The 72,089-nt window shown below is 31.4% G+C and overlaps 1 protein-coding gene and 1 long non-coding RNA gene across 3 annotated transcripts; both read right to left on the bottom strand.

Moving 5' to 3' along the window:
- Positions 1 to 30,723: 30,723 nt before the first annotated feature.
- Positions 30,724 to 35,410, bottom strand: LOC134717519 (uncharacterized). The gene is made up of 3 exons (XR_010107363.1): positions 35,293 to 35,410; positions 31,521 to 31,628; positions 30,724 to 30,785 (listed from the first exon to the last, which is right to left on the bottom strand). It is a non-coding gene; the product is annotated as an uncharacterized LOC134717519 (long non-coding RNA).
- Positions 35,411 to 36,550: 1,140 nt separating this feature from the next.
- LOC134719232 (uncharacterized) lies at positions 36,551 to 46,456 on the bottom strand. Of its 2 annotated transcripts, XR_010107555.1 has the most exons (4): positions 45,716 to 46,456; positions 40,073 to 44,484; positions 38,704 to 38,866; positions 36,551 to 38,347 (listed from the first exon to the last, which is right to left on the bottom strand). XR_010107555.1 is itself a non-coding variant. In XM_063582238.1 (3 exons), the coding sequence occupies exons 1-3, from the start codon at positions 45,758 to 45,760 to the stop codon at positions 38,794 to 38,796; spliced, it is 4,530 nt and encodes a 1,509-aa protein (XP_063438308.1). In that variant the 5' UTR covers positions 45,761 to 46,456; the 3' UTR covers positions 36,551 to 38,793. The 2 variants fall into 2 exon arrangements, 1 of the variants encoding a protein (XP_063438308.1); XM_063582238.1 differs by having other exon boundaries at positions 36,551 to 38,866.
- Between the last annotated feature and the right edge of the window lie 25,633 nt (positions 46,457 to 72,089).

Here is a 72,089-nt window from a genome sequence, read left to right as displayed (position 1 = left end):
ATATTTGTATACGATGTTACCTTAAATCGGTCATTGGATGAAGACACTTTTCTTATGTGTATTGACAAATGTATTAGAAGTTAAATTGAAGCAACCACTTCTTTATTCCAAAATTACACCATTTTCTCAGTACTATTTTTTCACAAAATTTTTCTACTTTTTGATATATTTATTCAGATTTGACCTTTATTGGTAATTTTTAAACATTTTACTGTTTATTTGACAATTTTGGGGATATTTGTATACGATGTTCCCTTAAATCGGTCATTGGATGAAGACACTTTTCGTATGATTATTGACAAATGTATTAGAAGTTAAATTGAAACAACCACTTCTTATTCCAAAATTACACCATTTTCTCAGTATTATTTTTTCACAAAATTTTTCTATTTTTTGATATATTTATTCAGATTTGACCTTTATTGGTAATTTTTCAACATTTTACTGTAAATTTGACATTTTCTGGATATTTGAATACGATATTACTTTAAATCGGTCATTTGATCAAGACAATTTTCTAATATGCATTGACAAATGTTTTAGAAATAAAATTGAAACAACCAAAGGTTTATTTAAAAATTGCAACGTTTTCTCAGTAACATTATTTTAGTAAATTTTACTACTTTTTAGATATTTATTCAGGTTTGACTCTTATTGGTAATTTTTCAACATTTTACTGTTAATTTGACATTTTTTGGGATATTTGTATACGATGTTACCTTAAATCGGTCATTGGATGAAGACACTTTTCTTATGTGTATTGACAAATGTATTAGAAGTTAAATTGAAACAACCACTTCTTATTCCAAAATTACACCATTTTCTCAGTATTATTTTTTCACAAAATTTTTCTACTTTTTGATATATTTATTCAGATTTGACCTTTATTGGTAATTTTTCAACATTTTACTGTAAATTTGACATTTTCTGGATATTTGAATACGATATTACTTTAAATCGGTCATTTGATCAAGACAATTTTTTAATATGCATTGACAAATGTTTAAGAAATAAAATTGAAACAACCAAAGGTTTATTTAAAAATTGCAACGTTTTCTCAGTAACATTATTTTAGTAAATTTTACTACTTTTTAGATATTTATTCAGATTTGACCTTTATTGGTAATTTTTCAACATTTTACTGCTTATTTGATAATTTTGGAGATATTTGTATACGATGTTACCTTAAATCGGTCATTGGATGAAGACACTTTTCTTATGTGTATTGTCAAATGTATTAGAAGTTAAATTGAAACAACCACTTCTTTATTCCAAAATAACACCATTTTCTCAGTATGATATTTTCAGAAAATTTTTCTACTTTTTTATATTTGTTCAGATTTGACCTTTATTGGTAATTTTTCAACATTTTACTGTAAATTTGACATTTTCTGGATAATTGAGTACAATATTACTTTAAATCGGTCATTTGGTCAAGACAATTTTCTAATATGCATTGACAAATGTTTTAGAAATAAAATTGAAACAACCACAGGTTTATTTAAAAATTGCAACGTTTTCTCAGTAACATTATTTTAGTAAATTTTACTACTTTTTAGATATTTATTCAGATTTGACCTCTGTTGGTATTTTTTTAACATTTTACTGTTAATTTGACATTTTTTGGATAATTGTATACGATGTTACTTTAAATTGGTCATCTGATCAAGACAATTTTCTAATATGTATTGACAAATGAATTAAAAGTAAAATTGAAACAACCAAAGGTTTATTTAAAAATTGCAACGCTTTCTCAGTAACATTATTTTAGTAAATTTTACTACTTTTTAGATATTTATTCATATTTGACCTTTATTGGTATTTTTTTTAACATTTTACTGTTAATTTGACATTTTCTGATTAATTGAATACGATGTTGCTTTATATCGGTCATTTGATCAAGACAATTTTTTAATATGTATTGACAATTGTTTTAGAAATAGAATTGAAACAACCACAGGTTTATTTAAAAATTGCAACGTTTTCTCAGTAATATTATTTTAGTATTTTTACTACTTTTTGGATATTTATTCAGATTTGACCTTTATTGGTAATTTTTCAACATTTTACTGTTTATTTGACATTTTTGGGGATATTTGTATACGATGTTACCTTAAATTGGTCATTGGATGAAGACACTTTTCTTATGTGTATTGACAAATGTATTAGAAATTAAATTGAAACAACCACTTCTTTATTCCAAAATTACACCATTTTCTCAGTATTATATTTTCAGAAAATTTTTCTACTTTTTGATATTTATTCACATTTGACCTTTATTGGTAATTTTTCAACATTTTACTGTAAATTTGACATTTTCTGGATAATTGAATACAATATTACTTTAAATCGGTCATTTGGTCAAGACAATTTTCTAATATGCATTTACAAATGTTTTAGAAATAAAATTGAAACAACCACAAGTTTATTTAAAAATTGCAACGCTTTCTCAGTAACATTATTTTAGTAAATTTTACTCTTTTTTAGATATTTTTTCAGATTTGACCTTTATTGGTATTTTCTTTAACATTTTACTGTTTATTTGACATTTTTTGGATAATTGTATACGATGTTACTTTAAATTGGTCATCTGATCAAGACAATTTTCTAATATGTATTGACAAATGTATTAGAAGTAAAATTGAAACAACCACAGCTTTATTTAAAAATTACACCATTATTTAGAAACGTTTTTTCAGTAATTTTCCTACTTTTTTTTATTCATTCAGATTTGACCTTTATTAATAATTTTTCAATGTTTTACTGTTAATTTGACATTTTCTTGATAATTCAATACGATGTTACTTAAAATCGGTCATTTGATCAAGACAATTTTTTAATATGTATTGACAAATGTATTAGAAGTAAAATTGAAACAACCAAAGGTTTATTTAAAAATTGCAACGTTTTCTCAGTAACATTATTTTAGTAAATTTTACTACTTTTTAGATATTTATTCCGATTTGACCTTTATTGGTATTTTTTTTAACATTTTACTGTTTATTTGACATTTTTTGGATAATTGTATACGATGTTACTTTAATTTGGTCATCTGATCAAGACAATTTTCTAATATGTATAGACAAATGTATTAGAAGTAAAATTGAAACAACCACAGCTTTATTTAAAAATTACACCATTATTTAGAAACGTTTTTTCAGTAATTTTCCTACTTTTTTATATTCATTCAGATTTGACCTTTACAGTCCTTGTATGGTGTAAACTTCCCATTAACACCATACACCATTACACCATACACCTTGTACCATTACACCATACACGTAACACCTTTGCACCATACACCATACACATTACACCATACACCATTCAGAAAATGTCAAATTTACAGTAAAATGTTGAAAAATCACAAATAAAGGTCAAATCTGAATAAATATCAAAAAGTAGAAAAATTATCTGAAAATATAATACTGAGAAAAATGGTGTAATATTGGAATAAAGAAGTGGTTGTTTCAATTTAACTTCTAATACATTTGTCAATACACATAAGAAAAGTGTCTTCATCCAATGACCGATTTAAGGTAACATCGTATACAAATATCTCCAAAATTGTCAAATAAACAGTAAAATGTTGAAAAATTACCAATAAAGGTCAAATCTGAATAAATATCCAAAAGTAGTAAAAAAACTAAAATAATGTAACTGAGAAAACGTTGCAAAAAAACGTTGCAATTTTTGATTAAACCTGTGGTTGTTTCAATTTTATTTCTAAAACATTTGTCAATACATATTAGAAAATTGTCTTGATCAAATGACCGATTGAAAGTAAGATCGTATTCAATTGTCTAGAAAATGTCAAATTAACAGTAAAACATTGAAAAATTATTAATAAAGGTCAAATCTGAATGAATATCAAAAAGTAGGAAAATTACTGAAAAAAACGTTTCTAAATAATGGTGTAATTTTTAAATAAAGCTGTGGTTGTTTCAATTTTATTTCAAAAACATTTGTCAATACATATTAGAAAATTGTCTTGATCAGATGACCAATTTAAAGTAACATCGTATACAATTATCCAATAAATGTCAAATTAACAGTAAAATGTTAAAAAAAATACCAATAAAGTTCAAATCTGAATAAATATCTAAAAAGTAGTAAAATTTACTAAAATAATGTTACTGAGAAAACGTTGCAATTTTTAAATAAACCTGTGGTTGTTTCAATTTTATTTCAAAAACATTTTCAATGCATATTAGAAAATTGTCTTGACCAAATGACCGATTTAAAGTAATATTGTATTCAATTATCCAGAAAATGTCAAATTTACAGTAAAATGTTGAAAAATTACCAATAAAGGTCAAATCTGAATAAATATCAAAACGTAGAAAAATTTTCTGAAAATATAATACTGAGAAAATGGTGTAATTTTGGAATAAAGAAGTGGTTGTTTCAATTTAACTTCTAATACATTTGTCAATACACATAAGAAAAGTGTCTTCATCCAATGACCGATTTAAGGTAACATCGTATACAAATATCTCCAAAATTGTCAAATAAACAGTAAAATGTTGAAAAATTACCAATAAAGGACAAATCTGAATAAATATCCAAAAAGTAGTAAAAATACTAAAATAATAAAACTGAGAAAACGTTGCAATTTTTAAATAAACCTGTGGTTGTTTCAATTTTATTTCTAAAACCTTTGTCAATACATATTAAAAAATTGTCTTGATCAAATGACCGATTTAAAGTAACATTGTATTCAATTATCAAGAAAATGTCAAATTAACAGTAAAACATTGAAAAATTATTAATAAAGGTCAAATCTGAATGAATATCAAAAAGTAGGAAAATTACTGAAAAAATAATACTAAAAAATGGTGTAATTTTTAAATAAAGCTGTGGTTGTTTCAATTTTACTTCTAATACATTTGTCAATATATATTAGAAAATTGTCTTGATCTTAAATCAGTCATTTGATCAAGATACTTATCTAATATGTATTGACAAATGTATTAGAGGTAAATTTGAAACAACCATAGCTTTATTTAAAATTTACACCATTTTCATAGTAACATTTTTTCAGTAATTTTTTCTTCTTTTTTATATCCATTCAGATTTGACCTTTATTGGTAATTTTTCAACATTTTGCTCTTAATTTGACATTTTTTTTTTGGATAATTGTAAACGATGTTACTTTAAATCGGTTATTTGATCAAGACAATTTTCTAATATTTATTGACAAATGTTTGAGAAATAAAATTTAAGCAACCACAGGTTTTTTTAAAAATGACAACGCTTTCTTAGTAAAATTTTTCAGTAAATTTTACTACTTTTTAAATATTCATTCAGACTTGACCTTTATTGGTAATTTTTCAACATTTTACTGTAAATTTGACATTTTCTGTATATTTGAATACGATATTACTTTAAATCGGTCATTTGATTAAGACAATTTTCTAATATGCATTGACAAATGTTTTAGAAATAAAATTGAAACAACCAAAGGTTTATTTAAAAATTGCAACGTTTTCTCAGTAACATTATTTTAGTAAATTTTACTACTTTTTAGATATTTATTCAGATTTGACCTTTATTGGTATTTTTTTTAACATTTTACTGTAAATTTGACATTTTCTGAATAATTGAATACGATGTTACTTTAAATCGGTCATTTGATCAAGACAATTTTTTAATATGTATTGACAAATGTTTTAGAAATAAAATTGAAACAACCACAGGTTTATTTAAAAATTGTAACGTTTTCTCAGTAACATTATTTTAGTATTTTTACTACTTTTTGGATATTTATTCAGATTTGACCTTTATTGGTAATTTTTCAACATTTTACTGTTTATTTGACATTTTTGGGGATATTTGTATACGATGTTACCTTAAATTGGTCATTGGATGAAGACACTTTTCTTATGTGTATTGACAAATGTATTAGAAGTTAAATTGAAGCAACCACTTCTTTATTCCAAAATTACACCATTTTCTCAGTACTATTTTTTCACAAAATTTTTCTACTTTTTGATATATTTATTCAGATTTGACCTTTATTGGTAATTTTTAAACATTTTACTGTTTATTTGACAATTTTGGGGATATTTGTATACGATGTTCCCTTAAATCGGTCATTGGATGAAGACACTTTTCGTATGTGTATTGACAAATGTATTAGAAGTTAAATTGAAACAACCACTTCTTATTCCAAAATTACACCATTTTCTCAGTATTATTTTTTCACAAAATTTTTCTATTTTTTGATATATTTATTCAGATTTGACCTTTATTGGTAATTTTTCAACATTTTACTGTAAATTTGACATTTTCTGGATATTTGAATACGATATTACTTTAAATCGGTCATTTGATCAAGACAATTTTCTAATATGCATTGACAAATGTTTTAGAAATAAAATTGAAACAACCAAAGGTTTATTTAAAAATTGCAACGTTTTCTCAGTAACATTATTTTAGTAAATTTTACTACTTTTTAGATATTTATTCAGGTTTGACTCTTATTGGTAATTTTTCAACATTTTACTGTTAATTTGACATTTTTTGGGATATTTGTATACGATGTTACCTTAAATCGGTCATTGGATGAAGACACTTTTCTTATGTGTATTGACAAATGTATTAGAAGTTAAATTGAAACAACCACTTCTTATTCCAAAATTACACCATTTTCTCAGTATTATTTTTTCACAAAATTTTTCTACTTTTTGATATATTTATTCAGATTTGACCTTTATTGGTAATTTTTCAACATTTTACTGTAAATTTGACATTTTCTGGATATTTGAATACGATATTACTTTAAATCGGTCATTTGATCAAGACAATTTTTTAATATGCATTGACAAATGTTTTAGAAATAAAATTGAAACAACCAAAGGTTTATTTAAAAATTGCAACGTTTTCTCAGTAACATTATTTTAGTAAATTTTACTACTTTTTAGATATTTATTCAGATTTGACCTTTATTGGTAATTTTTCAACATTTTACTGTTTATTTGATAATTTTGGAGATATTTGTATACGATGTTACCTTAAATCGGTCATTGGATGAAGACACTTTTCTTATGTGTATTGTCAAATGTATTAGAAGTTAAATTGAAACAACCACTTCTTTATTCCAAAATAACACCATTTTCTCAGTATGATATTTTCAGAAAATTTTTCTACTTTTTTATATTTGTTCAGATTTGACCTTTATTGGTAATTTTTCAACATTTTACTGTAAATTTGACATTTTCTGGATAATTGAGTACAATATTACTTTAAATCGGTCATTTGGTCAAGACAATTTTCTAATATGCATTGACAAATGTTTTAGAAATAAAATTGAAACAACCACAGGTTTATTTAAAAATTGCAACGCTTTCTCAGTAACATTATTTTAGTAAATTTTACTACTTTTTAGATATTTATTCATATTTGACCTTTATTGGTATTTTTTTTAACATTTTACTGTTAATTTGACATTTTCTGATTAATTGAATACGATGTTACTTTAAATTGGTCATCTGATCAAGACAATTTTCTAATATGTATTGACAAATGTATTAAAAGTAAAATTGAAACAACCAAAGGTTTATTTAAAAATTGCAACGCTTTCTCAGTAACATTATTTTAGTAAATTTTACTACTTTTTAGATATTTATTCATATTTGACCTTTATTGGTATTTTTTTTAACATTTTACTGTTAATTTGACATTTTCTGATTAATTGAATACGATGTTGCTTTAAATCGGTCATTTGATCAAGACATTTTTTTAATATGTATTGACAATTGTTTTAGAAATAGAATTGAAACAACCACAGGTTTATTTAAAAATTGCAACGTTTTCTCAGTAATATTATTTTAGTATTTTTACTACTTTTTGGATATTTATTCAGATTTGACCTTTATTGGTAATTTTTCAACATTTTACTGTTTATTTGACATTTTTGGGGATATTTGTATACGATGTTACCTTAAATTGGTCATTGGATGAAGACACTTTTCTTATGTGTATTGACAAATGTATTAGAAATTAAATTGAAACAACCACTTCTTTATTCCAAAATTACACCATTTTCTCAGTATTATATTTTCAGAAAATTTTTCTACTTTTTGATATTTATTCACATTTGACCTTTATTGGTAATTTTTCAACATTTTACTGTAAATTTGACATTTTCTGGATAATTGAATACAATATTACTTTAAATCGGTCATTTGGTCAAGACAATTTTCTAATATGCATTGACAAATGTTTTAGAAATAAAATTGAAACAACCACAGGTTTATTTAAAAATTGCAACGCTTTCTCAGTAACATTATTTTAGTAAATTTTACTCTTTTTTAGATATTTCTTCAGATTTGACCTTTATTGGTATTTTCTTTAACATTTTACTGTTTATTTGACATTTTTTGGATAATTGTATACGATGTTACTTTAAATTGGTCATCTGATCAAGACAATTTTCTAATATGTATTGACAAATGTATTAGAAGTAAAATTGAAACAACCACAGCTTTATTTAAAAATTACACCATTATTTAGAAACGTTTTTTCAGTAATTTTCCTACTTTTTGATATTCATTCAGATTTGACCTTTATTAATAATTTTTCAATGTTTTACTGTTAATTTGACATTTTCTTGATAATTCAATACGATGTTACTTTAAATCGGTCATTTGATCAAGACAATTTTTTAATATGTATTGACAAATGTATTAGAAGTAAAATTGAAACAACCAAAGGTTTATTTAAAAATTGCAACGTTTTCTCAGTAACATTATTTTAGTAAATTTTACTACTTTTTAGATATTTATTCCGATTTGACCTTTATTGGTATTTTTTTTAACATTTTACTGTTTATTTGACATTTTTTGGATAATTGTATACGATGTTACTTTAATTTGGTCATCTGATCAAGACAATTTTCTAATATGTATAGACAAATGTATTAGAAGTAAAATTGAAACAACCACAGCTTTATTTAAAAATTACACCATTATTTAGAAACGTTTTTTCAGTAATTTTCCTACTTTTTTATATTCATTCAGATTTGACCTTTACAGTCCTTGTATGGTGTAAACTTCCCATTAACACCATACACCATTACACCATACACCTTGTACCATTACACCATACACGTAACACCTTTGCATCATACACCATACACATTACACCATACACCATTCAGAAAATGTCAAATTTACAGTAAAATGTTGAAAAATTACAAATAAAGGTCAAATCTGAATAAATATCAAAAAGTAGAAAAATTATCTGAAAATATAATACTGAGAAAAATGGTGTAATATTGGAATAAAGAAGTGGTTGTTTCAATTTAACTTCTAATACATTTGTCAATACACATAAGAAAAGTGTCTTCATCCAATGACCGATTTAAGGTAACATCGTATACAAATATCTCCAAAATTGTCAAATAAACAGTAAAATGTTGAAAAATTACCAATAAAGGTCAAATCTGAATAAATATCCAAAAGTAGTAAAAAAACTAAAATAATGTAACTGAGAAAACGTTGCAAAAAAACGTTGCAATTTTTGATTAAACCTGTGGTTGTTTCAATTTTATTTCTAAAACATTTGTCAATACATATTAGAAAATTGTCTTGATCAAATGACCGATTGAAAGTAAGATCGTATTCAATTGTCTAGAAAATGTCAAATTAACAGTAAAACATTGAAAAATTATTAATAAAGGTCAAATCTGAATGAATATCAAAAAGTAGGAAAATTACTGAAAAAACGTTTCTAAATAATGGTGTAATTTTTAAATAAAGCTGTGGTTGTTTCAATTTTATTTCAAAAACATTTGTCAATACATATTAGAAAATTGTCTTGATCAGATGACCAATTTAAAGTAACATCGTATACAATTATCCAATAAATGTCAAATTAACAGTAAAATGTTAAAAAAAATACCCATAAAGTTCAAATCTGAATAAATATCTAAAAAGTAGTAAAATTTACTAAAATACTGTTACTGAGAAAACGTTGCAATTTTTAAATAAACCTGTGGTTGTTTCAATTTTATTTCAAAAACATTTTCAATGCATATTAGAAAATTGTCTTGACCAAATGACCGATTTAAAGTAATATTGTATTCAATTATCCAGAAAATGTCAAATTTACAGTAAAATGTTGAAAAATTACCAATAAAGGTCAAATCTGAATAAATATCAAAACGTAGAAAAATTTTCTGAAAATATAACACTGAGAAAATGGTGTAATTTTGGAATAAAGAAGTGGTTGTTTCAATTTAACTTCTAATACATTTGTCAATACACATAAGAAAAGTGTCTTCATCCAAAGACCGATTTAAGGTAACATCGTATACAAATATCTCCAAAATTGTCAAATAAACAGTAAAATGTTGAAAAATTACCAATAAAGGACAAATCTGAATAAATATCCAAAAAGTAGTAAAAATACTAAAATAATAAAACTGAGAAAACGTTGCAATTTTTAAATAAACCTGTGGTTGTTTCAATTTTATTTCTAAAACCTTTGTCAATACATATTAAAAAATTGTCTTGATCAAATGACCGATTTAAAGTAACATTGTATTCAATTATCAAGAAAATGTCAAATTAACAGTAAAACATTGAAAAATTATTAATAAAGGTCAAATCTGAATGAATATCAAAAAGTAGGAAAATTACTGAAAAAATAATACTAAAAAATGGTGTAATTTTTAAATAAAGCTGTGGTTGTTTCAATTTTACTTCTAATACATTTGTCAATATATATTAGAAAATTGTCTTGATCTTAAATCAGTCATTTGATCAAGATACTTATCTAATATGTATTGACAAATGTATTAGAGGTAAATTTGAAACAACCATAGCTTTATTTAAAATTTACACCATTTTCATAGTAACATTTTTTCAGTAATTTTTTCTTCTTTTTTATATCCATTCAGATTTGACCTTTATTGGTAATTTTTCAACATTTTGCTCTTAATTTGACATTTTTTTTTTGGATAATTGTAAACGATGTTACTTTAAATCGGTCATTTGATCAAGACAATTTTCTAATATTTATTGACAAATGTTTGAGAAATAAAATTTAAGCAACCACAGGTTTTTTTAAAAATGACAACGCTTTCTTAGTAAAATTTTTCAGTAAATTTTACTACTTTTTAAATATTCATTCAGACTTGACCTTTATTGGTAATTTTTCAACATTTTACTGTAAATTTGACATTTTCTGTATATTTGAATACGATATTACTTTAAATCGGTCATTTGATTAAGACAATTTTCTAATATGCATTGACAAATGTTTTAGAAATAAAATTGAAACAACCAAAGGTTTATTTAAAAATTGCAACGTTTTCTCAGTAACATTATTTTAGTAAATTTTACTACTTTTTAGATATTTATTCAGATTTGACCTTTATTGGTAATTTTTCAACATTTTACTGTAAATTTGACATTTTCTGGATAATTGACTACTATATTACTTTAAATCGGTCATTTGATCAAGACAATTTTTCTAATATGCATTGACAAATGTTTTAGAAATAAAATTGAAACAACCAAAGGTTCATTTAAGAATTGCAACGTTTTCTCAGTTACATTATTTTAGTAAATTTTACTACTTTTTAGATATTTATTCAGATTTGACCTTTATTGGTATTTTTTTTAACATTTTACTGTAAATTTGACATTTTCTGAATAATTGAATACGATGTTACTTTAAATCGGTCATTTGATCAAGACAATTTTTTAATATGTATTGACAAATGTTTTAGAAATAAAATTGAAACAACCACAGGTTTATTTAAAAATTGTAACGTTTTCTCAGTAACATTATTTTAGTATTTTTACTACTTTTTGGATATTTATTCAGATTTGACCTTCATTGGTAATTTTTCAACATTTTACTGTTTATTTGACATTTTTGGGGATATTTGTATACGATGTTACCTTAAATCGGTCATTGGATGAAGACACTTTTCTTATGTTTATTGACAAATGTATTAGAAGTTAAATTGAAGCAACCACTTCTTTATTCAAAAATTACACCATTTTCTCAGTACTATTTTTTCACAAAATTTTTCTACTTTTTGATATATTTATTCAGATTTGACCTTTATTGGTAATTTTTAAACATTTTACTGTTTATTTGACAATTTTGGGGATATTTGTATACGATGTTCCCTTAAATCGGTCATTGGATGAAGACACTTTTCGTATGTGTATTGACAAATGTATTAGAAGTTAAATTGAAACAACCACTTCTTATTCCAAAATTACACCATTTTCTCAGTATTATTTTTTCACAAAATTTTTCTATTTTTTGATATATTTATTCAGATTTGACCTTTATTGGTAATTTTTCAACATTTTACTGTAAATTTGACATTTTCTGGATATTTGAATACGATATTACTTTAAATCGGTCATTTGATCAAGACAATTTTCTAATATGCATTGACAAATGTTTTAGAAATAAAATTGAAACAACCAAAGGTTTATTTAAAAATTGCAACGTTTTCTCAGTAACATTATTTTAGTAAATTTTACTACTTTTTAGATATTTATTCAGGTTTGACTCTTATTGGTAATTTTTCAACATTTTACTGTTAATTTGACATTTTTTGGGATATTTGTATACGATGTTACCTTAAATCGGTCATTGGATGAAGACACTTTTCTTATGTGTATTGACAAATGTATTAGAAGTTAAATTGAAACAACCACTTCTTATTCCAAAATTACACCATTTTCTCAGTATTATTTTTTCACAAAATTTTTCTACTTTTTGATATATTTATTCAGATTTGACCTTTATTGGTAATTTTTCAACATTTTACTGTAAATTTGACATTTTCTGGATATTTGAATACGATATTACTTTAAATCGGTCATTTGATCAAGACAATTTTTTAATATGCATTGACAAATGTTTTAGAAATAAAATTGAAACAACCAAAGGTTTATTTAAAAATTGCAACGTTTTCTCAGTAACATTATTTTAGTAAATTTTACTACTTTTTAGATATTTATTCAGATTTGACCTTTATTGGTAATTTTTCAACATTTTACTGTAAATTTGACATTTTCTGGATAATTGAATACGATATTACTTTAATTCGGTCATTTGATCAAGACAATTTTCTAATATGCATTGACAAATGTTTTAGAAATAAAATTGAAACAACCAAAGGTTTATTTAAAAATTGCAACGTTTTCTCAGTAACATTATTTTAGTAAATTTTACTACTTTTTAGATATTTATTCAGATTTGACCTTTATTGGTATTTTTTTTAACATTTTACTGTTAATTTGACATTTTCTGAATAATTGAATACGATGTTACTTTAAATCGGTCATTTGATCAAGACAATTTTTTAATATGTATTGACAAATGTTTTAGAAATAAAATTGAAACAACCACAGGTTTATTTAAAAATTGTAACGTTTTCTCAGTAACATTATTTTAGTATTTTTACTACTTTTTGGATATTTATTCAGATTTGACCTTTATTGGTAATTTTTCAACATTTTACTGTTTATTTGACATTTTTGGGGATATTTGTATACGATGTTACCTTAAATCGGTCATTGGATGAAGACACTTTTCTTATGTGTATTGACAAATGTATTAGAAGTTAAATTGAAGCAACCACTTCTTTATTCCAAAATTACACCATTTTCTCAGTACTATTTTTTCACAAAATTTTTCTACTTTTTGATATATTTATTCAGATTTGACCTTTATTGGTAATTTTTAAACATTTTACTGTTTATTTGACAATTTTGGGGATATTTGTATACGATGTTCCCTTAAATCGGTCATTGGATGAAGACACTTTTCGTATGTGTATTGACAAATGTATTAGAAGTTAAATTGAAACAACCACTTCTTATTCCAAAATTACACCATTTTCTCAGTATTATTTTTTCACAAAAATTTTCTACTTTTTGATATATTTATTCAGATTTGACCTTTATTGGTAATTTTTCAACATTATACTGTAAATTTGACATTTTCTGGATATTTGAATACGATATTACTTTAAATCGGTCATTTGATCAAGACAATTTTCTAATATGCATTGACAAATGTTTTAGAAAAAAAATTGAAACAACCAAAGGTTTATTTAAAAATTGCAACGTTTTCTCAGTAACATTATTTTAGTAAATTTTACTACTTTTTAGATATTTATTCAGGTTTGACTCTTATTCAATTTGGTAATTTTTCAACATTTTACTGTTAATTTGACATTTTTTGGGATATTTGTATACGATGTTACCTTAAATCGGTCATTGGATGAAGACACTTTTCTTATGTGTATTGACAAATGTATTAGAAGTTAAATTGAAACAACCACTTCTTATTCCAAAATTACACCATTTTCTCAGTATTATTTTTTCACAAAATTTTTCTACTTTTTGAGATATTTATTCAGATTTGACCTTTATTGGTAATTTTTCAACATTTTACTGTAAATTTGACATTTTCTGGATATTTGAATACGATATTACTTTAAATCGGTCATTTGATCAAGACAATTTTCTAATATGCATTGACAAATGTTTTAGAAATAAAATTGAAACAACCAAAGGTTTATTTAAAAATTGCAACGTTTTCTCAGTAACATTATTTTAGTAAATTTTACTACTTTTTAGATATTTATTCAGATTTGACCTTTATTGGTAATTTTTCAACATTTTACTGTAAATTTGACATTTTCTGGATAATTGAATACGATATTACTTTAAATCGGTCATTTGATCAAGACAATTTTCTAATATGCATTGACAAATGTTTTAGAAATAAAATTGAAACAACCAAAGGTTTATTTAAAAATTGCAACGTTTTCTCAGTAACATTATTTTAGTAAATTTTACTACTTTTTAGATATTTATTCAGATTTGACCTTTATTGGTATTTTTTTTAACATTTTACTGTTAATTTGACATTTTCTGAATAATTGAATACGATGTTACTTTAAATCGGTCATTTGATCAAGACAATTTTTTAATATGTATTGACAAATGTTTTAGAAATAAAATTGAAACAACCACAGGTTTATTTAAAAATTGTAACGTTTTCTCAGTAACATTATTTTAGTATTTTTACTACTTTTTGGATATTTATTCAGATTTGACCTTTATTGGTAATTTTTCAACATTTTACTGTTTATTTGACATTTTTGGGGATATTTGTATACGATGTTACCTTAAATCGGTCATTGGATGAAGACACTTTTCTTATGTGTATTGACAAATGTATTAGAAGTTAAATTGAAGCAACCACTTCTTTATTCCAAAATTACACCATTTTCTCAGTATTATTTTTTCACAAATTTTTTCTACTTTTTGATATATTTATTCAGATTTGACCTTTATTGGTAATTTTTAAACATTTTACTGTTTATTTGACAATTTTGGGGATATTTGTATACGATGTTCCCTTAAATCGGTCATTGGATGAAGACACTTTTCGTATGTGTATTGACAAATGTATTAGAAGTTAAATTGAAACAACCACTTCTTATTCCAAAATTACACCATTTTCTCAGTATTATTTTTTCACAAAAATTTTCTACTTTTTGATATATTTATTCAGATTTGACCTTTATTGGTAATTTTTCAACATTTTACTGTAAATTTGACATTTTCTGGATATTTGAATACGATATTACTTTAAATCGGTCATTTGATCAAGACAATTTTCTAATATGCATTGACAAATGTTTTAGAAATAAAATTGAAACAACCAAAGGTTTATTTAAAAATTGCAACGTTTTCTCAGTAACATTATTTTAGTAAATTTTACTACTTTTTAGATATTTATTCAGATTTGACCTTTATTGGTAATTTTTCAACATTTTACTGTAAATTTGACATTTTCTGGATAATTGAATACGATATTACTTTAAATCGGTCATTTGATCAAGACAATTTTCTAATATGCATTGACAAATGTTTTAGAAATAAAATTGAAACAACCAAAGGTTTATTTAAAAATTGCAACGTTTTCTCAGTAACATTATTTTAGTAAATTTTACTACTTTTTAGATATTTATTCAGATTTGACCTTTATTGGTATTTTTTTTAACATTTTACTGTTAATTTGACATTTTCTGAATAATTGAATACGATGTTACTTTAAATCGGTCATTTGATCAAGACAATTTTTTAATATGTATTGACAAATGTTTTAGAAATAAAATTGAAACAACCACAGGTTTATTTAAAAATTGTAACGTTTTCTCAGTAACATTATTTTAGTATTTTTACTACTTTTTGGATATTTATTCAGATTTGACCTTTATTGGTAATTTTTCAACATTTTACTGTTTATTTGACATTTTTGGGGATATTTGTATACGATGTTACCTTAAATCGGTCATTGGATGAAGACACTTTTCTTATGTGTATTGACAAATGTATTAGAAGTTAAATTGAAGCAACCACTTCTTTATTCCAAAATTACACCATTTTCTCAGTATTATTTTTTCACAAATTTTTTCTACTTTTTGATATATTTATTCAGATTTGACCTTTATTGGTAATTTTTAAACATTTTACTGTTTATTTGACAATTTTGGGGATATTTGTATACGATGTTCCCTCAAATCGGTCATTGGATGAAGACACTTTTCGTATGTGTATTGACAAATGTATTAGAAGTTAAATTGAAACAACCACTTCTTATTCCAAAATTACACCATTTTCTCAGTATTATTTTTTCACAAAATTTTTCTACTTTTTGATTTTTTATTCAGATTTGACCTTTATTGGTAATTTTTCAACATTTTACTGTAAATTTGACATTTTCTGGATATTTGAATACGATATTACTTTAAATCGGTCATTTGATCAAGACAATTTTTTAATATGTATTGACAAATGTTTTAGAAATAAAATTGAAACAACCACAGGTTTATTTAAAAATTGTAACGTTTTCTCAGTAACATTATTTTAGTATTTTTACTACTTTTTGGATATTTATTCAGATTTGACCTTTATTGGTAATTTTTCAACATTTTACTGTTTATTTGACATTTTTGGGGATATTTGTATACGATGTTACCTTAAATCGGTCATTGGATGAAGACACTTTTCTTATGTGTATTGACAAATGTATTAGAAGTTAAATTGAAGCAACCACTTCTTTATTCCAAAATTACACCATTTTCTCAGTATTATTTTTTCACAAATTTTTTCTACTTTTTGATATATTTATTCAGATTTGACCTTTATTGGTAATTTTTAAACATTTTACTGTTTATTTGACAATTTTGGGGATATTTGTATACGATGTTCCCTCAAATCGGTCATCGAGGCATCGGATTTAACGTCCCCTTCTGACCGGACGTGACTGCGAACTTGATACATCCCGCACAGCCAAACGGACGCCCCACTTCGGCAAGCGTTTTACTGCAGGTCGGGAGAAGACCAAGTGACCATATTTCTATTCCCCAGTCACCCTTGGGGCAACAACAATATATACTAATTCAGTTTATAACAATACGATGAATACAGCGTCTGCTCTTTTCCTTGTTTCTATATCTTGATCTCCCCATTACACCAGTTAAACTTTAAATCCTAAAAATTGAAGCCAGAAATGTGAATATGGATTCCTATGAAGGGCAGACCTCAAATGTTCAGATGTTAAAAATTAATAACAATAGATAACACTAAATATATAGTTAAGTTAAAACGAATCTTCCGTAAAATGTACGGCCGCAATCACAAGTTGACCGTTATTGACCAACCGCATATTTACCTGGTATTGTAATACCGGTAATATGAGCAACAAGATGGGTGTCTATTGTAGAGCAGGATCTGCTTACTTTTCCGGATCACCTGAGATTACCCACATTTGTTTACTCATTTTCTACTTTTGAAAACGCCTTTACTAAGTTAGGAATATGACAGTTGTTTGTCCATTAGTTTGATGTGTTTCACCATTTGATTTTGCCATTTGATAACGGACTTTACGATTGAATTTTCCTCGGAGTTTGGTATTTTTGTGATTAAACTTTTTATGCCCCACCTACGATAGTAGGGGGAGTTGTGTTTTCTGGTCTGTGCCTCCGTTCGTCCGTCCTTGCGTCCGTTCGCCCCACTTCAGGTTAAAGTATTTGGTCAAGGTATTTTTTTATGGAAGCTGAATCAACTTGAAACTTAGTACACTTGTTGATTATGATATGATCTTTCTAATTTTAAAGCCATATTAGACTTTTGGTACCAATGTCACGGTCCACTGAACATAGAAAATGAAAGTGGAAGTTTCAGGTGACACCGTCAAAGTTTTTGGTCATTGTAGTTTTTGATTAAGTTGAATACCAAACAACTTCAAACTTAGAACACTTGTTCAATTTATAGTATGATCTTTCTAATTTTAATGCCAAATTATATTTTTTTACCATCTCACGGTCCATTAAACATGGAAAATGATAGTGCGAGTGGGGCATCCGTGTACTTAGGACACATTCTTGTTATAATTCAAATACAGTATTCCATTCTGTTTTTTTCCGTTTACTGATGATATATACTGAGCCAAAAATGTTTAGCAACAAAAGTTTGAAATTCTATTTCATGACAAAATCATTACAACATATAATTTTGATAACAAAAAAATGGAATTATGACATGTCAGAAGCAACCTGAATGTTTATCACTCACATTCATTAGGATTTCTTTGTATGGAGCGCGGGAGGATAAAAATGCAGAAATGGGTATAGTGTTATTCAAAATAAATTATCAACCATGCACTAAATGCACTAATTGAGGATTTGCAGGCACACCATCAGCTACCCTTAGTCAATGCCGAGGCATGGTTTTGATCAATAATGTTTTCATACTGTATATAGGGGTCAGATGTCTATGACAACTACTGAGGCATGGTTTTCAAAAATAATGTTTTCATACTGTATATAGGGGTTAGATGTCTATGACAACTACCGAGGCATGGTTTTGATAAATAATGTTTTCATACTGTATATAGGGGTCAGATGTCTACGACAACTACTGAGGCACGGTTTTCATAAATAATGTTTTCATACTTTTTTTAGGGGGTCAGATGTCTATGACAACTACCGAGGCATGGTTTTGATAGATGATGTTTTTATGCTGTATTTAGGAGGTCAGATGTCTATGACAACTACTGAGACATGGTTTTGATAAATAATGTTTTCATACTGTATTTAGGGGGTCAGATGTCTATGACAACTACCGAGGCATGGTTTTGATAGATGGTGTTTTTATGCTGTATTTAGGGGGTCAGATGTCTATGACAACTACTGAGGCATGGTTTTGATAAATAATGTTTTCATACTGTATATAGGGGTCAGATGTCTACGACAACTACTGAGGCACGGTTTTCATAAATAATGTTTTCATACTTTTTTTAGGGGGTCAGATGTCTATGACAACTACCGAGGCATGGTTTTGATAGATGATGTTTTTATGCTGTATTTAGGAGGTCAGATGTCTATGACAACTACTGAGACATGGTTTTGATAAATAATGTTTTCATACTGTATTTAGGGGGTCAGATGTCTATGACAACTACCGAGGCATGGTTTTGATAGATGGTGTTTTTATGCTGTATTTAGGGGGTCAGATGTCTATGACAACTACCGAGGCATGGTTTTGATAGATGGTGTTTTTATGCTGTATTTAGGGGGTCAGATGTCTATGACAACTACTGAGGCATGGTTTTGATAAATAATGTTTTCATACTGTATTTAGGGGGTCAGATGTCTGACAACTACCGAGGCATGGTTTTGATAAATAATGTTTTCATACTGTATTTAGGTGGTCAGATGTCTATGACAACTACCGAGGCATGGTTGTGATAAAAAATGTTTTGATACTGTATATATGAGGTCAGATGTCTATGACAACTACCGAGGCATGGTTGTGATAAAAAATGTTTTGATACTGTATTTAGGGGGTCAGATGTCTATGACAACTACTGAGGCATGGTTTTGATAAATGGTGTTTTGATACTGTATTTAGGAGGTCAGATGTCTATGACAACTACCGAGGCATGGTTTTGATAAATAATGTTTTCATACTGTATTTAGGGGGTCAGATGTCTATGACAACTACCGAGGCATGGTTTGGATAAATAATGTTTTCATACTGTATTTAGGGGGTCAGATGTCTATGACAACTACCGAGGCATGGTTTGGATAAATAATGTTTTCATACTGTATTTAGGGGATCAGATGTCTATGACAACTACCGAGGCATGGTTTTGATAAATTATGTTTTCATCCTGGTACTTTTGATAACTATTCATACTGTATATAGGTGGTCAGATTTCTACGACAACTACTGAGGCATGGTTTTGATAAATGGTGTTTTGATACTGTATATAGGAGGTCAGATGTCTATGACAACTACTGAGGCATGGTTTTGATAAATAATGTTTTCATACTGTATTTAGGGGGTCAGATGTCTATGACAACTACTGAGGCATGGTTTTGATAAATAATGTTTTCATACTGTATTTAGGGGGTCAGATGTCTATGACAACTACCGAGGCATGGTTTTGATAAATAATGTTTTCATACTGTATTTAGGGGGTTAGATGTCTGTGACAACTACTGAGGCATGGTTTTGATAAATAATGTTTTCATACTGTATTTAGTGGGTCAGATGTCTATGACAACTACCGAGGCATGGTTTTGATAAATAATGTTTTCATACTGTATTTAGGGGGTCAGATGTCTATGACAACTACCGAGGCATGGTTTTGATAAATAATGTTTTGATACTGTATATAGGTGGTAAGATGTCTACGACAACTACCGAGGCATGGTTTTGTTAAATGGTGTTTTCATACTGTATTTAGGGGGTCAGATGTCTAGTCAGGGATATAACTCTTTAGGGTTATTACAGGAAAATAACATACATTTGTTATTGTGGACTAAAAAATCAAAGAACTGTGATAACATACGTATGTTGCATGTTTCCAAGGGACAATATACATCACAAGTCTGAAAGTGCTTTAAGAAATGAATGCGAAGACATTATTAAGCAGATATCCACTGGGGTTTACACCTTATCATCAACCTCCCCAAGGGTGACTGGGGTAAAGAAATATGGTCACTTGGTCTTCTCCCGACCGGCAGTAAAACGCTTGCCGAAGTGGGGCGTCCGTTTGGCTGTGCGGGATGTATCAAGTTTGCAGTCACGTCCGGTCAGAAGGGGACGTTAAATCCGATGCCTCGTGTAAAGAGAGTGCCACGCTCTGTGCACGTTAAGAACCCTTGCAACAACTCTTTGAGGGGTCCCTAGGTGGCCTGTTGCAAGGCAAAATGTCTGTCCCTATCCAATATACCCTCCTTTTCCGGTGGCAGTCCAAATTTCTCCGACCATCATCCCAGATGACCACTATTGTATCAACCTACCTATTGTATTTATTGTGAACTTGTTCTCGTCCTGAATATGCATGAAATATTTGCCACTGGACGTTAAGCAACCAACAATCAATCAATCAACCTTATCATCAACAGACACTTTGTTAAAAGTGAAAACCATGCTGCAAAATGTGGATACATACATCGACAACTGTGTTTCAACTCTTTCTGGTCTGCCGATTCGCCAAAAATTATCAAGAAAACAGAAAATGGTCACACTTAACAACTCTGTACACACGCCTTTAGACAGTCATGGCACAAAAACTGGAACTAGTAAATGAAGAGAACAGGAGTCCGGATGTCCCAGAACTACATAAATTACATTTATAAACTTGTTTTATGGAAATCAATGCTAGCACTGCATGCAATAATCCTATATCTATCAATTATCAAATTGCCAAATATGAGAGTACAAGGATAAAGGCTGTGGATTTTCTATAAAAATCTTGATGGCCCATCTCTATTTTTCATTATATCTGTAGTTTTGATACACTTGAAGTTTGAAAAGTTCATACAAAAATGACTATAATATTTATAAACCTAATATCTCCACTCTAATGCCCTTAATTTAACAAATCGTTTTTTAAGAATCAGCAGTACCTGGCTTAACTCATTTCTCTGCCCATGCTGGAAATTCATCACCACGCCCATCATGTACATGTATGATGTGGTTCAGAATGGAATACCACTTAACAACAATGGCAACCTGGTTATGTCCTGTGGAAGAGGCATCAGTCCAGTACAGATGGTTGACAATACTTTTTATCCATGGCTGAAGGTCATTACAGTCTTTTTCTAGTCAAAGTTTGGCCAACTTTTTCTTTGAACCTGAAAAATAACCATTTTATTATATATTTTCACTTTACATAATGTGTTTATAGAACATTCATGCCACAGTAAACACTGATTAGAAACAAAAACCTGTTAATAAGGCCAATAATAGTAAAGTACTGTAAAAAATACTTATTTAACAGCATTTAAAAAAAAAACTATATAACTGTATAACGGACAGACAGATTGACACCTGGTGAAATGGACGGATGTTCAGGAACATTAATATTCTAAAATTACTTAAAGTGTTAATTTTACTTCCTCCCAGTACTGTTTGTATTGTCGAATTATGCTAGATGGAGCAATGTCTCGGATGCCATTTAAAGTCTTTATGATTTCCCCAGTGGGAAGTTTTAAAGTTTTTTCACCAAATGATTTTCATTTGTAAATAATCATAAAAAATAAATAGTCTAGGATTTTAGTATATTGAAGGACTTTTTTGCCTTATTTTAAAAATTTGCTTTAAATTGTAAAAATATTTGAATTAGCTCTCGCCGCGATATAGCCTTTTTGTGCTAATTCGGCGTAAAGCAACCAACAATCAATGTATTGTAGTGGATTGAGTTTGTGGCAGTCAGGCAGCAAAGGCTACATATTCATTATTGAAAATAATACTTCTCGATATTTCATTTACATGATATGCTATGTGTTGTTGATTAAATTTACAAATCTAAATGTTGTCGGGTAGAACCTTCCCTCTGTGAATCTACAGTAAAGTGTATTTGTACAGGAATCGTAGTGTTGTCTTGCAACAAGCTGGTATTAACTTGATGTGCAACAGTGATCATGAGGTTAATGAAGAACAAGGCATTGGTGGAATACTTTAGGTCGGATTTCTCATTGTAGAGGCACTTGCTTGTGTTTGCTGTGCTGATGGATTAACTCAATCCGCTAAAGAATTCTTTTGTTGAGATGTTGGTTCGTTTGACCGCATACGATTTAGCAATGCCAAAGCAATTTTTCACCTCATGATGAAGATAATACACCTCCAGTTTTTCCTCGTCGATTAGGTCGAGAGAGGACACAACCCTAGTGGTTACATATTGTTGATTTTGTCTACTGATAAACCCGAAGTGACACCAGCAAAATGGGACAAAAGAACCTATTTAGCTGTATTGACAGAGGTTTATTTTTAAGGATAAAGCTAGAAGCAGGGAAGGCTTTATTAGCCATTTTGACAGACCATTGATGTTTAATATTTTAGCTTTTCTATTGATACTGGTTATCTTATATTTGATATTTCAGTGGATTATCCGGATTGATTCCTACTGTTGCAGCTTCAGAAAATCCAGGTCAAACGAATCAGTGTCATATTCTCTAATTTTTTGTGGTCCTACTCACCTGGGTGAATACTGTTACGGTTCGGGTCGGTAGATCTCGAACTGTTTAATGCTGCACTATAAAGTTTAAGTCGACCTTGGTAGGTTACTTTACTGGTATTCAACCATTGGTAGCATGTAATGGTTCGGTTGTAAATTCCGTAGTAGTAGTAAAACGATCTAGTCTATTATTAATTGGGGAAACCTACTCAATATAATCTGGTAACGATGTTAAACAGTTGCGGATGGTAATTTCTCAGGTATAATTTAGTGTAAAATATTAAAAGGTCCCTGGTATCGGATTGCAAGGTTAGAACCAGAGCCCACAGAAGATGGCCTTTATATACTAAGTTCCCACATCCCCATGGTATCTGGGCAAATCTACGGCACTTCATTGGTTGGCTGCCATAGATGCCAACCATGGCGATTTTTCCGTAGTTTTTCCGATTTTGCGATAAAAACTACGTTATTACGGTCAAAGTCGAATAATGACGGATTCCCAATCCTCGCCGTTCAGTTTGTAAAACGCGGATTTTTATCATTACTGTTCCGTCCTGGTCCAGTTTTAAGAAAACCCCAATGTAATGCTTCCGGTTTCTCGGGAGTTATCGACCTATCGTTGGAAACAAACTGACTTCTGAAGACGCAAACTTGCAGTTTATGTAGTACCTTTCCCCCTTTCTCTACTTCTTGACATCCCCAAGGGTGACTGGGGTATAGAAATATGGTCACTTGGTCTTTTCCCGACCGGCAGTAAAACGCTTGCCGAAGTGGGGCGTCCGTTTGGCTGTGCGGGATGTATCAAGTTCGCAGTCACGTCCGGTCAGATGGGGACGTTAAATCCGATGTCTCGTGTAAAGAGAGTGCCACGCTCTTTGCACGTTAAGAACCCTTGTAACAACTCTTTGAGGGGTCCGTAGGTGGCCTGTTGCAAGGCAAAATTTCTGTCCCTATCCAATATACCCTCCTTTTCCGGTGGCGGTACAAATTTCTCCGACCATCATCCCAGATGACCTCTATTATATCATATAGGGGCCTTTAATAGCTGACTATGTGGTATGGGCTTTGCTCATTGATGAAGGCCGTACAGTCACCTATAGTTGTTAATGTCTGTGTCATTTTGGTCTCTTGTGGACAGTTATCTCCTTGGCAATTATACCTCATCTTCTATTTCATAAATCATATGGCCACAACAAATTCCTGATGTACAATAGACCCAAAAAAATACCTGATATCAGACCTTTTGTGCCTAAGGTTCAAAAAGTTAATTTCGGTATATAGAATTTGTGCTCAAAATCCAGAATTTGTATTGGATAAATTCTGAGTCTGAGATTGCAATGCATCTTTAAATAATTCTTTTTTTACCATAATTTTGTTGAAATAAATGTTGAGCCGCAGATGAAGAAAATAAATAATTGGTTTGCTTCGGTCTCTTCATTTGTACCATTATAAGAAAATAAGTAATTTTACTCAGCCTAAGACTAAAAATGAGATTTAACCTTGAAAACCTTGAAAAAAAATAGGTTTTAAAAAAAATCCTAGCCCCCTATTCCCCAAAATTAAAATGGTTGTCCTCTTTTATATTTCAAGCGAGCTTTAAAAGCCTGTAATATTATGTTACTATGTAGATAGTATCCAATACCATAGGGCCAAATAAAAAAGTATATGCGTTTACTCTGTCCCTACATTTACTAGACCGAATAATCTGTCTCTTATGTGGGTACATTTCTCATTTCATATTTTCTTTTCATCATTTTAAATAGCCAAATGATGAAAATAAGTATGAAATGACAAATGTAGCCACACAAGAGACAGATTGTTAGGTCTATATATGAACCTTCCCTAATTTTTTATTTTTTATTAATATAAAAAAGAAGATGTGGTATGATTGCCAATGACACAACTATCCACAAAAGACCAAAATGACACAAACATTAACAACTATAGGTCACGGTAAGGCCTTCAACAATGAGCAAAGCCCATACCGCATAGTCAGCTTTAAAAGACCCTGATAAGACAATGTAAAAAAAAATAAAGAAAAAAAAAGCACTGATAAAGATCAAGTCACAATGTTGCCCCCTTAGACTCAATGATTGGTTGATGGTTGCTTAACGTCCAGTGGCAAATATTTCATGCATATTCAGGACAAGAACAAGTTAAACAATAAATACAATAGGTAGGTTGTTGTAATAGAGGCCATCTAGGATGATGGTCGGTGAAATTTGGACTGCCACTGGAAAATGAGGGTATATTGGATAGGGACAGAAATTTTACCTTGCAACAGGCCACCTACGGACCCCTCAGAGAGTTGTTGCAAGGGTTCTTAACGTGCAAAGAGCGTGGCACTCTCTTTACACGAGGCATCGGATTTAACGTCCCCCTTCTGACCGGACGTGACTGCGAACTTGATACATCCCGCACAGCCAAGCGGACGCCCCACTTCGGCAAGCGTTTTACTGCCGGTCGTGAGAAGACCAAGTGACCATATTTCTATACCCCAGTCACCCTTGGGGATCTTAGACTCAATGTAAAAAACTTCTTTTTTTCAAAAAATACCTACCTAACTACCTTACTTTTTCAGCATGTGTTAGTAAACATACGTAACATTTGAACTTCTGTTTTTTTTGTTTTATAGAATAAATTTTAGTCTGTTTTGCTCCATAAATCTTATCTATGTGTGTATGTATGAAAAGGGGTTGTGTTTTACCTGTTCCTATGTTGATGACCTCTCTTGTCTTCAACCAATATTCCTTGCAAACTCTCGGTGAGGCACCTCTGTCTACTTTTGCCTTGCTGGATGCTGGATGTTTCTGGGTAGCAACATTTCAGCTAACTCCTTCTCCAATAAATTCCAAAGTAGTCTCTGTGTTGCAGGCATATGTTTAAATTGGGCAATCTTGCATCAATATTAAAATATCCGGTACGATATGAAATTATTTAACCCTCTGGATAATTGTAAAAGTCAAGTCAAGACCTTTGCCCTTGTTGAAGATAGAGTTTGGTTCACTTTGGCTTCTTTCCAGACTCTGCAGTCCACTCAAATGTATTTGTGTGTTCTTATTACATTGTGAAATAGGTAATGTTAGTGTGTTATCGTGATAATTTGGAGATTTTCAACAAGAAATACCAGTAAAATGTGAGAAGTCACATTTCAAGTTCTCATTCTCCATGACAGACAAGTTGTGATAACTTTATGTTTTCAATACGGAGAGTGTAAATAAGGGGAGTTAACTCAAACAACATCTGTGACTGTTTTCCCCTATTTAAAGGATTTATTGGCAATCATACATATTAAACAAATGACAAAATGTATGTAAAGTTTATCATACAACAATTTTTCATGATTCAGGTCTTTGGTGAATTAATAGTTGAGGGTTACTGGGTTTTAATTAGAATAAAAAAAAAATCAGCAATTTATCAAAATAAAGGGAAATTAGATGTAAAATTCAATATCTTGCAATTATTTGCCAAAATTGGATTTTTGATATTTTTGACAGTATCAATTTGTCTATTCATTGAAATTAATTTCGTGAAAAAAACCCACTTTAGAAGATTGATGGACTCAAACTTCCTTCAAATCTCATTCTGGCTTACACGGACTTCTACACCCCCCCCCCCCCCCCCCTCCCTACTGAATGATCGTTATAGACAAATCTTTCAAGACATGGTTTATTTTTGTCTATTAAGGTCATATTTGGCAAATATAAGTTTAAATGGTCAGTAAAACTGTAAAAAACCACAATTTACTGAGTTGAAAGTATACACATTTTCACTAATTTTTTAGTGATTGTTTAGGCATTATGCAAATGAAGCTGTTTCTAAATATAGACATGATGCAACAAAGTCTAGTATATATATTCCCTTTTCCTTTATGTATAAGATTTCAAAAACATAAAAAAAATCAAAAGTTCCGACCTGCCATTTGGACAATATTTTCGATTTTGCATGGTTTTCTGGCAGTCTGGCTCTGAAAATGTCAATCCTGGGAAGGGGTTTGAAGAAATATGGTAACTTCCTGTTTATCTCGCATTCGGAACTTCTATGGATTTATGAATTCATTTGGAAGAAAGTGCCCATGTATTTTTTATTTAATTCCAAAAACGATTTACTATGCCTTATTTTCCAAGTTATTGATCACTGTGTTATATTTTTACATGAAAATAAAATTATTTATCAATAATTAACTTATCCACAAGATATATTGTCTGATTTTTAATTTATGTTACTCTAAAAATTACAATCTTGACTTGACATTAAACTTAAAAAATATCTGAGATTATTTATAGCTGTCTTTCCTTATAAGTAATATCATGATAAGCCATTACTACTTAATTTTCCTGAGGCTTTAAAAGGGATGCAGAAATATTTCAAAAGGGGCGAGGTACAGTAAAAATTTGATCGGTTGTGCTGTAATCAACACAAAAATCGCAAATTGCAAAATGCATGTACACATTTGACGTTTTTTTTTTCTTCATGATGAATTAGCTATTTTATTTTATCATTATTTATGTTCAGACATGCAATAGCTTTGTCGTGTGCATTGTGATTTTGGTGATTTCATTTTCACGGGGTTCTCACTAAGGCGAGTCCATGAGTCCTGGACTCGTGAAAATCTGTCTTGACTCGCCAATTTTAAAACTGGTGAGTCCAACGACGCATTTCGTATAAACTGAACACACATATCATCATTTTATAACATAAGTTTAAACGTAACCTGGGGTCCGTAGGTGGCCTGTTGCAAGGCAACATTTTTGTCCCTCTCCAATATACCCTTCTTTTCCGGTGGCAGTCCAAATTTCTTCGACCATCATCCCAGATAGCCTCTATTGTATCAACCTACCTATTGAATTTATTGTGAACTTGTTCTCGTCCTGAATATGCATGAAATATTTGCCACTGGACGTTAAGCAACCAACAATCAATCAATCAATAAAAGTAACCTGAATTTAATGTCATAAATACTAAAATGATAAATTCTATTGCAATAAAAAAATTTCTTCTTTCTGTTGGACTCACCATGCCAAAAAATGACGAGTCCCTGGACTCGCCTTCAAAAATCCTTAGTGAGAACGCTGATTTTCTGTTCAATGGGTTTGTGTCATTATCAGTTTAAATGGAAATATTGTTTTATTCAGGCCAAGATCTTTTGAACTGTGGAACGTTTTGTTATTTACAAATTTCATTTTCGATTGATCTGTTGAACTGTTCAATCAACATATAAAATGTACATTATTAGTGACTATGTAATTTTTTTTCCCAGTGACACATCTACTTCATCAGCCTCAACAGTTGATCCTGTAGTTAAAAATAAACTGAGGAAGCTGACAGATGAAGGTACAAACTACAAAAACTGAAATAGAGGAATACGTGTTATATAACTAATTGCAGTGGACTAGGGTAGGTAGACAAAAATAGGGTAGGGTAGACTAGGTAGGGTAACGTGAATCAAGGCTTGAAGTTATATTATTTTGATCATTTGGTTTGGAATAATCAAATATTGAGACCGTACAAGTCCTTTTGATTTCACATGATCTGATATGACTTTGAAATGGTTTTTTTTCATTATGTTCCTCATGAAAGCCTTGCTTGTGTTTTTCATTAAGATTTTTGCCATTTTTCGAAGTTTCTGAGTAATAAGGGGGCAAAGGGGCCAAAATAAGGTCAATTAGTAGTAGTGTCTCATTATTTAAAATAGTTTATATATCAGTTGACCGTTTAAAGGCGGCAGAAAGTAACTGTAGTGACATTACCCTGGAGCTCTATATATTTATTTATCCTGCAATAGGGTGTCCTACATAGGAAAAATTGCGACATATGTTAAACATATGTTTTTCATATGTTTGAAAACATATGTTTAGGCCCGACATGAAAACATATGTTTTTGATCATATGAAAAACATATGTTAAACATATGAAAAACATATGTTTATAAAATCATATGAAAAACATATGTTTTTCATTTGTTTTCATCCCAGACCTAAACATATGTTTTCATATGTTTGGCCTAAACATATGTTTTCATATGTTCGGCCCAAACATATGTTTTCATATGTTTTTATATTGGTCCTAAATATATATTTTTTTTATGTTTTTTTTTTTTATTTTTCAAATGCATTTATTTTTTCATGTACTGTATATGTATTTTTGTTTGGTTTGTTTTTAATGGTATGAATGTTTTTCTTCTTCATCATCTTTTTTCTTCTGTCAGGAACTCATTTTGAGTGTAAATACTTCAATATGACGATTTGAATAACCCCAAATACTTGATTCCACAGAAAATACATGGCAAATTCAAAAGCTCTAACAAATAAAAAGCAACTGTATACATTAGCATTCCTTTATGCAGAAAAATAATTATCAGTCAGTGCTCCATAATTTGTATTGTATATCTAGTAAAACTTTTTTTTATTAAGCTGTTGTGCCTCTATTTTCATATTTTTGTCTCTTAGGCATATCCCATTTCTATTGTTTCTATTGTCTATGTTCTATTTTCATATTTTGTCTCTTAGGCATACCCCTTTTTTATTGTCTATGTCCTATTTTCATATTTTTGTCTCTTAGGCATACCCCATTTCTATTGCCTATGTTCTATTTTCATATGTTTGTCTCTTTGACATATCCCATTTCTATTGTCTATATTCTATTTTCATAGTTTTGTCTCTTTGACATCATCCATTCTATGTTTGCCTCTTTGACATACCCTAATTCTATTGTCTATATTCTATTTTCATCTTTATGAAACCCTAATTCTATTGTCTATATTCTATTTTCATCTCTATGAAATACCAAATTTTAAGTGTCTATATTCTATTTTCATATGTTTGTCTCTGTGACATACACGATTTCTATTGTTGATAATCTATTCTAATTGACGTATGTGATATTTCTTTTGTCTATATTCTATTTCCCTCTGATGGATGTGATATTTCTATTGCTATATATATCACATACACATTGATATGTAATTGTCTACACTGCTACATGTAGCTATTACAGGTGCTAGTGCATGCAGCCACTTTTGTGGCCCTTTAGGGCTTGCTGTTTCATGTGAGCTCTGTTTTGAAAACCGTACTTTGACCTGTAATGGTTTACTTTTACAAATTATGACCTGGATGGAGAGTTGTTTCATTGACACTAATACCACATCTTCTTATATCTATAATTAAGAAAGACAACTAGATTGACTATTGAGTTCACTATTGTATTAATTTAAAATGAATGTTCTTTGGTTCTGTTTCTTTACTTTTCAGTTCCTGAAAATAAAAATAACAGAATAGAGTTTCAATGTCCACTGAGTTGCACATATTTTATATATCAAGGGGCAATAATTAAAAAAGGCACTTGAATAAAATTATAAATAAAAAAGTGTGCTTTGAAAAAAGGTTCTTTTTCTTGTACATGTATATGAAATATTTTAAACAGACCTTCAAGGGCAGTATTACAGTATACTATGTGTTTTATAAAAATTGAACTGATGAGAGCGCTTACAAGGACATTTTCCTTTATTCAAAATTTTCAAGGGGCATAACTCTTTTGAAAATAGTCAATCTGTCAAAAGTAGTGAACTTGACCAAGATATTGCTGATATTAAAGTATAGTATAAGTTTTATAAAAATCTGGCAAGAATTGTACATGCAAGACAAATATAAACACCTTACAATCATTCCATAAACATATTAACCAATGTCTGCCATACAATATGTAGTTTTAATTTTTAAATGGTTCACATTTTGCATTCTTAAACAAGTTGAAGGTTACTATATGGTATGGATTTTGATTATTGTTCATTGCCTAACAGTGAGTCGAGTGACCAGTAAATGTTTTATCTTTGTTCTTCAGTTTTTTAATTGATAGTTGTCACATTGAGGATCATACCCCATCTCCTTATATCAATATTCTAGTTCTTTAAAAACATTCTACGGTTAAAAGAATTTGAATACATAACATTAAATTATTTAAATCAAATACAATTCTACATATGAACTTACTTTGATACCAGGTTTTTTTACAGGACATCTAGATTTGCACCTACATGTTCGTCGTAACATGAACTTCAGTGATTCTAATACTGCACTTTCCTTTCATTTGGTAACAAGCTAAAATTGTAAATTTTAAGTTAATCCAAAAGTCCAGACAAAAACTAGATGTACATGTAGTATGAACTAATTAATACTTTTAAGTTTTACTAGTGGAAACAAAAAATGGAAACAATTTATAAACAAACAACAAATATATGTATAGCATGAACTTTCTCATATATATCATGTATATATAATCATGATAATAAACTATTCTTCTGCCTAAGTTTTAAAAAAATCCATTTGGGCATTAACTTAGGTTTATTAAATCTTGATTTGCTTTTTCATAGGCAAAATTGTTGAAATACAACATTTATCTATAAATATTAAACTCATGAACATAACATGTTGTCATTTGTGTTACCATCTGTATACTTCATGCATTTAATAAAAGAACAGTGTTTCAATGTACCTCACCAATTGATGGATACATATAAAATTTGCTGTCAAAAAGCAATAACCACAACAAATAATTATGTTCTTTTTTTTAACATTTTTCATAAATTATAAAAATCATGAAAATAATCTACAAGAAAAGTAGACATGCGTGAGATGCAATTTTCCTTACAATATCTATTTCCAAAAGGCAAAACTCTTGTAAACATATTTTATTGATCTTGTATTGCTTGTTAAGCCTGTTAAGTTTCTCTTTATCTTCTTTACATGTAGTTCTTGCTCAAAACACAAAACAGGAAAAGATTGCAAAATTTACGAGAAAGTTGTTAAAAAATAACTATAAAGGGCAACAACTCCTTAAGAGGTCCATTGAACATTTTGGTTATGTTGACCCTTGTAGATCTTACTTTGATGAACATTATTGCATGAAACGAACTATCCCCCTCAACTGAATGAAATCCCCCTCGGAGCAATAACCCTAAAACTCAATCCCATCCTTTTTTTGTAGTATGGAACCTTGTAGTACAATTTCAGAGAGATCCATACACTCAGTGGCGGTTCCAGAAATTATCATAAGTGGGGGGCCCACTGATTACCTTAGAGGGGAGCCGATCCGGACATGCTTCAGTAATTCTCTATATAATCATCCAAAATTTTACCAGAAAAGGGGGGCCAGGGCCCCCTGGGCTTCCCCTCTAAATCTGCCTATGAGTCACTTAAACACAAGTTATTGTCTGGAAACTAGAAACATGCTTCTTTTTGGCCCCTTTTTGCCCCTAATTCCTACATATTTTGGGCAACTAACTCAAAACTCTATCCCAGCCTTCTCCTTGTTAATATATGGAACATTGTGGTACAATTTCAGGGAGATCTATACAATTACACACAAAAACTAGAAAAATGCTTGTTATTGACCCCTATTTCCTAAACTTTGGCCCCACTATAACCCCTAAACTGAATCAAAACCTTTTTTTGTGGTTTTAAACATTGTGGTACAATTTCAGAGCAATTGAAATACTTATAAACAAGTTCTATTCTGAAAATATGAAAATGTTTCTTTTTGGCCAATTTTGGTCCCCTAATTCCTAATTCCTAAACGGTTGGGACTTCCGACCATTATCCACAAAATCATCCCAACCTTTTTTTGAGGTATTGGACCTTCTAAACAAAATTCATTTAAAAATTAATGCACTTAAAACTTAGTTATATTTTTGGAAACCAATGTGTCTTCGGACGCAGCAGACACCTTTCCATTATACAATCCCCAAAAATTGTGTGTGGTCTTATAAAAAGAACAAGCAATGTAGTGTATATAGAGCTTCCAATGCTATTTTTGATAAATGGTCCAGTAGAAAAAAATAGTTTTTCACTGCTTACACGAAATCAAAATTTGTAACATGTAGATAGTCTGACAAAAACAAAATATTCAAACAAAGTTATCCTTTTTTAGCTCACCTGGCCCGAAGGGCCAAGTGAGCTTTTGTCATCACTTGGCGTCCGGCGTTCGGCGTCGTCCGTCGTCGTCCGGCGTCGTCCGTCGTCGTCCGTCGTCGTCGTCGTCCGTCGTCGTTAACTTTTACAAAAATCTTCTCCTCTGAAACTACTGGGCCAAATCAACCAAACTTGGCCACAATCATCATTGGGGTATCTAGTTTAAAAAATGTGTGGCGTGACCCGGTCAACCAACCAAGATGGCCGCCACGGCTAAAAATAGAACATAGGGGTAAAATGCAGTTTTTGGCTTATAACTCAAAAACCAAAGCATTTAGAGCAAATCTGACATGGGGTAAAAATGTTTATCAGGTCAAGATCTATCTGCCCCGAAATTTTCAGATTAAATGGTCAATCGGTTGTTGGGTTGCTGCCCCTGAATTGGTAATTTTGAAGAAATTTTGCTGTTTTTGGTTATTATCTTGAATATTATTATAGTTAGAGATAAACTGTAAACAGCAATAATGTTCAGCAAAGTAAGATCTACAAATAAGTCAAACATGACCAAAATGGTCAGTTGACCCTTTTAGGAGTTATTGCCCTTTATAGTCAATTTTTAACCATTTTTCGTAAATTAAAGTAATCTTTTACAAAAATCTTCTCCTCTGAAACTACTTGGCCAAATTAATCCAAACTTGGCCACAATCATCTTTGGGGTATCTAGTTTAAAAAATGTGTGGCGTGACCTGGTCAACCAACCAAGATAGCCGCCACCGCTAAAAATAGAACATAGGGGTAAAATGCAGTTTTTGGCTAATAACTCAAAAACCAAAGCATTTTGAGGAAATCTGACATGGGATAAAAATGTTTATCAGGTCAACATCTATCTGCCCTAAAATTTTCAGATGAATCGGTCAATCGGTTGTTGGGTTGCTGCCCCTGAATTGGTAATTTTGAGGAAATTTTGCTGTTTTTGGTTATTATCTTGAATATTATTATAGATAGAGATAAACTGTAAACAGCAATAATGTTCAGCAAAGTAAGATCTACAAATAAGTCAACATGACCAAAATGGTCAGTTGACCCCTTTAGGAGTTATTGCCCTTTATAGTCAATCTTTAACCATTTTTCATAAATCTAAGTAATCTTTTACAAAATCTCCACTGAAACTACTAGGCCACAATCATCTTTGGGGTATCTAGTTTGAAAAATGTGTCCGATGACCTGGCCATTCAACCAAGATGGCCGCCACGGCTAAAAATAGAACATAGGGGTAAAATGCAGTTTTTTGCTTATAACTATGAAACCAAAGCATCTAGAGCAAATCTGACAAGTAGTTAAATTGTTAAGTCAATATCTATCTGCCCTGAATTTTTCAGATGAATTGGACAACTGGTTGTTGGGTTGCTGCCCTCCCCTTGGTAATTTTTAAAGAAATTTTGCCGTTTTTGGTTATCTTGAATACTTTTATAGATAGCGATAAACTGTAAACAGCAATAATGTTCAGCAAAGTAAGATCTACAAATAAGTAAACATGACCTAAATGGTCAATTGACCCCTTAAGGAGTTATTGCCCTTTATAGTCAATTTTTAACAATTTTCATTAATTTGGTAAATTTATGTAAATTTTTACCAAATATAGTTCTCTGTTTTACTAATGGGCAAAGTTCATGATAGATATAATTGTAAGAAGCAAAATCGTTCAGTAAAGTAAGAACTTCAAACACATCACCATCACCAAAATACAATTTTGTCATGAATCCATTTGTGTCCTTTGTTTAATATGCACATAGACCAAGGTGAGCGACACAGGCTCTTTAGAGCCTCTAGTTATTACATGTACATACAAATGTACCTCTCGTCATGAAATAATTGCTGGCTGCTCTTTATATGCACATACATGTAAATCAATGCCTCAGAGAATTGCATTCTGTTGCTTAGCTTCTTCTTCTTCTTGGAGTACTTCCATAGAAAATGCTAAAAGAAATAATGTAAAATGAAATGAAATTAAAATATCTGACAAATTGCCTTAAATATTTTTATACATGTTGTATGGCAAAATTGACTTATTTTGATGTTTAAAAAGAAGACCAAAAGATCTAGACTTGCCCTGAAAAAAAATAATACTAGTTATATACTATATATATATATATAAAAGTATTAAATCATTTGAATGTTTTAATCCTTCTTATTAAATCCATACGCCTGTTGTATGAATTCAATGGTGTATCAAAGTGGTTAAATTTGATCTCTGACTAAATAAATTAATGCCAATCTTTTTCATCAGTTAACAGTACAAATTGTACATGTGGTCAAGGGGATAACTTAATTCAGGAGCCTGTAATTCAGTGGTTGTCGTTTTTTTTATGTGTTACATATTTGTTTTTTGTTAATTTTTTGTACATAAATAAGACCCTAAGTTTTCTCGTTTGAATTGTTTTACATTGTCATTTAGGGACTTTTTATAGCTGACTATGCAGTATGGGATTTTCTCATTGTTGAAGGCTGTACGGTGCCCTATAGTAGTATAGTTGTTAATTTCTGTCATTTAATTTTTTGGTCTCTTATGGACAGTTGTCTCATTGGCAATCATACCACATCTTCTTTTTTAATGCATGTTGTTATGCCAGATAGTTTCATGCGTTGTCTACTCTTTGTTTCTAAAATTTTCTTTAGGAGTAACATATATATTTGTTGTTTTTGGTAGGCATTAGGGAATTTTTTAAACTATGTACATGTATGTGCAGTAACTAAATACACAGCCTTTATAACTAATTTTCAAATTAAACAAGTGAAACTGTGAGCTACATGTACTGCTCACTGATGATACCCCCGCCGCAAGAGGATAATATTAACAGTGTAAAAATATGCAAGTGTTCAGTAAACAGGAAGTTGTCGAGTGATGAATCTGAAAACGCATCACACGGTATAGCTGACTTAGATAAACCCTGAAACAAAATTTCAGAAATCCTTGTATTGTAGTTCCTGAGAAAAATGTGACGAAAAATATTCATGGGACAGACGGACTGACTGACGGACTGATGGAAGGACTGATGGAAGGACAGACAGAGGTAAAACAGTATAGCCCCCTTTTTTAAAACGGGGATATAAGGCAGATTTTTCAGTATTGTGTTTTGTCACCTACTTTCAAAATAAAAAAATAAAGTAGACATTTCATGGAAACAAATTATATTTTTTGAAAATTTATGATCAGTAGGGCTTAAATCTTCCAACACATAGTAAATAATGTACCAGATTATTGAATAATTTCCAATGAAACAGGGTTGCCCACATTTTCTCCTTTTCCACCCTTGTCCAAAATTGCATAAATTTTGGTTTAAACCCTTTTCCCTGAGTTAAAACTAAAACACATTCTGAAAGTAAATTGGTTTTGGAAGATAATTAGCATCTAACACATTACTATTTCCAATATATTAGTGGAAATAAATAATGTATAACTTGTTGGACATGTAACGGACATAAAATGTGACGTAAAGTTTTCATTTTGCTAGGAAATTGACCTCTTCTTCACAGTATTTTTTTTTTAATCAGTTAAGATTTTCATGTGTTACATATATTAACATTATACAAGTTGAATTTATGCCAGATTCTTTAAAAAAAACATGTTTTTAATTACTGCTGTTGCTAATGTGACAGAGACAAAAATTAGTAACGTTAGCAACATTTGGACATGTCACATTAGCAACAACATCTTTAAAAGTTAAAATGTATGCATACAGTAATGTTTATCTTTGCCTGTAGTTATACTATTATATATATTCTGGTTAATAGTTTCTTAATATACAGAATGTAATTGTCTTAATATCAAATGTCAAACTAGAAACCAATTCACAGTACCCCGGTTGTAACATTAGCAACACCTTCTTCAGTTATACTTTAAGAAAATTCCCGTTCTTGTTGATATCTTTTTCAGTTACCCAGATAATCATGTCAAAATGATTAGAGTACCAAAAAGAACCCTTCCTTGTAGTAGATGAACCAACCAACCAGATTTAATGGATGCATTAATATTAATTATTGCATAAATTCCATTAGAAGCCAAGTGCATATATGGACTAGAACAAGTTAAATATTATTAAACTGACCCAGACATACTATACTAACTGTTTTGCCTATATTTCTGAGCCGACCTTTGCTCTTATTAAAAGATGCTGTATGCTTGGAGGACAAGAGGCACAGTATACACATTTTAATGTCTATTGTTTTATCCGAAATTGGAGTAAACCTGAAACCAAAAGCACTAAATACTAGTTACTAAAAGGCAGGATATTGATTCTTTTTGAAGTATTAAAGCTATGTTTCCCATGTCAAGAGGCAAATACCAATTTTAAATAAACCTGCAACCAAAAACACAAAATACTAGTAGCTAAAAGGCCAGATATTGATTCTTTATGAAGTATAAACTAAGTTATCCATGTCAAGAGGCAAATACCAATTTTAATTAAACCTGCAACCAAAAGCACTAAATACTAGTAGCTAAAAGGCCAGATATTGATTCTAGATGAAGTATAAACTGTTATCCATGTCAAGAGGCAAATACCAATTTTAATTAAACCTGCAACCAAAAGCACTAAATACTAGTAGCTAAAAGGCCAGATATTGATTCTAGATGAAGTATTACTGAGATTTGCCATGTCATGTCTGGCCAGAAAAATCAAACAAGAAATTAATAAACAATTTCAAATCAGTTTGCACATATATAGTGAGTACTGATATGCAATAGTGATCAATGCCTCAACACCTTGTTTTGTCAATTAAATCATGATCCGATGATAGATGCATCAGCATCTTGCATTCAAAATCTCAAATACTGCTGAAGCTTAAAATTAATTTAATGTTTTAATTTAACAGTCATTTTCTGTCTCCCGGTTTCTTCTGGAGGACTTCATCTGAAAGAAAATAAATTGAAAATATTACTGCTTATAATATATATGATTATGAAAAAAAAAATGTTTTACTATTATTTTAGGACTTTTCTTCAAATTTACATCACTCTTAATGGGATTTTTTCTGAATGCTTGAAGTATGGTTTTAAAAATTTTGTTGTCATTATTAGTTTTAGCTGAAACGGTAACCATGTTTTTTTACTGATTACCCTAGATAATGCTAAGGTACACTTGAAAATCAAATTGACAATTTCTTGGTAATTATTTCTGTGAACAATGACTTTTATGCCAACTAGATATATATATATGGTAGCTTAAATGTGATATAAAGCCCTTCAAAGAAACAGATTATAAATTACCTTTGAATATATATAAAAGTAAACGCCCCTGCATTATTATCTCTGGTGGTTTAAGTTTTTGTATAATATCATGTTCAGCTATGATGTACTTTAATGTTCCCTCCTTCCACCTTCTATTACATCTAGTAGATGCATAATAAAAAATCCATGGCCATTCAGACACCTGAAACAAGATTTAAAAATAATGACAAGTGACTTCTCAATACACAAATGATACATGTAGATGAAATCAATGAAATAACAGAACACTGTAAATATTATTTTTTAATTGTAGCTTGATTAATGTGTTTTTTTTTCATGTATTCTGACATTTAACAAAGAATATCTTGTGTCATTAAGTATAAATCTAAATTTTCGTACAATGAACATATCTTTCTTAGTTTAAAGATAACACATATTTTATTAATAAATTGTTGATATAAATCAAGAAATGTATGTACATATCTTCACAAACAAAAAATTAAACATAACCTGACCTAAACTTCAAAATGATAGCTTTAAAAATAATGACCGATTTTTTTTTCTTCAAATGTACCAATCAAGCAGTCATTGAAAATTGAAAAGCATTTAAAGATTTTCCAAGTTAAGACCCTGTTTTTTCAATAAATATATCCCATTTCTATTTGTTCTTGATCTATATAGCATTTCACTGGAGAAATCTAAGTCAGGTTAGATAAAGAATGAAAAATCCAAGAAAATAAAACAAGAGGCTCTCAAGAGCCTGAATCGCTCACCTTCAATTTTTTTATGAAATGGTATATAAAACACAAACTTTATTCTAGATACCCTAGGGATCATTCAGCTTAAGTTTGGTTGGAATTAGTTCAGTAGTTTCAGAGGAGAAGATCTATGAAATAGTTTACACCGGACAGACAGACGGACGACGACGACGACGACGACGGACGACGACGGACGCCAAGTGATGGCAAAAGCTCACATTTCCTTTTAGGAAAGGTGAGCTAAAAAATAACATCAACAATTTGATGAAATTGATAACTTACAACTGCTGGGTATACATTATTTCCAAATCTGACAGCCAGATAATCCCCAGTTTTAAAAGTTCTGTTTTAAATAACATTTACCTTGTTTATAAATTATTAACCATAAACTATTTGATAAATTATTGTCATATTGTATTGGCTGTTTTTTAAAATTCTTCTTCATTTAAAGCAATGTAATAATTAGAAATTACAAGTTATAAATCTATATATTTTTAAATATAGATTCTGGTGATAATAATCTTTAAGTTAAAAAAAGTATCCAAAACGTTATCATAATTATTTAAGTACAAATGTAGTAATTGTGAGGGGAAAAAAACGCTTTGACTAGAAAAATTAATAATTTAACATCAAATGTAATTCACTTATACCTTGATTTCTCTGCTACAGTTGTCTCTAATGCACTATTATCCATAACATCTACATCAGACTTGACTTCATCATCTGATTTGACTTCTGACTTTTCATCACCTATGTTTGCTTGGCTACATAAAACTTCAGACTTGACTGGCACTGACTTGACTACATCATCTGATTTGACTTCTGACTTTTCATCACCTATGTTTGCTTGGCTACTTAAAACTTCAAACTTGACTGGCACCGACTTGACTACATCATCTGATTTGACTTCTGACTTTTCATTAACTATGTTTGCTTGGCTACTTAAAACTTCAAACTTGACTGGCACTGACTTGACTACATCATCTGATTTGACTACTGACTTTTCATCACCTATGTTTGCTTGGCTACTTAAAACTTCAAACTTGACTGGCACCGACTTGACTACATTATCTGATTTGACTTCTGACTTTTCATTAACTATGTTTGCTTGGCTACTTAAAACTTCAAACTTGACTGGCACTGACTTGACTACATCTTCTGATTTGACTACTGACTTTTCATCACCTATATTTGCTTGGCTACTTAAAACTTCAAACTTGACTTGCACCGACTTGACTACATCATCTGATTTGACTTCTGACTTTTCATTAACTATGTTTGCTTGGCTACTTAAAACTTCAAACTTGACTGGCACCGACTTGACTACATCATCTGATTTGACTTCTGACTTTTTATTAACTATGTTTGCTTGGCTACTTAAAACTTCAAACTTGACTACATCATCTGATTTGACTTCTGACTTTTCGTCACCTATGTTTGCTTGTCTACATACAACTTCAAACTCGATCGGCATTGACTTGACTACATCATCTGATTTGACTTCTGACTTTTCATCAACTATGTTTGCTTGGCTACTTAAAACTTCAGACATGACATCAATGTCACTATTATCAATGTTCATAAAAACATCATTTTTAAGAAAAGTTTTAATAAAACTGTCATCTTCATTTAAACTAGTATCTGAATCATCAAAGCAAATCAAGGGTTCAGTATTAACTGAGTGTGATTCTTGTCTATGAAGTGGTAAGAGCGGGACAAAATGATTGATGAATCCATCATTTCTAGTTGATGACCACATTACAGCAGCAGAGATAGAATATAAACCTTCTTGTTCTTTCAAGGGAAGAATTCGCCTGTGGAGTACAGTTCTTGGAACAACATCAGTGTGTACATCTGGATAAACAGACATTATTTCACATTTTAATACTGATGAAACTGCGAGAAGTTCCCAAATACCCATCCAGGATCCATTTTTACACGAGTTTAATACCTCTTCTTCATAAAGTCTTCTAATAACATTTCTTGTAAGTCTATCTCCAGGTGTATATTGCTCCAGAAACATTATATATGTATTTAGTAGACAAGAAGCATCCTTCTTGGGGAAACTGTTTCCCTTGATAAGATTTTCATTTTTGAGGTATAATTCTGCATTAATGCACATCTCTACTGTTATTCTTGCTCTAATTTCCTTAAAATTATTTTCATTCCCAAAGACAAGAGTGCTGATGCTTCTGGGAAGACAATTCCCATCCCCGTACACCACCACTGGCAAATAGTTCACAAACTTTGTTGTCTGTAGTCTAAGTTTGGGGAATAAATTTGATGCATCACGGTCAACTACTAAATTATTTGAGACAATATTAGTATCTTCATTTATCACAATTTCAATTTGTTTGAATTCTTCATCTAACTGTGTACATAATGCCAGTAAGATATCATAGTCTGCACACCTTTGCAATTCCTGAAGTTTTAAATCAAAATATTGTTTCCTGTCTATTGCTGTGTGCTCATTTGGTGGTTGTTGTTGTTCTGCTGTCCTCGATGGCACACTTTGTTTTACTACCTTTGGTTTTGAAGATACTGTTTCATTCTTTTTCCTTATTGATGTTTTCTTTTCTTGTAGAACAACAGGTACCTTTGGTTTTGATGATGCTGTTTCCTTCTTTTTCTTAATTGCTGTTTTCTTTTCTTGTGGAACAACAGGTACTTTTGGTTTTGATGATGCTGTTTCCTTCTTTTTCTTAATTGTTGTTTTCTTTTCCTTGACTTTCAATTTTGCATTTTCTTTGTTTTCACTGTTTTTATTTCCCTGTATAATTGTCTTCCTCTTTGATTCTTTAACTTCTTTACCTTCATTTTGGATCTTTATTCTTTCAATATCTGTATAGTCAGAATTTATACATCTTTCATAGTCCCGTTTTAAACATTGTTCACAAAAACATGACACCTTCTTAATGTTAAGTGCACCTTGTGTTTGAGGATCATTGTTAACTTGATGTATCTGTCTTATTCCTTTAATGGGTTTAACAGTGTCTTCTTTAGAATGTTCGATAATGTTTTTATCAACTAGGAAAAAATCTCTCTTCGATCCTGGTTCATCAAAAACAATATGCTCACAGCACCAATTATACATGTCTGTAGCATTTGTTATAATTGCTCGTCGTCCTATTACAACTGAGTCCACTGCTTTATTAACAGCAGCAACCTCTCCATCAGATTCACTTTTGCCGTGTTCACTCCCAAAATAATGACGCTGTATAACAACATTTTCTTGTGCTAATTTGGCAAAAGTGTGCCTACTTTTATACTGTCCAGCACAACCATCAGAAAAAATTATCAATTCCTTGTAGGGTATAGATTTTTCATCCAAAAATTCAAGAGTTTTGTTTTGAAAATACTCGACTGCTTTTGAGTCGTGTGTAATATCATCACTCAGAAATACTAAAGAATGTCTTACAATCAGTTCTGGCACATCATTGGAGTGATAAAATAAAACTATAGGATGTATTGTAATCTGAGCTGCAGCAAAATATGCTGATTTAATTTCATCTTGATATCTCACTAGTCTATTTCTTCCGAAATCCATTACCATTAAAATATTATCTTTAGGAAGATTATCTTTTATCGTGTTAAACTGGAACTGTTGCCAATCAGCAGTAAATACATGTTTAACAAGGGATGTTCCTTGTGTTGGTTTTTCAACGTCTTCCTGCAATTCCTCTAGACATTGATGAACATTTCCTTCTTTCTGTACCAAACATTTCCTTATTTTACCATCACTTCCCATTTTTCTCTCCCAATGGTTCCAGGACAGCTTACGTATTTGTTCTTGATCTGTATTTAAATCACGATAATGTTGTACAATATTACAATGTTTCTCGTGTGAACTACACATTTCACAAATGCCATAAATGCATTTACTTTGGTGAAATCTCCTTGCATCAGGTTTTCTACATAATAAAAAGTTGACTAGCTCTTTTTCATTTCTTGGACTTTTATGATGAGAGAAAGCTCTGTTTAGGCATGTAAGTTTGTATTTAATGTTAAAACATGTAGGACAAACACACACATTCCACTGAGTTTTTGTCAATAGTCGGACACATTTTGGCTTTAATGATATAAATTTAGAAAAGCTCAATTTACTAGTAGGATTCTCATCTCTGAAGGTTTTAAATGCAGCTGTTAATGTCATTTGTAGAGAATAACCAGGCCCATATTTTGTAGTATATCTCTTCTGTGGTAGAACTCTGGCTGTTCTTAGGAAAAATGACTTCACCAAGTTTTCTTTTGTTTTCGAAAATTTATCCTTCCTTGTTTTTCTAGGTTGTATCTTCAGGTTCTTCAATGCTTTTCTGACTATGTTTTTTCTATCATAACTTTTCAGATATCTGAGAGTATTTCTATCTAAAAGATCCTTAGTAAATGCCATGTTTCTACGCATAAATATGCTTGCATACTTTTTTTCTTTCTGTATCAGTTGTTCGTATATTGCATCCTTTTTCCTTGGTGTTGTGTTTTTAATGATGTGTGTTAAAAGATCTACAAACTTTCTTGGTGTAGCTGGCAACTGTTGTCTTACTGAGGACGCCTTATTCCACAAGGACTGCTTTGTTTTGTATCCTATCATGTCATGACTTTTTTCAGTTTTCTGTTTCAATTTTGGCAATTGCATCTTTTTCTCATCATCTTTTGTTGTTTTTTTACGATTTTTATTCTTTTCCTTAACCCATCTTTTTTTATAATTTGAGGTGTTTGCTCTGTATTTTGCGTTTGCCACTCTCCATTTCTCTCTCTTTGTTTGCACATTTTTTCTTGTTGATGGTTTACTTTTTGTATTTTTGTTTGATCCAATCTTAACTTTAATTGGTGTTTCAGTTTTTTCTTTCTTTCTTTGTCTTAGTTTAGCTTGCCTCATTCTCAGATTTTCTAGGATATTTTTGCATACTTGCTCTTCTTCTGGTGTTTTGTTCTTTTTCAATCTTATTGACTTCAATTTTTGTCTATTTGTTTTGGAGTGTTCTTTTTGTTTTTCTAAATATTGTTTATACTTTTGAGGATTATTCTTTTTAAGCTGTTCTCTCCAAATGGTGCTGCGATGCTTCTAGAAAAGAAAAAAAAATATAAGTGTTTGTGACAGACAGGCTGTACAACCTCATACAAAAGTTTTTTTCAGTAAAAAAATACAGAAATCCAGTTAAAAACAAGAGTATCTGTGAGCTACTGCTCACTTATGAAACCACACTAAAAGTATACAGTAAACAGGAAATTAACCATTTAGCCACTGTGGGATGGATTGATGAATAATTCTTGAAACCAAGTTTTAGAAATGCTTATATTTTAATATAATGTAGTTGTTCTGAGAAAAAAATGTAACAATTTAAAGCGGGCATATATCATGTATATCATGTATATAATATTACTTGAAATAAAATTATCAGAATGGGTTTTTTTGTATTTTTTTATTTGTCCCTGTACCTTCAAATAAAATTGAATGCTAACCCTGGTTCTTTATTATTTATCATATGATTTTAACCTTCTTGCTGCCAGATTAAATTTTTTTACCATGTTACTCACACCACAATAGTGTATGACGGTCTCAGTATTTTGTTACGTTTTAAAATTCAAAATTCTGTGTGATGTTTTTAGAATTGCAATAGATGCAATTTAGTCTCACTTGTAGCATTAGCAACTTTAACAAATGTCTTTTCGTAACATATGCAACATAGTATATCTGTTCCATCTCATAGCATCATAGATGTAAAAATCCTTCTTTAAATTTATTCAAAATTATTTGAAAATACTAAATTTACAGAAATTAGTAGTTTTTTCACCCATATTTCAACTGTTTCTACAAATATTTTTTTTGGAAAATTTATGAATTTATTGTCGTAATTTGTGTCCAACATGAAACATTAGCAACATAATTGAACATTACTTCCTTCTTTTTTGTCCATAAGTAACGTTCCCAACACCTATTCAAGTCTTCAGGGAACATTCGCAACGACTGTACTTGTCTCACTAGACTCAGATCGACATTCGCAACATTGAATTTATGTCCGAAAGTAACAATCGCTACATAAAAATGTGTCCAACTTATACCGTTCACAACAACTTATCAAGAATAATGTATATTATATGTTCCAAGATGAACGGGATGACTCAAATGTTCGTAAAATACGATCAAATCTCGATTGACGATGAAAAAACACAACAAAAGCTTCTTAATTTGATATTATCATGAAATTACTTGATTCGACTATTTGTTGCGAACTTCCTTATGATGGACGGAATATATACAAGTTCCTCATGCAGTGAAATTACATACAACTTACCTTTTGTTTCCTCCCATCCTGTGAATCAACCGATTCAGCTTCCATTTCTACTCAGGGCGAGATCGCAACTTCTATACAGGAGAGCTACAGATCTAAATATAATGTTCCTCACGTGACCCTGATAAGGACGGAAACGTAGATCAGTAACATTCGCAAAAATAGAACAGCCAATGATATTGATTCCTCTAGTCCGTTGACCCCCTTAAGGTCATCAAAATGTAAATAATTGGTATTTTCAATGATTCATAAATCCGAAGATAAAAATAACTACAATGGACTGTCTGAGAACCAAAATAAAAGTTGCGATCGCGACATACCACACCGGACGGAAAATATGTAACATTCGCAATTTTTTATTAAAATGCACTTTTTTAACCTTTACTAATAAAAATCTGCCTTTAAATTGTGATAAACACCCAAAAGGAGACTTTTTATTAAAATATAAGCCCATGATATAATGCCCAACATATGATTTATACTTTAAAATTCAACTCAAAATAAGTTAGATTTTGGGCAAGTAGGATACCATGTCTCTGCAATGTCTAACATTTTGAAATTAAAAACTCTCTACATCTGACAGAAAACACAAATACAAATTAATTTTTATTTTTATTTACTCAGAAATACACATTTAATAGAATAACATTCTGCATTACTACATTTCACAGTCTGTTTCACAGTTTCAGCAATTCCTTTTTTGATTGATAAAAAAAATAAAATATCCTGGTTATTGTAAAATCTGCCATAATGAATACATATTTAATCACCCTAGCTATAATCTCTTTTTTGTAAAAATAGTGATTACAAATGCTTATCTGCTTTTTTCTATTGACTGTACTTGCCAGTCTTTTGATTAAACAAAAGAAATGGCATGCCCACTCCTATGGATGGGCAGAGTGGGCAAACTAGAAATTTTGCCCACCGGGTGCCCACTCCCATGGTGGGCGGGTGGACAAAGCAAAATCCACCCGAGCTGTGGTGTAACAGTGTTATTGTACAAAATGTAGTCTCAGTTTGATCATAATTAAAATTTGGGAAAAAATTTGATTAACATTATTATCTTTGGCTATGCAATGTATGAAAAGCCGGCATACATTTTATAAATCTAAATTATATGAAAAGAATGGGAGTAATAGAACCTCACTGACATCTATCCATTCATTCAGTAAAGATGCACCCCCTATTTTTTTAAATTAAGGTTGCAGTCTTGTAATTGACTGCTCCATAGACTTACATGCTAAACAGCTGATCTTAAAAAGTTACGCAATCCTGAAGTCAAAACATTTTATTTCTACTTTCTGTTTGCTATTTTTACTAGGCCGTACCACTTCCAGTAAACATGATATCCTTCCACTTTCCTGGATTGATATCCCCAAAAGATGCAAGATTTTTTTGAAAGTCTATATATATGTTTCAATTCAGCATAAACCTATAATCAAACAGAAAAAAATTGAGTTCAGAAAAAAATTCAGAAAAAAATGCACTTTTTTGTTTCCCTCCATGTTTTGACATGCACCGGAAATTGGAGTTGTAATACAAGACTGGTACCTATAACATTCATGAAATGTCTTAAAAAAATAATTCATTTACTTAGTTTCATTAAGAAGCCATATTTGAACATAAAAAGTGCCTTTATTAGAACTGTTTGGCTATATTAATGAAAATAACCCCACTATTTAAGCAGTTCCCCTTTCTGAAAAGAGGCAAAATTTGGAAATCAATCATGTCTACTAAATGATCTGTAAATCTCATTCTAGTCTATCTTCATGAATGTTTTTCTATTATTTGGATACTGTGGAGCTAGTAGAGTATGCTTATCTATTATTTTTTATTTTTTTCCTCCTGTTTAAATGAACCACATTCAATAGTTTACCCCTCCCCCTTTTTTCAATGAAATCTACCCAAGTGGGCCTCTTGTTTAAGTCAAAATTGAAAAACTACCCAAAACTTTTTCATATTGAAGAATTTGCTACAATACAACTATCTGGACACAAGAAAGACCATACCTTTCTCTTGTTTGACTATACTGGTCTTTATACATGCCTACTATATCATGGTTTTTAGACTGTACTTGACCCATCAATGCATATAAAATTTGAAATAAAATTCAAGAAAAAACAAAATGAATACTCTAGTTAGTGTTTTTGGTTAGAATATTGATAACTTGTCACACCTAATCACAAAAATCCATGTCATGATGGATAGTTTTAGAAAAATTCTACTTTTTAAACAAATTTTTAACCCAAATATGGAAATTTCAATTAACCATGCAGTGCCGCAGACAGGAAAAGAAGTATAGACTCATGAAAAATGAACATTTTATGAGAATCTTTTCACCAAAAGTTCATTTTATATATATTCTACCTAAATGTCAACAATTGAGCCATAAAAATAATAACCCTAAAGAAAAAACAGTACTTTTGTATGAAGCTGTCTCTTCAACTTTGCTCTTATTTTCAATAAAACTGTGCAACTAAAAATTGCATCATAAGAAGAAGATTTCATTGAGAAAAAAATCTTTCTATGTTCTTTTTAATTGAAAATCATGTATGTGATACCACCAAAATCTCAATTTGACTCAAACTTTTGTGCTTTATATCTATTATTACTTTTGAATGGTTTCCAGTATGAAAATGCATAATTATTACATAATTTCAGTTTTTTCAGTGTAACTTGATACCCCATAATTTTTTTCTCTTAAAAAGTTCTTAAATCATGATGTGTTATCATTCTGACCACACAAAAGTCCACATGAGCTACTTCCTTGCAGTGAACATATGAAAAAATTACCCTATGCAGGTTGCAGTCTTGTAATTGACTGCTCCATAGGCTTACATGCTAAACAGCTGATCTTTGAAAATAAAAAAATAAAAAATGCTACATAGAAAAAAAATTTCATGTTCATATCATGTATGTACTAATGTGAAATTGTGATTTAATTGAAAAAAAAGATGGTGTTGCCACGAAGAATAAAAAGTTACGCAATCCTGAAGTCAAAACATTTTATTTCTACTTTCTGTTTGCTATTTTTACTAGGCCGTACCACTTCCAGTAAACATGATATCCTTCCACTTTCCTGGATTGATATTCCCAAAAGATGCAAGATTTTTTTGAAAGTCTATATATATGTTTCAATTCAGCATAAACCTATAATCAAACAGAAAAAATTGAGTTCAGAAAAAAATTCAGAAAAAAATGCACTATTTTGTTTCCCTCCATGTTTTGACATGCACCGGAAATTGGAGTTGTAATACAAGACTGGTACCTTAACTAATCTCTACAGAGTTTACAAATATGGTTATTTGGGATGTATTTAAAAATAACCTTATGATAGATAATGAAACTGATGATTAATAAATGCAATTACTGATTACCATCGATATATACATTACAATATCGTTCCTCAGTATCGTTCTCGGGTTTACAATCAAGTCAAATAGTTTTTTGTGAAAAATTGCACACACATATTCCTGCTTTTGTCCAATTATAATTAAAAAAAAAAAGGAGCATAATTATATTTACCTTTCGTTGCCTTTTTAAGGTACATAAATGTACGTAATCCATGAAAACAAAACACTTTCGACATTTCGAACTTTCGTTGCGTTGTCGTTGACCTTCTCTAGACTTTCATTTCTATGTTTCGTTCCCCGGTTTCTTCTAGTTAATCGACAAGTCACCCAATTTAATTTATCTGTTTATAAGTAGAAGGAGAAGTAGAATCTATCTCTGTCCATTCTTAAAACTTAAATGAACAGCTGTAGACTGCTGCGGATGATCGCGTGAGCGTCCATGGTTTTGCGTGTCATAGTGCACAAAACGATAACGGTGAAAATATTTCCGAGTTTTCCCGGTTTTCGAATTCTACGTGCCAAGTACGTAATACGAGGGTCTGGAATCAAAATTAGGGATTTAAGAAAAGGGAATAAGAAAAAAAATGCAGAATTAATAATAACTAATAAAGTACAGAGAGAGAAAAATGGGGTAATCAATAAAGAAAACTAATTGAGAATAAAGAACAAACTATAAATTATATAAAGAATATTTATTCATATTATTATCTATTAATTATAACTCATTCACTTATTTCACATTCTGTTCATGATTCAGAATTAGAAAGCTCTGCTGTTGGGATGTTCTATGCTTCGATACTAATTTTTACATTTTCTTCAATTTTCATTATTTTTTTTTAAAACATATGAAAACATATGAAAAGCATATGTTTTTCATATGTTTACAAATGTATGTTTACATGTGTCATAAAACAGATGTTTACATATGTTTGCTTACATATGTTTTCATATGTTTCAAAACATATGTAAACATATGATTGTAAACATATGTTTATCATATGTTTGTCCTAAACATATGAAAAACATATGATTTTCATATGTTTTGAAAACATTTGATAAACATATGGTGCAATTTGTCCTGTGTACTATACAGAAACAACCCTACAGATATCCCTTAAAAGCTCGGCACACTGCCGGACTACGTTTGTGTTTTGCTGTTGACAAGTGTTGAATCTGCGCGACATCAGTCGCATCCCAATTACGTATTGTTCGACATTATTCGAACTAACCATTACTTTTATACGTTCTGCTTGTTTTCAAACATTTCTTTAAGAATTAAACCAATTTTCGGATAACAAAAAAACATGACCAGCAGTATTTTCTATGACGACAATCATCAATTTTTAAACTTGAATGTGTACATGTGTAACAAAATCAACCATGTCAATTTCACCATTCATATTAAGTGAAGGAGTGAAGGTCAAGTTCAATTAAAAACTCTTTTAATTGTAATATGTTTATCTCCAGATATATTCATTTCACAGTTCCACACTCCCAACACCTGAGAAGACAAAACAAACAGATCCAGGCATTAAAGATAAAAAAAAAATAGGTACCTTACAATTCGTAACAATAAACTTAAATTTAAAATAGGTGAAAAAGTGTGTGCACTGAAAATAAATGGACAAATTTGAAGAGGATCTTCATCATTTTCATAAATGATTTCATAATTTTCATCAATAATTTCATAATTTTCATCAATAATTTCATCATTTTCATCAATAATTTTAACCATGGAGGACATTACAGAAGAATTGCCGCCCGTTCCATCAGAATTTACAAAGAATTTGTATACAAGGCTTCTAACATTTTGAAAAAGAAAAATAGTTCTCCAATTAATAAACTAATTAATTATTTTAGCAGATCATTAGGAACACTCTTTGAAAATGTAGCTTCAACAGCCAGCATTAAAATCCAAATTATACCGTTTAATAACCGATGTGAAACGTAAAGGAGGAAAGGGGAGGAAAGTGGTTTTACAAAAACCTTTGTAGTAAGGACAACATCTGATTTTGCAAAATCAAAAGTAGAAAAAAACTTAATCTGTGATTTGTTTCTCTTCAATTAAATGAAGCTAATGATGACAGGGTAAAAAAAACCTAAAGACTTGAATATTATCTAAGATATCAACATTTTTAAATTCATTTTGTTGTTGAACCGTGCTGGCTTTTCCCACTCAATTAAGGTAGAGGCACAAGAAACTGTAAAACAACTTTCAACACGACGACACAAGCCAGTGAAAGTGATGTATCCAATGACGAGATGTTCCAAACGAAGGAGTTTCACCAACAGAATACGTTATACTTCATATGATTTTTTCATAAAAAAAAATGGAACCTTTAGAATCACATTCGTTGAGAGGGCAGACCACAGGGAGAGGTATATTGAGTTCTTGCTCAACAACAATGAGTTGGCTTAGCTTAAATAGATGAGGTTTATACCGGAAGAGTCCTAGTTTTTTTTAGTGTTCCCAAAAGACAACCCGTTTTAACCATAAGTAAAAATTTCCAACTTATTTCCGCCATTGATGCATTGCATAAACCAAGGACAATTGTTGATACCTTTATCTAAACAGTAAAACAATCAATGTGGATAAAGACATTTACCTTATTCAAGTAACAATCTGACACTTGAATACTTTTTAAGGTTCCACTAAAGTCAAAATATAGGACACTTTATATACATCGACACTTTGCCTTTATTTTTCAACCTATAATGAATAAAGTCATAAACTATGAGAACATATGTTCATTAAAACATACTTTATATATACACATTGTGTAAATTGTAAATAAACCTGAAATTGTTATGTTGTGGCCAAACCGGTTCTTGGGGTGATCACTAAATTTTCAAAAAAAAATCTGCAGGCCTATGCCTTTTTCCCCTTCTTATTCTAAGGTCCTGTAGATTGGTTTGATAAGAGTGGCATCAACTGGCACATTTCACTCTGCAAAGTAAGACAAATTTTGTCTACCCTCACTTATGTCTATTTTTGAAAGTCCTGTTTTACAAGATGCAGCCATTACTGCTGACATTTCAATTGTTGTTGGGAGAGATATTATGAAACAGAGGTCATCTGTAAAGAAGCTGCGCTATTTTTTCCAACAATGCAAGATGTTTCAAGAGCTGAACTACATTATTCATGAAAAAAAACCAAACCAAACAGATCATTACGTTAAAGTTAAAACAATAGGTACACTACAATACGTAAAAATAAACTAAAATATAAAATAGTTGAAAAAGTGTCTGCATTAAAAAGAATGGACCAATTCGAAGAAGATCTTCATCATTTTCATCTATTATTGTAACCAATGATGAATTTACAGAAGAGGTGAATTTGCAGCCCGTCAGAATTAAAATAAATACTAATTTGTTTACAAGGCTTTTAATATTTTGAAAAAGAAAAGCAGTTAAACTAACTAATTAAATGAGCAGATGATCAAGGACAGTCTTTGAAAATGTAGCTTTATAAGCTTTAAATAACAATATACATATTAAAGCTGGATCAAGTCTAATTTTCTTATTCAAATGAACTGATGTGAAAATGTTAATTATTGACTATATATTAAAACGCAGATAATTAGCAGTGTTTGAGTAGTAACTTTGCACTTAACACAAAACTTTTAAAACTGAAAGCTTTCCTTTGTAGATGCAAGTACCAGGTGAATCAAGGAAAGATTCCAGTGAAAAAGCACGGAACTTTCTGATGGCTCTAAAAGATAACCTTGTTTCGTTCTGGCTTCATTTTATGCTTGATGTCATCAAAAGTTTGAGTAATGTCTCAAGAACAACCCAAAGTAAGCACAGCAATGAATTAGTCCCGCAAAACAACAATGACAATGCTGACGTTTTTGAGGTTCCAATTGGGGATATAAACGTCGTATGTACCCCGGCAGTTTCTCGAATATATATATATATATACTATTAAAATATTGTAGAAATATCCATGTACTATGTCCTGAAAAATATACAAGTGTATATATAAATATATATAATGTCAATATATAAATGATAAGTCTACTGATCAGGAAAACAGTACTAACTAAATCCAACATCAGTTTAAGCCACCTGACATGTTAATAATACTTTTGTCTAACAATCAGAAATACGTTGAAATAAAACCTTTCTGTACAGTTACCACTCCTTGTTTTTAGTGACGATTCAATAATAATCAATTAACTAAAAGTTGATCTATATCATACACTTTTTTGTTCAAACATATTAGCTTTACATGCATTTGTATACAAAGATTGGTAGACCTGTAGAAAAAAAAGAATCAGAGCTACTGGAGAAGAAGTGCCCTTCAATAAGCTTATGGCGTGACCTGGCACAGACCGTAGTAGCAAAGGGTTATTGTGTTACTGTTCGCAATTTTATGGTGACTGACAACAAAAACAAACCCGTTTCAGCAATCACAAATTAAAATACATCAGCAAAAATTCAGGTATATCCCATGGCATATATAAATATAAGACATAGTGTATTAAAATAGAATAAAGCAACCACATGTCTCATCTGACACAAAGTTGAAATATATGAAAATATGTATCCTACATATCTATTTAAAAGTAGATTGACTATCAATATAAACAAAATCTTGTACATATATCTGAATATCATGTCTACATAACATGATGCCCTGCAGTATACTAATCAACACCATTTAGACTATCTATAATCATGTATACTATTGGCTATTATTCTTTTTTTTTAACACAGATCCTACCAGAAGACCAATAGCTGAAACCGTTGCTAGACAATGAGCAGAATTTTTCAGAAGAGGATCCATACAGTTTATACATACATACTAACTGTTTTGAAACGGCCCCATTTACATCATAACAACCTATATTCGGACAACAAGTGGAATGTATAGTTAATTCTTACACTTTTCTTGGAACAATTCTTGGAAAGAAGATAGGAGAAGAGAGCACAGAGGAGGAACCACAGAAGCAGGAAGAGGCCACATTTGCCTTCAGGTGGTCTGTTGCAACCCTACCTCCATGTGAGGAGAAGGAGACCATTCTTGGTATGTAAATAATAAAGAAAGAATAAAAAGCGTGAAAAGCAAGAACATATACATCCCCTCATCTACAACCATGTTATAAAAAAGATATATTTCCCTCTACAATTATATAATCATGTAGGAAAATCCTTTGTTATATTTGACTTTATTAATAAAAATTAGTCTGTATGAATGTTCCTAGATATGCACGTACACTATACTAAACTAAACAAAAGAAATATAAACTAGAAAAAAAATCAAATAACATTTACGTTGCACAACATGATTTGAAGTTTTGGAATTATTGTAATGTGACTTTTTATGTCCATGACTTTTGCAGTTTGCTGCACATGATTTTTTTCTTATCATAAAAATATTTTTAAATGAGACTTAAACCTTTCAGCAATAACAAGATTATCTCCTTCTTCAGGTTACATTTCAAAAAGGTGCATCTGCATCATACAGGTATATATGATAAAGATTGAGATTGATAACACGTACGAAAGGGAACGACTGGAAATAACCACCATCACTATAGAAAGATTTTTTTAAACATCAACCGTGTGGAAGGTGTGAATGAACGTATTGTAGACGGGACATTGAATGGTGTCGTACATTTTTTGTTTATAAAAATAAGGCCGTTAGTTTTCTCGATTCAATTGTTTTACATCGCCTTATCGGGGCCTTATATAGCTGTTTATTGTTAAGTAATTTACATGAAGCTTAAAAGTATTCACGACGTTTAATTTTGTTTTCTTTTTGTTACTATTTATTTGCTTTACTGAATGGCTGACGAATTTGACGAACACAACCCGATAAAACATCAACGGAAATGAATATTGAAGGCTATGAAGTAATGCCCTGTGAACCGTTACATGATATATGTAACATCGTACAAAACATAATTACTGAAATACCCCACCACGTAGAAAATAAAGAAACAAAAGCTGAATAAGAAAATTTTTGTTCAAAGACCATTGAGAATAAAAATCAAATTAAGGGTTCTGACGCAAGGCATTTTGCTATACAACTAACTAGCACAATATGTATCAACTGAACAACAGCATAATAAAATTTCTGAAGATACTATTAACCTTATTTGAGTATTAGTTAAAATAATCAACTTTACATACAGCTCAGAGGAGAAAAGATCACCACGGCAGATACTATGGTTGTATAACCTTACTTTTAATTTGGAGTATTAACACCAGAAGATAACCACAAGAAAACTGTATAGTTACCACTTCAAATAGGAAACCCGGTTGGATAATAGACAATACAGTTATACGATACAATGCTCACCAGAATGGTGATGATCGATATGACTCATTTGCAAAGCAATACTCAACCATCAGTCGTCAAGCTAAGCGTCTATCACACAGGAAAAATATCTTCATAAAGAAACTTTTATCAGGATAATCATCAGTTGTTCAATCTCATTTGGCAAGAATAACAGATTTCATTATCCCTGGTGATCAGATCTGGTGGCATTATGATGGTGAAAATGTATTCCATGACAGCATTGATGAACCAAACTTCAGACTGGAGACCCTCCACTGTCCAATTACCGTCGAACTTCACTGAAAAAAGAAATCACTGATGTAAATAGAATCTGGGAAAGCTGTATTTATTCAATCAAGAAAAACTCGTTGTACCGATACTTAAGACTTAAAACTAGGGAGGATGGAAAGCTTGTTTTCCTCGACACACAGATAAGATCAGGTGTGTATAATTCTTTTATAAAATATAAAATGCTTAAACATCAATTATTTATTAATGAAATAAAAAAAAATGTTACATAAATTGTAAAACTTGCTACATAATTGTCAAAAGTTAAAATAACCAGAAAGTATGTCCATGGTAGACCGATGGCCTGATCACATCATTATATTTGATGTCCAGAAAACAATGAGATATGGATATTGTTATTTGACATATAATTTAGAAAGATCACATTCTAATGAACATATGTACGAAAAAGCTTCAAGCTGATATTGTTTAAACTCAATCATTTACCATTACCAAATAAGAAAAAGCAATACCACCGAAGAAACATAATGGTAAGCAAGTTATACAAGTGTAATGATCAAAATGCTTTAAACTTTACAAGAATGTGACTACAACTTTCTCAATATAAAAACCCTACATAAAATACTTTTATAATTCCAAAACGTTTTATAGGGGAGGAGGGTACTGTCTAAGACGGATCAACTTCAGTCATACTTCTGTGATTCCCTATACAATCAACCAACAATATAATTTGAAACTGGTATGAATTTTATGAGTGTAAGTGCATCTATCCAACCTTAGCGAGATTTTCTCAAATTTCAAAGGGAGGGGATGACTTTGTTTTTTTCACAAGGCTGAAATATTTTATCCTACGACCCAATAGTTGCCACAAAATATCATAACACAACTGTTTGATACATATGGTTATAGCCAGTATTTAAATTACTTGATCAAAACCACTCGTATTACATTTGACCAGTTATGACTTGTAATAAAATTCATACAGAAATCAGTTTTTTATAATTCTTTTTTTCAGGACATCAGGGTAAAATGAGTAACATCTCCCGACCGCATACGGCCAAATCGGAAACGCCTACGTATACTTGAACAGTAATTTATATTAACTTACTGTAAAGGAAAAGTATTTCCAAACTATGAGCAAAGGACAGTATTTCCGTATCAAAGGGCATACGATTTACCATCAAAATTAGTTTATAAACACAGATTATGCCACAGTAAGTAATATTACACTTAGGTTATAGATGTCTGGGGATCTATAAAAATATAACCTATCATAAATGTAAGATGTATAAAGACTTTATTTTCCAAACTTACTACGTACTTCATTTGACCTTAATATTTATTTATTCGAGCTTCATTGGCGAGCCTTGTGTGTACGCACGTAACGCACATCTGGTGTACAAAGTTGTAATCAAGGTACTACTATCCTCTTAAGTTAATTATGTAAATATTGCAAAAAAGAATTTTAGTTTCAATTTATAGAAATCTCTGGTTTTGAAAAGGCTACCGACACTGAACAGAAACAAATTACCTATATTTACGTACATGATTTAGTTTCGAATTGGACGATTGGTCACCAAAAACTCGTATACACAGAATTGCCCATCCCTTTCAGCCGTGAAATATCGTTTTGACAATAAATATAATTTGATTTTTTTAACCTTTACTTTTGAATTTTTGAATATATAAATCAAACATAACAAAAAAATCGATGAATTATTGATATCTATTTATTGTTTGCACAATTTAAAAGTAATAATGACTATGTGAAGTTGATCTTGCGTTTATATATATGTTTTTATTTTTAAATCAAATTCCAGATTATGGAAATAGCCCCATTCGAAGTTGACGAGAGCCACATTAAAGCGCTTATTGCGCCAACCCCCATAGATTTTGGGAATGTTGAAAAGATTGGTTTATTGGTCCACGACCAACTAGTTGCCATTTCAGGCTCATTGGTTAAAAAATGGAAAACAACACGTTTTATAATTTATTGCGTCCGAAGCGCTTTTCTGGATTTACCTTCATCAGGAACGCTCAAAGCCAAACATTTGAAATCCGAAGATGTATGAGAACCGAAAATCGTTGAAGAGCTATATGTCAAAAATACCTAAAATAAATAGCCAAATTCGTCTAAAGCCAACTTTGCCTGAGGGAGTTGAAACCTTTTTAAGTAAGTATCGTAATAATTTTGACATATCTGTAGTTTATAAACCACCAATTTTAAAATCATTCGTTTTTTATCACTCACTGATATTTTATCTTAACACATGATATTTTAATGAGTAGTTGATTTCTTTGACGGTTTAGTAGCCGCGACTACTCCTCAGATCTGTACGCAGTGAATAAATAATACCCTACCATATTCGTTCATTTGCTGTTTTTTTTGTTTAGTTTCCTTTGTATCGATCTGATGAATTAAATATTTTTCGATTGTTTCTATAGCACTTTTGTTGTCCTGTTTATCACTATATCGTGCTTCAGAGGATTTGGGAGGTTGAGCGCCCCGCAAACATGTTTAGCCCAACCATAGTCATTAATCAGTAGCATGTATGTCGTTGGTTGATTGGTTTCTCATTGTTGGAAGGTCATAAAATTGAGTAGTGAAATGGGGAATGTGTCAAAGCGACAACAACCCGACCATAAAGCAGACAACAGTCTAAGGCAATCAATGGGTCTTCAATGTAGCGAGAATACTCTCGCACCCGTAGGCGTCCGTCAAGTGGCTCCTTACAAATTATGTATACTAGTACAGTGATAATGGACGTCATGCTAAACTTCGAATTATACACAAGAAACTAAAATTAAAAATCATACAAGACTAACAAAGGCCAGAGGCTCCTGATTTGGGACAGGCGCAAAATTGCGGCGGGGTTAAACATGTTTATGAGATCTCGACTCTTCCACTATATGTCTAGTCTAGCCAATGTAAAAAAGTAATCGCATAACAATATTTGATACAATCTGGTTAAGGGTGAACCTGGCCAGAATCGTAATTCCAAGTTATTTAACATAAAATAATCTAATGTCGGATGTTGATATACTTTCAGACTGCTCCGAGAACAACGCCTGATAAAACCTCGTTGCAAATTGCAATCCGATGAAAAAAGGGTTACCGGCCAGATTTCAAAGTCAAATTCTAGGCCGGTTACCAGGAAGATGTGGTCACCGCCATGGAACGGTTTACCACGTATTCCCTCAGTTCCATGGTGGTTGAACTGTGGCAGGGGAAGGTTCAGTTTAATGTAACTCTGGACACATCCATAAAGGTACGTATTTAAAATGAAATATAAATACTTTTGACAAAAGTTGGGTTCCAATGGATAAAGGTAACCGGCTTATGTTATATTAAAGACGCGCTGATGTTAGTCGTATAATGTCCATCTACTCTCCGCATACTATATATTCGCATTCAAAATCATCACCTACTAGAAATATATCGCCCTCTTTGCAACATTTGATTCTAAAATATTTAAAAAATTCTAATGAAGATCTTTTTTAAGTAAAAAAAAAAAAAAAAAAATAATAAGTATGCATGCTCATTTTTGTACCTTAGGGGTTTATTTCACTGAACGAATTTTTGTTTGTTAAATACCCCTTTTCGTTAGGTATAACATTCAATTCATCTTATTCATGTTTATTAATTTTAGAAATTACAAGAAGACCTTCAAATAGATTGGGCCGTTATAGAGGGAGTAGATTTTGCAGAGTAAGTATCATGTAGTATAAATAAGTTTCTCAAACTATTGTCCATTGTACTTCAGGTTGTATGGGAGCTTAAATGAATTTGATCATACTTTATCAAAACTTGGCATAATGTTCTCTTATATTATTGAGGAATCGTCACCAGATATCAACAGCAAATATTGTTTTGCCGTAAGTTTTTACCAGATAAAATACAAAAAAAAAAAAACTTGTGGAAATTCCTTCAGAAAATGTCCGCGTTTCCTCCCCTTAAAATGTCAATTAAAAAAATTAAAAATCAAGCACGCATACTGAATGATATTCTATGTTTATGAATAATATATTTCGTTTATACAATTTTGATATTTCAGAAAACTGGTCTCACATCAGAGGGCGAATTAGCGATTAATGATGATGTTCTGGATATTTTATATTTATATCCAGAACAAGCTTTTCAAGCAAGAAGGGTTGCACTAGTGGTAAAAAACGGGAAAATTGTTAATGCTGTAAGTAATGTATAAGACAAGTTGTAAACTTGACTACTTTGTTTTGTAACTACGAGTAACCAGTAAGTTAACAACGAGGAAGTAAACTTACAGTCATATTTCCATTTAACTTCGAGGGAGGCATCAACCTCCGATGTACAGTTAACAGCGGGGAACTAACCTACATTGTAAGTTAACAACGGGGAAGTAAACTTACAGTCATATTTCCAACTAACTTCGAGGGAGGCATCAACCTCCGATGTACAGTTAACAACGGGTAACTAACCTACATTTGCAAGTTAACAACGGGGAAGTAAACTTACAGTAATATTTCCAACTAACTTCGAGGGAGACATCAACCTCCGATGTACAGTTAACAACGGGGAACTAACCTACATTGTAAGTTAACAACGGGAAGGTAAACTTACAGTCATATTTCCAACTAACTTCGAGGGAGGCATCAACCTCCGATGTACAGTTAACAACGGGGAACTAACCTACATTTGCAAGTTAACAACGGGGAAGTAAACTTACAGTAAGATTTCCAACTAACTTCGAGGGAGGCATCAACCTCCGATGTACAGTTAACAACGGGGAACTAACCTACATTGTAAGTTGACAACGGGTAAGTAAACTTAGTCATATTTCCAACTAACTTCGAGGGAGGCATCAACCTCCGATGTACAGTTAACAACGGGGAACTAACCTACATTGTAAGTTAACAACGGGGAAGTAAACTTACAGTCATATTTCCAACTAACTTCGAGGGAGGCATCAACCTCCGATGTACAGTTAACAACGGGGAACTAACCTACATTGAAAGTTAAGAACGAGGAAGTAAACTTAGTCATATTTCCAACTAACTTCAAGGGAGGCATCAACCTCAGATGTGCAGTTAACAACGGGGAATTCACCTACATTGTAAGTTTACTTTTTATGTCATTTAGTATTTTAAGTTGTTATCATGAAATTGAACAAAATTGGTTTGCTCGAAAGTCTTGCATATTAAGGTTGTACTATCCCTATTTTATATCCATGAAATTAGCTCTCAAAGAGACATTAACCATCTCCTAAAAAATGTATAAATGCCCAACTGATAAGAGCTAACTTACAAATAAAAAAAGAAAACCTGCAAGAAGTCTTCCTTTTTTTCCAGTAAAGAACTGTCTATATATAAAGAGGATTGATTGATTGTTGGTTGCTAAGCGTCCAGGGGCAAATAATTCATGCATATTCAGGACGAGAACAAGTTGACAATAAATACAATAGGCAGGTAGTTGTAATAGAGGCCATCTGGGATGATGGTCGGAGAAATTTGGACTGCCACTGGAAAATGAGGGTATATTGGATAGGGACAGACATTTAGCTTGCAACAGGCCACCTACGGACCCCTCAAAGAGTTGTCGCAAGGGTTCTTAACGTGCAGAGCGTGGCACTCTCTTTACACGAGGCATCGGGTTTAACGTCCACCTTCAGAACGGACGTGATTGCGAACTTATACATCCCGCACAGCCAAACAGACGCCCCACTTCGCCAAGCGCTTTACTGCCGGTCGGGAGAAGACCAAGTGACCATATTTCTATTCCCCAGTCACCATTGGGGAATATATAAAAAGGACGTGGGGATGTTTAGCAAAACCCAAGAGATGAGAAACATCTTCCCAACCTTTAAGTTTGAAGAAGGCATTACCATCATTTGTACTGTAAACAACGGGGAACTGACCTACATTGAGATTGATTGATTGATTGTTGGTTGCTTAACGTCCAGTGGCAAATATTTCATGCATAGTCAGGACGAGAACAAATTAACAATAAATACAATAGGTAGGTAGTTGTAATAGAGGCCATCTAGGATGATGGTCGGGGAAATTTGGACTGCCACTGGAAAATGAGGGTATATTGGATAGGGACAGAAATTTTGCCTTGCAACAGGTCACCTACGGACCCCTCAAAGAGTTGTCGCAAGGGTTCTTAACGTGCAAAGAGCGTGGCACTCTCTTTACACGAGGCATCGGATTTAACGTCCCCCTTCTGACTGGACGTGACTGCGAACTTATACATCCCGCACAGCCAAACGGACGCCCCACTTCGACAAGCGTTTTACTGCCGGTCGGGAGAAGACCAAGTGACCATATTTCTATACCCCAGTCACCCTTGGGGATACCTACATTGAGAAGACAAATTGGTTTGCTCGAAAGTCTTGCTAATTAAGTTTGTACTATCCCCATTTTAGTTCCTTAGAATTTTTAAAAATAAATCTGAAGTTGACAAAGTTTTGCAAGTTTTTCAAATGAAACAAGTTACTAGTAACATATTGTCTGATAACACAGAAAATGAGACCCTTGTGTGGTGTCAGCAGTGTCAACCTTGGTTACTTTTATAAACTGTTACTTGGATAGAGGGTTGTTTGTTGGCACCACTAAAACCACATCTTTCTTTATCTATTGAACATGAATGAAATAATCCTATACCTATCAGTCATCAAAATGCCATATATGAGAGTATCTGTGTATTTTATATCAAATTTCCATATGTTTAGCAATGAGTTAACACAAGGGTACATTATTATTAAGGTTAATGATCATTCCTGTGGCCTGTAAATTACGAAATTCTCATACTGCCATTATATTAAAACAGCCAAGATAATGAAAAATAGATATAGACCATTAGGTACATATATCACAAGGAAAATTTGTGCAAAGTATTTTTATTTATAAATTAATTGCATTATGTAGCAAAAAGAAAAAATGAAGAAAATTAACTCAAGGATTTTTGAGGAAATTCCATACAGTTTAATAGAGGGTATTCTCTACTTCTATGACCAGCTACCGTTTATTGTTTTACAAAAAGTCCAATACAACAACGTTAAAATTCCAAACACCACGATCGAAGCCACTCAAGTCGAGCACACCTTCTTGAATAGGTCCAGATATACATTTCATTAAACCAATAAATTTATGTTAAGGAAATCATCGCTAACACTGTATACAATAATCCTATAAATCGCTCATCGTATTACCATGAGAGAACAAGGCGAAAAGTTTGTGTTTTCTATAAAATTACCATGTCTGGTATTGAATCAAAATAAGGGTACACGAGATTGAGGAATTCAACTAACAAGTGCTGGTTCACAATTGACATATCTATACAACTAACAGGCTGACGATGTGAATATGAGCAGTGGTTTTCATAGAATTTTACAGACACATCTGATTAATCAACTTGCTCCTATTAAAAATTATGTGATAAAAGATATTTATTCAACCAATTCAATGTCATACAAGATATGTATTCAACAAATTCAATGCCTTAGGTTTTCGAAATCAAAATACCGGTTTTATGATTCGGAATCTTGAATGACATACAATTTTAAGTGGTCACGAATTTAAATATCTTGCTCTTTATACATCTTATTATATCTTCGTACATATTAATTAATTATTATTATTATACCTTACTTATAAAACAAACAATTCTATTGGATAACAACTTATCACGTGACATAAAATAATTCGGTTAATTTTCATTTCATTGCAGGGGATGACGAATAACCCTTAAAAAAATTACACCAGCGGTGAATAACCCTATAAATCACCGGCGAATAACCTTTTTTAGTGTCTCGATTTGCACTCTATTTACCTTCCATGAAAGTGACGTCACAGAAAATGGCTGCGTTCACGTTACACTGACAGCCCATCGAGAGACGAGGAAATAATTAAGGCTTTGGAAATGAGTGCCACCAGCCGATGTTATCTCCTATTAACGGTCCTTTTCAGGGCCATTAATATTTTACTAAAATATTCTACCTTTGTTGTACATCCGACAAATTCTAGAACACAAAAATGACAAATGTATTTTTCTAAGCTATTTTCAAACGTCAGCTTGTGTTTGTTATGAAATATTTTTGTGTTCATATAAAGGCCCTTCCACTGTTAATTCGGTATAATAAAACAATTGTGGCCCCTTAGAATCGATGAATATCCAAACTTGTCAACCCTCAAAAGTCATTTCACTTCGGGCTGCGCCCTCATTGAAATAACCTTCTCGTGTTGACAATTTTGGATATTCACCTTTTCAAAGGGCCATAATTTTATAGTGTTTTACTTTTATCTTATCTATCCGAAGTGTCTGGAAATTCACTGGCATACAACTGTTAAATGTCCATGCATGCCCAACCCATCGCCTATCTAACACAGACAGTTATTTCATTTAGGATAATTGAAGAGTATCTGACCTACCGTCATATATGACAGATCAGTTTTCAGTAAAAAGTAAAATAGCATAAATACTGAAATCAGAAGAAAATAAAATCGGAAAGTCCTAATCACATGGCAAAACCATGTAAATTTAAACTGTGTGCCCATTCTCTAGTTATATACCAACATAGAAATGAGTAAACTTATTTGCGTATCCTGTAACAGACAAGACATGAGGGTAAATACCATTTCTTCTCTGTCTGACCATGCTATACATCTTTTGTGGATACCTATGTACACAATAAAAATAAAAACCTTAATTTCAATTTTATTAAATTGCAGTCATCTAGACTCCCCTGACCAGTGCTCGATAATGCGCTACAGAAATAATTTTTAAATGAAACTACAACATTTTTTGTTTATATTTTTTTTGTATGTAACTTGAAAAGGGGCTTTACAGGAAATGTACCATACGGCAAAATTGCGGGTACTTTATTCATTAGCTAAATCACGTGAGCTATGCTAAATCCGCCCCTTTGTGCGAGTTATCTCCCTTTTATTTACTAAAAAAAACCACATGCCAAACACACGTAAAAGGAAGATTGATTTCAAACGGCTTGCCTACGGAAACTTTAGTGGCACTGACCGTACAGCGACAGAGACAGTCGAAAGGAGAGAAGTCCTACCCGAAACCTATGATGTCGAGCGGATCATTGCATGCCGCAAGCTGAAAAGGGTATGTTTTTCTGGCAGGTTCTGATATTATGACCTTGAGTGAGTCTTGACTAAAAAACTCGCTATTTGACTTTAAAAATCAATTAAAAAGACAACATAGATCTAGCTGACTATTCAATGCTAAAACTTGTTAATGTAATGTTTCATAACTACAAGTATTAATTGAATTAAACCAATGATTTATAAATGTAAAGGGAAGCAACTCGTTACTGAAGGATTGCCGGTACACGGAGGCGCTTAAAGGGAATACATTGGATTGTACCAATTCATTTTGAAATTCGAGTGATACTTTCTTAAAAACACATAAGAAGATTTTTCTTATTAAATGAAAATTTAAAAGAATGTGTGTGCGTGTGTGAAAATGTCTTTTTTCTTTTTATCACAAAAAAGGGGGGTGGGTGCATGGACACTTATACATAGTGTTATTTCCCAAGTTGTTCAACAAATCTTATGAAATTAAAGGATATCAAAGATTATTCATTAAATAATAAATAGAGATACTTTTTTTTCTTTTCATAGTGTGAGGAATACTTAGTGAAATGGGTTGGATTTTCTTCATATGAGTGCACGTGGGAGCCAGCTGATCATTTACCTGCCTGTCTGATCCAAGAGTTCAGAGAACCAACACAACCAATGCCACCTATTCAACTACAAGACGTCAGTGACAGTATTTTGACTGCATTTCAAGATAGACTGCATAGAAGAACTGGCTCGCATTTCTATATAGAACTCAAACACAACATTTTCAGAAATATTTTGAAGGCTAAACCTGATAATTTATATATGAAATCAGACTTCGATAATTTATTATTCCCTCATGGCTGGGATGTTGTTTTTTATTCAAACCAAGGGGAAGGTAGGAGGATCAAGTTCCCAGTTTATGTAAAACCAATTCTTCGGTGGTCCAAAAAACAGTTTGAAGTTCAAGGAAATGGTTCTCTATTGTTATCTAAGCAAAGGCCAAAAGAGTTTGTTAAAATTGAATTCGGAACAGAAAGGGAAGGAGTGAACATTGTCATTTAAATAAATCTTTTCAGTGAAAATGGCTTGTCAAATTGATAAAAACACTAACTTTACATCATTTCCAAGAGTAATTGACACTACAACAGAAACGCAAAACGGGAATTCTTCAAAGTTGAACGATATACACAAAAAAAGCATGGATACACACTCCTTCTAGATAGGGGGACAGTTCTTAAAATAAACAGCATTTACAGTGAGACAAATATTTCGCCGATTAACATAATTAATGATAATTTGAAAAAGAGTGTCCTTCCGATTAAAGAAAACTGTGTTACTTTTGAATCAAGGTTTTTTTCAGCTGTCCGGAGAACACAACTTAAAGCTAGGCGTGTGACCGGTGGGCGAGGGAGGGACGCTTTTCCACGGGAAAATGTAAATTTACACGTGTATATTGATGAAATATGTTCTAAGAGTGAATTAATGGCGGAAGAACGTAGACTTTATAATAGCAAGCTGAACTCGTTATATGCCGAACTTTCGACAACAGAAAAACAATTAAACTCTTTCAAATTAAAGTCTGATGACTATCAGAAAAATTTGAGGTTGTATGAAGAGGCGAATACAGCCTTAAATACGTACATTGAAAACCTACAAAGCCCTCTAGTAAATAAAGGTAAGACAATACCAGAGTGCAAAAGTAGAAAACAGTCAACTAAAAAGATAAGTATTCTTAAGGAGAGGGTAAACAAGGCTCTATGGTTTGCTAAATCGTTTGGGGTTGATTTACAAGAGTTAAAGGTAGTCGACTCAACAGGTTCTACACATGACCTCTTAAAAAACACAAAACCTGTTGGCAGGTATGATCAGATGCCTGAGACGGAGCAAGATAAGGTTAAAAGTCTTTTGTATGTTTTTGACAAATTTGGTGTTTCTGACGATGCTTATCATGAACTTGCTGTGTACAATAACGGACTTCCAAGGTCGTACTTGATAAAACAATGTCGTCAGGATATAAATGATATGTGCACAATAACTCAGACCCCTGGTGAAAGTCCGGGTGCTCAACTTACGTTGAAAGAAACTCTAGATAGACTTCTTACTAGACATGATATAGAGGGCTTAGAGATACCTGTAATTCAAATAAAGTTTGCAGCAGATGGTGCTAAAATGTCCCGTATGTCAAACTTTTTTGGTTTTATCTCTGGCGGCGAGGAAGTCATGTCAGTGTCTGGGCAACATACAATCGCTATTGTTGATGGAAAAGAATATTTCATATCAATACAAGAATCTTTATCAGATATTTTCAAAGACATTAACAGTCTTTTGGCAAAAAGAAATGAAATCGGCTATATCCCATATCAGACGTCGAGTGGTCAAAAATACTTATTAGAGTTATTTTTAGGAGGTGATATGCAGTTTTTATTGATTGCACTAGGTTTAAATGCGGCCAATGCAAATTTTGCATGCCTTTATTGTAAGATTGAAAAGAAAAATAGATACGATATGAGTAAAAGTGAAAACTTTTACAGGTACGACAACTTCAAAAGATTAATTGAAGAAATGATAAAATTGTGTAACAAGAAAACAGCAAATTACGGTTCAATTCATCCGCCTTTGCTGTATATAAATCTAGATCATGTGGTCGTCGATGAACTTCATTTAATGATGCGAATTGGCGATGTGCTGTTGAGAAACTTGATAGAAAATGCCATTAATATGGACCAAAAGGAAAATTTAGGAAAAAGATCAAAGAGCAGTAAGCGGGTTGATCAAGTAGTAGAGTTGATAAGAAGTTGTGGTATATCCTTTTCTATTTGGGAGAACAAGGTCAAGGATGGGAGGGGTGACTCTATTAAGAATCTTGATTGGACAAGCCCAACTGGAACTGAATTTAAAAAGATTCTGCATCTTCTCCCAGAAAAACTGCGTGTAAGTGAATGTGTTCCAGAAAATGCAAGAGATAGTCTGAGTAAGCTATGGGCGGACTTCTATGCTCTTTATTCTGTCATCAATGCATGGAATCCATCCGAAGAACAAATTGACGGATTCTTTGGCTCTGCACAAAAGTGGGTTTCAGACTTTACATCTTTGCGAGTGTGTCTTGAAGGTTTTGATTTTAAATATGTAACACCATATATGCATATTCTAGTATATCATGTTTCGTTCTTTTTGCGAAAGTACAGAAGTATCAAACAATTTACAGGACAAGGGGTCGAAAAATGCAACGACGACATTAAGATGATTTATCATAGAAAATCAAATAATCACGACTCAACAGCTGAATCTTTACGAGTAAGATTCCGCAAATCCTACATGATAAAAAGTGAACGAATCAAGATAAAGTACAGAAAAATGAACAATCAATTTTGGGTTAACGGTGGTAAGCAGAGAATATTTCAAAGGTACAAACTTAAGTGTATTACAAGTAGTTAATACAGCCGGTAGGAAAGACGGAACTGTTTCAATGTGTTCTCATGTTTAATGTGTATTACAGATTTCTATATTTGAACTTTATTACAGATTTCTATGTTTGAACTTTATTACAGATTTCTATGTTTGAACGTTACAGATCATGCTTCTATGTTTGAACTTTGTTACAGATTTCTATGTTTAAATTTTGTTCACTTTTTCGAATAAATATATAACTATATATATAATTGTTCAAGTCGGGCAGTGTACAACACAATTTATTCAAGTTAACATGATACCAATACAAACAATTTTAGATGTGGTTCACGACCGGTTGATCATCATTGACAATCTATTCAGGAGACTTTAGGCAATGTTGATGAAAGCGCCAAGTATATTGGTCAACATACAGTATCAAAAATTAGCAAAACCATACCGTATAGTTGGAAACCATTACAAGTAAAATATTTTAAAAAATTGGACCTATTGAAATGTTTCAGAAATATGCTCCTTATGGGTCCCTTACAAAATTGTGAAACATTCTTTAGAAATTCTATAAATAGCACAGGGGTTTCCATTCTAATTCTCGTCAAAATGAAAGAGCACTGAGAGAATAAATCTTTCCAAAAAATTAAAAAAATCCCGTGTCGGGCCCCCTGGAAAATAACCCCAATTTGAAAATGTTGCTTTTTTATTTTAATTTGGCCGAAAATCAGTAAATTCAAATCACATAAAATGAGTTTGTCTCAAATGTACGACCTTCAAATTGCCTGCTCATATGCGAACAAATTATGACACCAGGCGTTGTATATCTGCAAATTGTGTAGAAAAATATCAAATAGAGCATTTTTCAACAATTTATAATACATTCTAATGCATGCTTCGCTTCGAATTTTTGATAACATTTGGCCGAAAGATATGCAAAGTGAAATTAGAACTTGTTCTAAAATTAGATTTATGACGTTGTATAAAAATAAATCGTATGCGAACAATTTGTGTCTGAAATACGGATTTGGATTTTTTTTTAAATAAAGTGTTTTTGTTCCATACAATGATAGCACAATGGCGGATTTCTAAGAAATTCAAAATGGCCGCTATGCAAATTAGCATAATACCCTTCATTTTGCCACATGCATTTCGCATGATCTTAATTTAACAGGAAATTAATAGCAGACGATGAATCGACAGTGGTGAATCGAAGTTGAAAAGATCGCTCTTGGAATCAAGTTTAAAAAAAACTTTAATTAAATATTTAGTAGTTAAAAATAACATGGATCGATTGCAAATTCATTAACAATTCAAATGATGTGATTCCTAGGGTTATATTCAATTCAAGGCATTCCTATCATCATTTTTGTCCACCTAGAGCCCCTACATATATTCACTTTACCGCCGCCATTTACCATGGCAACCAGGTGGGGGTTCTGAGACACCATAAATTGAAACTTTGGATGATATTAGGAATGATATAAATAAGTTCTGGGTATGGAAGTTTCTAGACAAAAAATCTAAATAATTTCAAATTTCATTGATTTTTATATGAATAAATAGCCGATTTATCTTGAACAGCATTAACCTACCTGCTTAAGGATTTTCTTACCCCAGGAGTAGATTACCTTAGCCGTTTTTGGCACAACTTTTTGGAATTTTGGGTCCTCAATGCTCTTCAACTTTGTATTTATTTGGCTTTTTCAACTATTTTGATCTGAGCGTCACTGATGAGTCTTATGTAGACGAAATGCGCGTCTGGCGTATAAAATTATAATCCTGGTACTTTTGATAACTTTTTACACCACTGGGTCGATGCCACTGCTGGTGGACGGTTCGTCCCCGAGGGTATCACCAGCCCAGTAGTCAGCACTTCGGTGTTGACATGAATATCAATTATATGGTCCTTTTTGTTATAAATTTCTGTTTACAAAATTTTGAATTTTTCGAAAAACTAAGGATTTTCTTACCCCAGGAGTAGATTACCTTAGCCGTATTTGGCACAACTTTTTGGAATTTTGGGTCCTCAATGCTCTTCAACTTTGTATTTATTTGGCTTTTTCAACTATTTTGATCTGAGCGTCACTGATGAGTCTTATGTAGACGAAACGCGCGTCTGGCGTATAAAATTATAATCCTGGTACTTTTGATAACTTTTTACACCACTGGGTCGATGCCACTGCTGGTGGACGTTTCGTCCCCGAGGGTATCACCAGCCCAGTAGTCAGCACTTCGGTGTTGACATGAATATCAATTATATGGTCCTTTTTGTTATAAATTTTTTGTTTACAAAATTTTGAATTTTTCGAAAAACTAAGGATTTTCTTACCCCAGGAGTAGATTACCTTAGCCGTATTTGGCACAACTTTTTGGAATTTTGGGTCCTCAATGCTCTTCAACTTTGTATTTATTTGGCTTTTTCAACTATTTTGATCTGAGCGTCACTGATGAGTCTTATGTAGACGAAACGCGCGTCTGGCGTATAAAATTATAATCCTGGTACTTTTGATAACTTTTTACACCACTGGGTCGATGCCACTGCTGGTGGACGTTTCGTCCCCGAGGGTATCACCAGCCCAGTAGTCAGCACTTCGGTGTTGACATGAATATCAATTATATGGTCCTTTTTGTTATAAATTTTTTGTTTACAAAATTTTGAATTTTTCGAAAAACTAAGTATTTTCTTACCCCAGGAGTAGATTACCTTAGCCGTATTTGGCATCATTTTTTGGAATTTTGGGTCCTCAATGCTCTTCGACTTTGTATTTATTTGGCTTTTTCAACTATTTTGATCTGAGCGTCACTGATGAGTCTTGTGTAGACGAAACGCGCGTCTGGCGTATAAAATTATAATCCTGGTACTTTTGATAACTTTTTTGTATGGAAACACCTTCTGATTCTAAAAATAGAATGGAAATGGGGAATATGTCAAAGAGACAACAACCCAACCATTCAGCAGAAACAACCATCATTTATTAAAGCATAATTGGGTTTTAAACGAACTAGGTGCGTATCACAGAAATCATCTAAATATGTTTTATTTCTGTTTCAATATATTCTTCCTGAACATAACTCTTCTGAGACCCTTAATTTTGCAGGATTGTAAGTCACCATATGTACTAGTACATGTACTTGATCATATTACTTCTGGTTGTAGTGGTATGACTATGACTATAAATCTATCAACCAAAAATTAAATGCACACAATATACTGACTCAATTAATCAGCCATTTTTAGTGAGAATCTTGGGTAAAACGCATTAGTTTCCCAATCACTAACTAAACTTCTTTTATTTCTAAACATAATTTTTTTTTCAGTACAACTTAAAAGGAAATGTGATTTCAATAGGAGAAACGAAAGTTGTGGAGATGTTCGCTAATACTAAAGAGAAAAAAGAAATAATAATTGCAGATTCCACTGGGAATGTTAAAGTTGCTGTTTTTGAAAACCAGACAGTTATGATTATAACAAAAGGTTGAAAGCAATAAAAAAAAGCTACAAGTCTCAATACAGGTCAATATCAAGTCAGACGTTTTACGTATATCAACACTGAAAGTTGATTTCACAAATCAAGATACAAGATTGTTCGAAATGGCAAGAAGCAGACGCAGGATAATAGCTGTGCTATGGCATCGAATTCAAAGATGCATAGGTCCTGCTGTACAGTGGCCTAGGTATATACGTCGGTTATTCTGGATATATAGATACATGAACGCCGTTGTAAGATATGCAAGCGCAGAATGTAGCATATTAATCTATTGCAATAAACAATCATAATATCTAATAAAATTGGTAGATTTAGCTAACGTAGTCCTTATATTTGTATACAGTAACGTTCGTTAATAGTGGAAAATTGTTTTAAGGTTAAATAAGCTACAATTAATAATTGCTCGCCGGTCCGTTTCTGTGATTACGATTAGATAACGCATGTTCAGATTTGCCAATCTTTTTTATCTTTATTCTGTTCATTTGCCAATCAATCTATCACCAAGGGCAGATACTGAATGCGGTTTTCGTTCATAGTCTTTT

This window comes from Mytilus trossulus, chromosome 5 (genome assembly GCF_036588685.1).
Source record: "Mytilus trossulus isolate FHL-02 chromosome 5, PNRI_Mtr1.1.1.hap1, whole genome shotgun sequence".
Taxonomy (NCBI): Eukaryota; Metazoa; Mollusca; class Bivalvia; order Mytilida; family Mytilidae; genus Mytilus; species Mytilus trossulus.
Note: the sequence above shows the minus strand (reverse complement) of the source record. Positions and strands in the feature narration are given on the sequence as shown.

Coding starts and splice junctions, on each gene's coding strand:
- LOC134719232 (XM_063582238.1), bottom strand. CDS start 45,760: ATGGAAGCTGAATCGGTTGATTCACAGGATGGGAGGAAACAAAAG. Junction 44,485..45,715: donor AGGATGGGAGGAAACAAAAG/GTAAGTTGTATG, acceptor TTTCTTTTCTAG/AAGCATCGCAGCACCATTTG. Junction 38,867..40,072: donor ACTGTAGCAGAGAAATCAAG/GTATAAGTGAAT, acceptor ATCTTGTTTCAG/GTGTCTGAATGGCCATGGAT.